Source organism: Papaver somniferum, chromosome 3 (assembly GCF_003573695.1).
Source record: "Papaver somniferum cultivar HN1 chromosome 3, ASM357369v1, whole genome shotgun sequence".
Classification (NCBI taxonomy): Eukaryota; Viridiplantae; Streptophyta; class Magnoliopsida; order Ranunculales; family Papaveraceae; genus Papaver; species Papaver somniferum.
The window spans coordinates 90,181,228-90,242,324 of record NC_039360.1 but is presented as its reverse complement, the minus strand read 5'-3'; the positions used below and the strand labels follow the sequence as shown (position 1 = coordinate 90,242,324).

At 37.0% G+C, this 61,097-nt stretch overlaps 1 protein-coding gene and 1 pseudogene across 5 annotated transcripts in view; one reads left to right on the top strand and one right to left on the bottom strand.

Annotated features, from left to right (window-relative positions):
• LOC113356784 (rho GTPase-activating protein REN1-like) overlaps positions 1-8,923 on the bottom strand; it is a 13,316-nt gene extending 4,393 nt beyond the window's left edge. For 3 of the 5 annotated variants that reach the window (XM_026600002.1, XM_026600004.1, XM_026600006.1), the window contains exons 1-15: positions 8,806-8,923; positions 8,526-8,687; positions 8,334-8,432; positions 7,576-7,612; positions 6,736-6,815; positions 6,255-6,322; positions 6,073-6,151; positions 5,673-5,817; positions 4,957-5,079; positions 4,240-4,317; positions 4,024-4,079; positions 3,827-3,896; positions 3,063-3,147; positions 2,128-2,371; positions 325-558 (exon numbers count right to left, since the gene is read on the bottom strand). In XM_026600002.1, coding sequence (XP_026455787.1) covers positions 325-558; positions 2,128-2,371; positions 3,063-3,147; positions 3,827-3,896; positions 4,024-4,079; positions 4,240-4,317; positions 4,957-5,079; positions 5,673-5,817; positions 6,073-6,151; positions 6,255-6,322; positions 6,736-6,815; positions 7,576-7,612; positions 8,334-8,432; positions 8,526-8,564 — 1,437 coding nt within the window. In that variant the 5' untranslated portion in view covers positions 8,565-8,687; positions 8,806-8,923. Of the gene's footprint in view, positions 1-324; positions 559-2,127; positions 2,372-3,062; positions 3,148-3,826; positions 3,897-4,023; positions 4,080-4,239; positions 4,318-4,956; positions 5,080-5,672; positions 5,818-6,072; positions 6,152-6,254; positions 6,323-6,735; positions 6,816-6,958; positions 7,039-7,575; positions 7,613-8,333; positions 8,435-8,525; positions 8,778-8,805 lie in introns of those variants that run through there. The other 2 variants (XM_026600003.1, XM_026600005.1) reach the window with 2 other exon arrangements.
• A 44,713-nt stretch (positions 8,924-53,636) lies between these two features.
• LOC113359726 lies at positions 53,637-54,970 on the top strand (annotated as a pseudogene).
• The last annotated feature ends 6,127 nt before the right edge of the window (positions 54,971-61,097 follow it).

Below are 61,097 nucleotides of genomic sequence, written 5' to 3'. Positions count from 1 at the left end.
AGCAGGATTGACAGCCACAATCTCCATGCAGAAAGCCAAGTCTGGCCTGTAAGATCAACTTGCGCTACTTTACCTCATAATTCATCCAAAGAAGACGAATCAAACACATTGAGATTGAACAACGCGCATCCTATCTTAAAATCTAGCTAGATCTTCCCAAAGAGGTTCAACAAAATCAGCTTGTAACTTATGGCTAGTAGTTAAACGCCATTCACATATTTGTTGAAAAGTTCCTGGTGTAAAATTTCAAGACTCAATCGTTTTATGTTCTACCATTCAGTGTATGCAAGTTATACATGAAGACAAAGGCATAAGGGTACAAACCTTATTGTCGTACAAATCCTCTTCATCGCCACTGCTTTCACTGGCTGTTCTACTTGCATCTTCAAGATCTTCTTCCGATTCAGCGTCGGGGTCGAATTGTGAATCATGATCACTACCATCATCCTCATCCCCGTCCTCATCCTCATCTTCATCAGAAGCTTCACCATCTTCTGTGCCGCTCTCGTCTGTCCCGGAGTATAATTCAGGAGATGAACCATCTTGTATATCACCATCCTGAAAATGCTTTCATAAGTTACACCAGTAACTATATTGAATAGAAAAGGAACAATAAAGCTGTTGTACCATACATAAAACAGAATTGTAACAATGTGCATTAGTCTACCCCAGAGAATTTGAAACTAATAAAACAGCAAAGATACCAGTGAAAAGGTAAAGTTTCTGGAAAAATTGCAGCCTTGCTATCCTTTATAATTGACCTAGTTCTATTTACTACCAGCGTACTGCTCACTTAACTGAACTGAAGCACTAAACTTGACAGTTTAAACAAGTAAAAAAACTGTCAAAAATTGGCCTAGTAATCCCAAATCAACCATACGTAATACCATCATAAATGTGATGATGAATGGAGTTACCCACCAAGATATCTATAGCAAGAGTATGAACCATTGTCCCAAATAAGTCCTTTAACACTAGATTCTTTGCAATTTATATATGCATTGACATAAGAAACCCCTAAGCCAATACAGTCTCTACCGGAACACTTCAAAGTCACATTTATGTATAGAGTAGAAACATTTTAACTTAGAATTTTCTGTTTTGAGTGTGAAAAGTGTACCTAAGAATGCAGACTTCTAAAACTCTAACAATATAGAACAATGACTATATCGAACTTGTGGAAGTATACTAGATTACTATGTCGTTGAGAAAATAATCACACTTACTAACATGCCTCTTCCAGAAAGTTATTACTGAATTGATTAGGATGGGGATAAGCAGGATGACAATAATACATATCCATTTTGTAAAGAATAAAAAATGTTTCCGCATGAATATATTCAGTTAACTGCACGACATGCTTTTTACGCATTCCACTATTACGTTATAGCTCTTCAAGATTAGAGCCTGTTTCTGGCTAACCAGATTAATTCGAAATTTTAAGTGAGTTAACAAAGAAACTGATTATGTCCAGCTAGTGACCATCTCCGTGGAAACAACAATTTTTACTTTCCTAATGAAGTGCTTAAAAAATGAGCATTGGCATGAATATATTTGCTTAAAAAATGAGCATTGGCATGAATATATTTAATTAACTGCACGACATGCTTTTTACGCATTCCAAATTACATTATAGCTCTTCAAGATTAGAGCCTGTTTCTGGCTACCCATACTAATTCGAAATTTTAAGTGAGTTAACAAAGAAACTGATTTTTGTCCAGCTAGTGACTATCTCCGTGGAAACAACAATTTTTACTTTCCTAATGAAGTGCTTCAAAAATGAGCATTGAATAATGAACACCACAAAATCTTTTACAGACACAAGGAGCCCAGCCACCCAATCAAGGGGGAACTTGAATTTGAAGATTGGTCATGCATCTCTAGATGACTCTACGACACAGACGTGAAAGAAAAGAAATACCTAATCTATTAAGATGCAAGTGGTACATGGAAAGCAGCTGTCAGAAGAAAAGATTCCCCTTGCAAAACTTCAAATCAATGCTTACGTTTCTCATAAAAAGGAGGTCACTAATAAAGCCGTCCTACTCCTTTTCTGTTTTGATTTCTTTTATCTAATAAATCACTCCCTCGGAATTTTGCCAAAAAATAAAAACAGATAAAGCTTACCCCAAATATGTTGTTGCACTCCTCCAATAAAGTTATACAAATGGCCTGTGCATGGTTAGCTGCAGCAGCAGCTTGCAGAAGTTGAACAGAACCATCCCCGCCAAGAGTAAAATCATTCTCGAGCTCACAATCGCCTGCCAGAAGGGGGCGTAGAAGTAGGGGTGCCATGCAAGCCGCTACAGCCGATGTGCTCATCCGATTCTCAGCTTTGTGAGAAGCAACAACTTGCATCATTTTTAGTATTCTAAAATCGAAATAACCATAGATAAGAAAATTATATCCTGATGAAAGCAACTTAACTGATGAACCGAAGCAAGCCGGGCAGAATCACAATAAGGTGCAATAAAATTTGTTTTGCTCATTCTGGCCCAACTTGGTAAATACTGAGGTGCAATCTCATGAACATGGTGTAACTAGGTTAAATGTAGCATAACTATATGTTACTACTACAACCATTTGCTGTACAGTTACTTTTCAAAATTAATCCATTTTTAGCTGTAAATGTGGAATTCCAGACATTATAAGAACACTTGTGACACAATGAGATGACTCTACTTTCTAACAACCCGGTCGACCAAGGCCTTGAAAGCAACTCTTGCACTAAACAACATGTACTGAGCAGAAAGAAGATGTGCTTTTTCCAACCATAGGTTAATTCGACTGGTGATAGTTTAAGGCTAGGCACTCTGATTTTTCAGCAGTGAGAACACAAAACGAAACTTATTAGGTAATCCCTTCTTTGGCAGTGGAGAAATATGATATGCATACATGTTGAATTGTAAGTTGATACAAAATTGAGGTCCAAATGTTTTAGCTCCACTAGCACCAATTTGTTAAAATACTGAATACGAGAAGTTAAAGAACATAAGGAACCATAAATCATCATGATAAACAATCATCTCAGCAGTAATAGCAAGCGATGAGATGATAAATACCTGTGCAGTAAAAGTCGATTTGGCTCTGGGAATGTCTGAGATATAGCAGCACGCATAGCCTTGACTCTACCTCCACGATCAGTTTCTAAACAATATGGCCAACAATTAAAAATGAGTATATCATATTCGAAGAGAAAAAGGCTAACCGGTCGAGCATCACAAAAGTAAATAAGTTTGAGGGGCTTAAAGAGACTTAAAAATAGATAGTGGACTAGGTGAACACCAAGCATAAATCTCTCTCGTGCATACTCTCTGAACCCACTGCAGCTAAGTTTGACCTCAACTAACCCTTATAGCTAATAGATGTACTTTCCAAATCATATCATAACAAACACACACTGCTGATAAGTGAATGTATCCATGGTTCCAAGGGAATATTATGGTAGGCAAACGCTATGAAAGTTCAAAACAGAATGAAATGAAGAAACATCACAACCAAATACTTCTTTTTGTTCCTTATACATTCATATTTTTCCTTTCTTTTCCTCCCATGAAGGTCTACTACTACGGGAAGATCCATAAGGCACTCAAATATGCCAACACGTAACCATGTAATGCGTAAAACCTCCAAGAAACTGTTACATAGTTCAGTTTTCCTTTTATCCTTTTCACAATGAATACCTGGGGTTTATTATTTAGCTCAAGACTTGACGAGTCTCAAACAATGCATGCGTAAGATGCTCATGCAGCTACCATCAAGTATACCAATAGGAATATGCAGCATGACATCATCAGTAAATAAATATTCCAACGCAGATACTTACTACATGCTTCTACCAGTGCATTACAACAAGCTGCAGGAACTGGGGATGATGGCAACTCCCGAAGGACATACTGGAACAGAAAAGCAAGAACAAGGCGTTAAACTTTAGGATATTCAAGACTGTAACACTGAAAGAAAAAAAGAAACATCAATTCACACATAAATAGTGGTCATTTGTCCGATCCCGGAAAAATTAACCTTGATACAATCAGCGATGATATGTGCATCTTCCTCTGGAGAGAACTCATCTTTCCCTAAAATAATGCAACATGTCTGAGATATAGTATGAACCCAAAGGTACAAAAGGACAAAATATTATGAAAGCACAAAATGTATACTGGCTATATTCGTCTTACTAACAAATTATCTACAAAAAAATGCAATGAGTACAAAAGGACCAAAAAGGTAACACACCCTGCTCATATTCCTTGATCCGGCGCTCGATGTCATCAACATCAGCAGCTTGCCGCAAGATACCTTCTACTCTAAATCCTGTTTGGCAACACCTTAAAGGTTAGACCCTCAAATGAATAAAGTGCAATTTTACGACGGTAATTAATGAGTCAAAAGAAAAATCTTTGTGATGATATTACCATCATGGACAAGGTTGGCATAGTACCATGTCTAACAACTATTATTAAATCCCTTACAGTTACCTTATTTATGTTTATCAAACTTTCTTTCGATTCCCAATGCTCATAATGAATGCATACTCTAGACATTTAGTTAGTACAAGTGGCAGAATTAGTGATTCAGCCTATAGCTACAATTTCCACATATGCGATCCTAGGTTTATGCACTTCATACATAAGGTTACTGGTTATAGTGAGTTAAGAATCAACCTAAAGGCTATAGGAACTCAATCAGTAATCACATACTAATATAATGATACATGCCTCTAAATAGCATACAAGAGAAGGGGGATTAGGATTACTTTATGGGAGGAACGGAAAAGCAAGGGTCCCTAATATGTTATTTACTGCTAGTCATTATCCAAGTTCCCATCCAATTTTCTCAGGCAATACTCTACTTCAGATAACGTATTTCAAGACTGCAGCTTTAACCCTTGACCATAAGAGATCAGATAACTCGGTACCTAAGTTCGAAAAACTTAGTAGTAAAGAGCCATACCATGCTCCTCCATGAACTTGAGCGCTTTCTCCAAAAACGATGGAGTTCCATCAATATCCTCCAGAGCAAGTAGTATTGGCCTACCAACAACCAAGGACCTCGCAGCTTGCTTATCCTTACCCCCTACAGCATAGGTGTAACACCAGATCAATTGACTGAATAACTAACCTCAGTAACAACCATATAACATATACATCAGAAATAAATCATATATGGAATTCTGGAAAAGGGAGATGACATCAAAATAGAACTGCTTTTCCAAGTGAGATTACATACCAAGATGAACAAAGTGAAGAGCAAAACCAATAAGATTAAAGAAGAATAAAAATAACTCCGTATCAACATAACCCAATAATCAAGAAAAAGACTTGAGGTAATTCTTAGTTCAGACTTATATTATGACATCTTCCAATCAGCTTCCCAGATCATGGCTAGTAACGCCAAGGTAACTTATTTATGACCACTTCATGAGTTTTTCTAACATGATTGTTATGTTCTGGTCAATCCATATCACCCAAAGTCTACATCACTTTGTAGATGGAAACCAAACATCAGATAATACTAAACTTACAAGCTTTGCAAAATCTATAAGGAACCTAAAAAGGTTTTCAAAGGAAGTTATTCTGCTTTCTATGGCAAGGAAAATAATATAAGAAAACCTGACAGCAGAATCACAGACTAGGTGCATGCAAATAAGAAAAGCAAAAGGAACTCACATTGATCGAAACCTCCTTCAACTGTTTCAGCTTGGTCATTGCGAAAGATGGCATTCTGCCCCATTACAAGAGCCGCACTAGGCGCCTGTGCCAGAGCAGTCTCAAGTGCAGTCTTCCATTCGGAGAGATCCTCTGAAGTCTCAGCCTTAAAAAATAGTACAAGGCAAGGATAAACCACCAGCAGTGGGAAAATTTAATAAGAAAAGTAGGAAAACAGTCAGGAAATAATGAAAAATAATGGGTTGCTGGGTTCTCTCTACTCCTGCCGCAATGCCAGAGAAAATCATCTTTCCTTAACCCTTTTGACCACTTGTTAGAATCAAAATATATCAAAATCCTATATATCAGTAAGTGAATAACCACCAAGAGGTGCCTCTTGGTGAAGGCCAATAGGAGGTACCTTAAGAGTGAAAGCTCGCCCATCACGACCATCGGGAAAGAGCACTGTTATGAGCTTTTTATCTTCTCTGACAACAACGCTACAATATCCAAACAGTGACACTTTAATAGCTTACTGGCACTTTGCTTTCAGTTCATCATCATATAATAATCCAACAATAAAATTCAATAAAGCCTGCCAACCTGCCTGAGTTGTTAAGGTCTATCCCACCCAGGGTCAAGTTCACCTCACCTCCTCTTTGAGTAACACTCTGGAAAATGAAACAACAGTCAGTACAACCTTCCTCGACAAAAAAATCAAGGATACTGTAATGAAAGAAAACAAATAAAATTAGATCTGATGAAGCTTAAGTTATGTGCATCTCGGCCAATTGAGACAAGGAAATCGTTTAAGGTATTGCAAATAGAGAGTAGTAAAAAAGACGAAGAACAACAAAGAAAATCCGGCGTCATGTGTCCATGCTGCTGCTATATAACATTGTAAATTTAGTGCCAAGCCACCACAAGTAGAAGAAGCATCTTGTGAAACGGTCAGTTAATAGCTATTAAGCTACCAAGTTAATCAGGGAATATTTGAGATGGCAAATTGTATACTACCATGTGAGACAACCAAATTCAAAAGAAGTCAAAAACATTCAGAGGAAAATCAAAAAGAGTTGCTTACTGGATCGCTTCTAAAGAAGACCAATGAAGTGCGTGTCAAAATAAACCACCTTTTTTTCCATGTAATCCATCCTCCTAACCCTGTACATGGATGGGTTGTAAAGTATTAATTTCACGGATGAAGCATCTCAAACTGTCAAGCATGTACATCTCAATGCAAATTCAGATAATGAAGTTGAGAAGATTTAAACATTTGCATTCCAGTAATGCAGATTCCAAACAACCTGAAATTTGTCGATCACTTTCATTAACTATAAACACTAGCACATGCTCTTGCAGCATTTGGATTACATACAACACCATCCTGTACATTTGATGAGATTCAGGAAAAGGTGTGACTGCATTGCAGATTATCCATTGTGTACATTTGAAGGAAAAAAAGAGTGACTGCAGTACATGGAGAAACATATAATGTAACACCAAGGAAAAAGAGTTACAAATTTGTTCTGTCGTGAAGTCTTAACAATCCAGAATATGGAAAAGTCAAACAGCATGAGTACATGATTATCTAACAAGTAAAGGATATTCAAAATGAGAGAAAAGCATGGGAGTCCTTATTTTAACATTTATAACAGACTCAAAGATGAATGACCACATCAAAGACGCTGCGAGATTCCCAATCTTGTTGCAACCCAAACAAATTGCATCAGATGGCCACCTCCATGAACAGTTTTAACTAAAATAGGCTTCCCAAAGACTGTATAACAACTATGAAGTAACTTTCGCCTAATTTTGTATCTACTACGAACAACTAATTACAAACACATCAAATCACGTCAAAATAGCAGAGAAACCAATATCTGTTGCTCAAGCTGAATTACTCAATGAGCAAGTAATACACCTTTTGACGAAAGGAGAAGTGGTCCACTCTTATAAACCTGCAATTACAATATCATTAGGATACAAGCTTTGAGTGTTTTATAAAATAATGCAGGAAAAAGGAAAAGAAGAAGAAAATGAATGTGCAACTAAGTCATTGATATCAATTACAGGGAAACACATACTGATGCCAGTGCTATCAGTCTAAAACTGCAAGAAGAATTGTTAAACCCTAGATGAGCGAAGCCGAAAATCTATCCAGTAAATAAAAAATTTATCACATCCACAGTAACCAAGGAAATCACCTTGGCCAAATGGAAGGAACTGAAGAAACAAGATTCTTATACAAAATTGAATGTATTAACAAACTGTATAATGGGCAAAAAATGTGAGGGCGATCATAGGAGTACATACATCAGTTACTTACATATCTGTACAACGGGTTTTCTTAGTCTATTGAAGCTCAGGAATAAATAACTAACATAAGTAAACGCATCTATGATCCAGACTTTTCTTTGGTTGGGAAGAAGCATTAGAAAATGATACGTGACGAATTTTCTACCTAAACCCAACCCCTAATGTTAATCTATTCCAACATCACAAATAAAAATCGATCAAATCATGTTTCTATAGACCTAAGTAGATTTTGCCCGTTCACCCATTTACAGAGCTGTAATTTGTATAACAGAATAACCAGAAAATTACAAATTTCATGAAAAACAAAATGACCAAAATACCAAATGCAGACAACACAACAAACAATAATTTGAGATCAATTACCGTATTTGTGGGACGCGGCCGTTGTTGTTGCTGATCCCCAGTTGTAGGAGGTGTATTTGTGGTGGTGGTGGTAGTGGTAGTGGTGGTGCTACCATCTCCCTGAATATTACAATTTTCAGACCAAATCACACCAAAAAAATTTATGCATATCAATACCATACACAAAGTGAACAAATTGTTCCATTTTCTAACCTGGTTATTATTAGCTTCTGAGTTATTTCGTTGTACCATAACTGATACTGAATCACATCCCGGAATTTCCCAAACAAGTCTCAAACTAGAAACATATCAAGATCTCAGACGAAAATACACAAAATGCTTCACCGATCAAACGAATTAAGCACCAAATACAACCTGCATTTACGATTTAATGGTACTCAAATCAAACAATGGCAAGAAAATCTGAAAAACTAGGGTTTGTGGGTTTCTGAAAAATCGAAAAAAAAAAAGGAAATGTCTGAACATCACAAACCTTGAAAAGGGAAGAATATCAGAGAATCAGTATTTTCGCGATCAGAAGAGAAGGAGAGAGAAGGAATGCGTAAAGTGAGATTTCTCTGTCGGACAGTTTCCTTGGGCCCAGATTTTTCCGTTTGTCAAGCAACCGATTTTTAACGGGTCCGACAAATGCGGTATAATAAATTACCGCTAAATTTTTGGTGGGAAAAAGGAGAAGGCTGTTTTAGTAATTTAAGAAAAAGAGAGGACATCCTCCACTTGTGGGGACCGAAAAACATTCTCTTTCAAACACGGGACCCTAGTTAGTAATTCGGGATTCGGAAAACGTACGGAACGGCAAACGTACGAGTATTATACGGTTTTGTAAAATCCAGATTCGGTCCAAAATTCGGTCAACGGGACGTGATTCGTCAGTAATTCGGAACGGCATACATACGTGTATAATTCGATTTATAAATGTGAGTTCGGCTCTGAAAATTCGGTATCTATATATAACAAATAATTTTTATTTATAAGGTCATAGACCAATTTTTATGCATATGTGTGAGTTATTTAAAGAAAAAATAAACTTAATATGATGATATTAATAATATATACAACATTAGTTATCCAAGAAGACGTCGTATGGTGGTTTAGATGCTTGGTTAGTGAGTTTGAGATCTCTCTCACCTTCACCTTCAAATCTCTTCAGTCGTTTTTGTTTCATAAAAATTTCAACACTTTTAATATTCGGTCGTGTATGCTCGGGAGGCAGTAAAGCCCATAAAGTGGAGTCTTTAAAAGTAAAAGCTAAAGAATTTATGGCGAATTAAGCGGACGTATCATTCGGGATACGTAAAATTCGTGAACGGTTCGCGAATAATCCGGGAATGCCACATAATACGCGACTTGGGTTCGGAGTTGCAAACGTACGCGAATAAGACGGTAAAATTCGTGATACGGAAAAATTCGCGAATGATTCGCGAATCATTCGCGAACTTACTAACTAGGCACGGGACTCGGGGGTCATTGGGAACCGTTGCTGGTCGTTGGACCTTTAAATTGGCTCCTAATGTTGTCTAGTGTTTTGGTTTCACCGATCTCAAATAGCATAGAGGGTTTTGCTAATCTTAGTCACTTACGGAGGGTTATCAAATTTTACTATGAGCTCCAAATACGAAACAAAAATTGAAATTCAGCAATTCGCGATTTTGTAGTTTGTGCAACAAAATGTAAACCTGAAATTTTTTAACTAGACCTGACCAACCTCAAAAATCGACTTGCAAAAATAAAATTGGCTAAGACTTATAAGCTTCATATTATAGAGGATCTGGGCGATGTGAGACTATTTCTAACATTTTCTTATGTACCAATGACACCAAACTCCCTTCACTCTCCTATGCGCCACGATCACCGCTTGGAGCAGCGTAAAGATATTAATGAAGTTGGTGACTAACGCAAATGCACACCAGATTCTTAATTTTAGAAGTTTATTTAACAAATATTATGAGTCAAGCGACATTAAACTTTGGCCTGGTATAAAATATGCTAATTGGCCGTGTCGTGCAACAAAATGTAGATATGTTAGCTCATGATTCAGTGTCCTGTATCCACTCTGCACGTACTAGTTCGTTGTGTACGCGAATGCGACCCACCAAGATAAAGAAAATGATATATTATCTAAGAATGTGACATCATTTTTGTACTTGACTTTAATTATATATAGATACAATATTCAAAATTAAGATAAGATTGAGATTTGATTAATTAAATAAGAGTTAAATGCTAGGAGTTCAGATACTTAACACACCTAATGGATATCAAAGGAACAGTGAGTTTGGATCAGCCATATCGACTCATCTCGGTCATTGCTGGAGTATTATATGCGCATACAGTCATACTTTTTAACGGGTTAGTGGCTTTAATAATGAGTTGTTGTCGGAGTACACGTGACATTCGCTTTGAATTTGCTCACCCTTGCATTTTCGTAATCAAGTTCACATGCACATTTTTTTTTAAATGGGCAAGAATATAATAAGAAAAAAAGAGATATGTACAGGGTTTATATACGTGGTCAGAAGACCAACTGAAAAGCTAAAAAACAAAAGCTACTCCAATGTAATTATATCCTCCCAATGCTGCAAAATCTGTGTTGCAGAGAAACCATGGAAAACGTCTGTGTTAGAACTCCACAGGTGAATAGACTGCTTTATAGCAATTTCCAGTTCGTAGTTTGTTTTAGGTCTGCCTCCATGAACTCTTCTATTACGTTCGTTCCAAACTTCCCAACACAGAGCGAAAGGCAACAACTTCCACACCATCAATAACCTTGCTTTCGCCCCTATCAATGTCCAACAGTGCATCAAAGCTTCAAACTTATGAGGCATAACCCAATTCACCTTCACATACCCCAAGAAATAATGCCATAACTTAACTATCTCCTCGCAGTGCAGGAATAAATGCTCCATGGTTTCCACCTCCGTGCTACAAAAAAGACAACTGTTGGATTGAATGACTACACGTCTCTGTTATAACATATGCCTTGTTGGAATCGAATTATGAAGCGCAGCCCAGCAAAGAAATTGAACTTTTGGCGGCACATTGTTGTTTGAAAGAATACAATCCCCTTCCCAGTCAGGATCAGCGTCAGTTAGGGCTGCGTAAATAGATTTCACTGAAACAGAACTCTCTAGACAATCATCTCCATCCTGAGTTAATGTAACCTCCCTCAAATCAAACTTCAACGCCAGAAGGTCGATACTTTCAGCCGGATTTAATACTCTTCTGAATTGAAATATCCTATCATACAATTCACCTACCATGTTCGTCTTTTGAGAGCTGATCCTGTATAATCTCGGGTATTTATCCCTAAAAGATATATTACCGCACCAAAGATCCTGCCATAATCTTACTGAAAGCCCATTCCTTATCTGTATCTTCACCGCTTCATTGAAAACTTTGTTTTCTCTAAGAATATCCAACCACATACTCCTTTTAACCGGGATTGATGCTTGCAAAGGCAGTAAACACTCCTCTTCCTCACTTGTTTTCTCACAAACTATCTTCCTCCAGAGCGCCGTCTTCTCTTTGCAAAACCTAATATGCCACTTAGCTAACAAAGTTTTGTTAACCAGTTTTAGATTACGAATACCCAACCCTCCCTTCCTCTTAGGCTTACAAACACGCTTGAAAGAGACTCAACTCATCTTTTTCTTCTCCTCATCTTCTCCCCAAATAAAGCGACGCATAATAGTGTTTAATCTCTTCTCAACTGATACAGGAAGGTGATGTAGAGACATTAAATACACAGCCAAGCTCTCAAGTGAGCTTCTAATCAAGACAACCCTACCAGCTTTGTTCAAAAATATTCTTTTCCAAGGTGCAAGTTTCTTCTGCATCCTTTGAATGATGATCTCCCAGATAATCTCGTTTCTTCGATTCGACCCAATTTGCATACCTAGATATATAATGGGTAAGGCTTCCACCCTGCAACCCAATTCCAATGCTAACCCGTTCACCAGATGATCTGCGACGATGCTCCATATGCATCCTGATCTCTCTTGCGACTCGTTTCCATCTGACAAAACCCTCCACACGAACAATTCCCTCATAAACCCTTTGCACAGAGATCCTCCTTGGTAATTCCGCAGTGAACTCAGTGTTTGATGGAACTTCTTGAGTCTTCCTATGGACAAAATTATTTTCCTTCAATAACCTCTTGATCTCCTTGTAAAGAACTCCCCAGTAATACCCACTGTCACCACATGGAATACAAATAGCTTATGATCTGTTAGCGTCTCCCCTTCTTGTTCTTGATATTATAAGATATCTTCCAGATTCATTCTCTCTAATCTCACATAAAAAAGAAGATTCTCCCTCCCTCCTCGGCCATTTTTTCTTTGTTTCTCCTATCTCCCTAGCTTTCTCCAAGACAGCAACCAGCCACATGGTGATCTCCTTTGGAAAATCCATCCAAGTTTTGAATCCTCCTCGCTTCCTTTCCTCCAAAAGCATTCCTTGAGCATCCATTGAAACCCAAACAATTTTCCTTTCCAGGTACAACGGTTTTTCCGCTGTTTCTCTCTCCATTGAAACGAGATATTATTGTTTATATGCACACTTATTTCTCCATGAATATATTCCAAACTTCAATCTTGTTGGTTTGTTGGAACAGTAAATGTGTGCTTCTGTTCAACTCTTAGTATATAGCCAATAATCAACATTTCCCGGACCTTATATAAATCTGTCGATCAGCTTGTGTAGAAGAGTCACAATGGAAAGCTATTATTCCATTTCGAGTAATAAGGCTGATTCCTATGGGAGGTGGTATAAAAAAAGTTTTTCCATGACAAACTAATTTCCTCTTTTTTTCTTTCTTTTTGATAGGAAGAGAAGTATATTGGATTAAGGTAGAATGTACAAAGAAGCTACCAGATGTAGCAAAAGAAAAGAGAAAACAAAGAATAAACTAAAAGAATACAGTTTCCCAGTTTAGAACAGCGTGAGAAATTTTGAATGAACTTATTTTCCAGCTGTAGCAGCCCAAGAGAGAACTAGGACTTTTGCATTATCACATAGATCCCTATATATTCTAAAGTTGTACTTCTCTTTGAAAATACAACAGTTCCTCTCGTTTCGATGCGTCCAAACAATAGCTGCAGGTATTAAAGTCCAAACCAAGGTAGTCAATTTCGGATTTCGGATTGTCTCGGTCGACAACGAGATACTAGTACAAATTTGTCTCGGGGAAATTCCGTTTTAAAATCTCGGTTTCATATTTTATATCCTCGTATCGATAATCACTTAAAAGAAACATAGTATTAGTAAATCTGGTTGTTCACCTTCCTCATCATCAACACCAAATGATAATTTTAGGTCAAGAAATTCAAACACAACAACAAGCAATAATACTAGTGAGTGAATTAATATGTTTAATTTTTGTACTTGAGATTAATCCACTCAATTTAAAATATACATATATTCCGGCCAAAATTCCGACCGAAAAACGCGTTTCCGGCCGAAATTTTCGCAAAGATTTCGTCCGACCGAAATTAAAAAAAATCTTTTCTTCTTGGACCGAAATCCGGAATTTCGCCGAAATTTCGGCCGAGATGGCCGAAATCGACTACATAGGTCCAAACCACCTTCCGAGATTCACTAGTTACGTAGTTGTTTGGCCCAGATAAAGCTAGAGCATACATAGAGCTTGGAAAAACCCATGACCAATCTTTGTTTGGAGTAAGAGCATACCAAACAGTACGTGCAACTTTACAGTGGATCAAGATGTGATCTTGAGATTCCGAGTTATCACCACACAGAATGCATGAGTCATCTATAATCATACCTTTTCGATGTAGCATATCAATCGAATTGAGCTTCCCATGAATAGCACACCACATCAGAAAATTGACTTTTGGGGGAATGCACGCCTGCCAAACAAACTTCCAAGGGAAGTTATCAACACCATCATCTGCAACCAAGTTTGTATACAGATATTTAACCGAAAAGATGCTAGTAGAGTCAAGTGCCCACCTCCTAGTATCAGACAAATTGTCCAGATTAGGCGGAGTATAACCAATAATGAGAAAGAGAGAGGCTAGCTGGTTTACTTCACAACTAGAAAGTAATCTTTTGAAATTAAATTTCCAAGCTCCATCATCAGAAATATGAGCCACAATACTGCCATCATTAAATCTTTTGAGTTTGTACAACATAGTAAACTTCTCATCCAAACTTGAGTCCCCAATCCATTTATCATGCCAGAATGAAATCTGTGAACCAGAATGCAGACTTAAATTGGAATTTGAAGTTATATACTGATTCATTTCGGAAATAGTTCTCCAGCAGGAGACACCATGTGTCATTTTAACCTTGCCTGGTACCCGATTTGAGAAAGAAAAATCATATTTTTCCATGACAATTTTATTCCAAAGATGAGATTTTCTAAACCAAACCTCCAACACCACTTAGATAATAAATATTGATTCATAACTCTTAAATTAAGCACCCCCAAACCACCTTTTTCCTTAGAACTATGAACCAAATCCCAATTTACCAGATGTGAAATATGTGAACCAGAACTTTTCCCCCGCAAAAAACATTTCATCTTCTTTTCTAAAATATTAATGACTGATATAGGTGTCTTGAACAAAGAAAAGTAATACATGGGTAAAGAGGTAAGGATACATTTCAGAAGCGCTAATTTACCACCTTTTGATAAGTTTCCTTGTCTCCACATAGAAAGTTTAGCCTCAAACCTTTCAATAATGTGATTCCAGATAGCCTTGGAGTTAGGTTTCGCACCCAGAGGCATGCCCAAGTGCATAGAATGTGTAGAGTCTATTGTACAACCAAATTCTCGTGCCCAATCATCTAGAAGAGGCACTTCCCCAATAACAATAATTCTGGTTTTTGAGGTGTTTACTTTTAGACCTGCAATATACTCAAAGCAGTGAAGTATAGAGAAAAGATTTGTGAGTTCCTCTTTCTTGTTATCTACAAAGAAAACGGTGTCAACATCATAATGTAAATGGCTTACCACTAAACCATTTTGAGAGACACTGAAACCACTGAACAAGTTTAAACTTGCTGCTATATCCAAGTACTTTGAGAAACCTTCCATAACAATATTGAAAAGTAATGGTGAAAGTTGGCAGCCCTGTCTAACACCCCTAGAACTACCAAATTGACCAAAAGAGGATCCATTTATCAATACTAAAAAAGTTGTTGTAGAATAACAAAATCTGGGCCAATTGCACCACATGTTGCTAAAACCCATTTTCTTTGGAATAGATTCCAGATATTTCCAATTAACTCTATCAAAAGCCTTCTCAAGATCGATTTTGCATATCATGCCAGCTTTTCCGGATTTCAGTCTAGAATCGATTAACTCATTTGCAATTAGAGTACCATCTATTATTTGTCTTCCTTCAATGTAAGCACACTGAACATGATAAATTAGCTTTGGAATAACAAGTTTTATTCTTGAAGCAAGGACTTTAGCAATGATCTTATACATGCTAGTAAGAAGACAAATTGGCCTACAATCCTTCACAGTTTCTGCATAGTCTTTTTTGGGTACTAAGTTAATAAAAGTAGAATTATGCTTAGAATCAATACTGCCATACTCACGAAATTCTTTGACAATTGTCATGATGTCATGTTTGATGAAATTCCAGCACCTCAAAAAGAACATGATTGGGTAGCCATCTGGACCAGGTGCATTGTCTTGTCCCAATTCCTTAATAGCATGTAGAACTTCATCTTCAATAAAAGTTGCATCAAGAATATCAGATTCAACGTTGCTGATTTTCTCGAACTCTATACCATCTAGTATAGGTCTAATCACTTCTTCTTCTGTAAATAAAACTTTGTATAAGTTAACAATGTGATCTTGTAGTCTGAATATGTTAGTCACCAATTCGTCTCCAATATATAATTGCCCGATCCTATTGTGTCTCCTTCTATCCGTGGCTTGGCTAATGAAAAAGGAGGTATTTTTATCCCCTTCCTGCAACCATTTAGTATTAGATTTGATCTTCCATGCAATATCATCCATATTTGTCACCTTCTCAAATTCTGCTATATGCTTCATTTTCTCTGCCAATTGAACTTCATCCAAGATGTTATCTTCTGCCAAATTATCAAAGAACTGAATTTCTTCAAGTAGATTCTTGAGTTTGTTATTGGTGTGGCCAAAAGTGTCTCTATTCCATACCTTTAACAGCTCCTTTAAACCGTTCAGTTTTCAACCACCAAATTGTACTCGGACTACCTGCAAAAGATAAAGATAACCACCACTCTTCTAAGAGTTGTAAAAAAACATTCTCCAAAAATCACATGATTTCAAACCTAAAAGGACTAGGTCCCCGGGAAGGATTTGGGATATCTAGGAGGATAGGTATGTGATCTGAGGTTGGTCTAGCTTTAGCAAGTTGAGAGGCATATGGAAAGTGGGTTTCAAAAGAAGGAGAAAGGAGAAATCTATATAGTCTGCTCATAACAGGATTGGATTTCCCATTGGACCAAGTGTATCTAGCTCCTTTTAGTGGTAGATCAACGATCTTGTGATCATAGATGAAATTATTAAAATCCTTCATACTCTTTGTGATTTTGTTGCAATTTTTCTTTTCATCACAACTTTTGATGGTGTTGAAATCCCCACCAAAACACCAAGGTAAGTCCCAATATCTTCCAATGTTATCCAACTCTTCCCAAAAATCTGATATCTCATGAGGTTTATTAGGTCTATAAATGTTAGTAAGAACCCAAGGAAAACCATCATGTTTATTAACACAAGAGATAGACAAAGTGTATTCACCTTCCAATGAATCATGAACTTCCAGGAAATCTTTATTCTACAAGATAATCATACCCCCTGAATTACCCACTGACTGTTGAAAAGACCATCCAAAATTTGTGTGGCCACAGATTTGTTGGATGTCATAATCACTGCATTTTATCATTTTTGTCTCATGTAGAATTATGATAGGAACTTTAAGAAGACTAATCATTTTCTTTATAATTAGCCTTCTATCATATGAACATAACCCTCGTACATTCCATGAAAGTATCTTGAGACTCTTTTATCACATGAAGGTCTCATTCTTTTAGATGATCTTTTAGATTTGATTGCAGAGGTATTAGCTATATCCACCTTGATATCCAGTCTTCTACACTTCTAATAAATTTTTTTGAAAAGACCTCCTAAGTTTGCAAGATATTATTGGAACTAGCATCATCAAGTGTATCCTCCAGAACAGGTTCAAATCCTGGTGGATATGCTGGAGTGGATAATGATGAAGTATCTGAAGTATCATCCTCTTCCAAAAACATAATAAAAGTGTCTTCCAGACCTTTTAACGGTAATGTAATTTCCCTGGGTTCAAGCAACGAAACTTGTTGAGTTTTTTCCAGAGTAGCTACATATTGAACTGCAAAATCCTCTTCTATACTTGGAGTTGGTATACTATAAGGAGCCGAGGATCTTAGAACTGGACCTTAAGAGGTAACTTTTGTGAGAAGGAAACGTCTTGAATGATTAGGCATCTTGCTGAGAGTAACACCCAAGTGAATTCCCAATTCAAACAATCTCTGAACCTCTGCAAGAATCCATGTTGGGATTTGCAGATTGATATGTGATTTTGCAGTTAAATTGTATGTGGAAGCAACATGAGAGTATACAACTGGATGGTTGGTGGGTTGGATGAAAGGAGCTACTTGGGGATTTTTTAGAATGGGTGTATTGGAGAGGATAGGTGTGGGTATTGATTTAAGTATTGGCAAAGAGATGATGTTGGGTACAAGTCTTAGAATATGATCAATGAAAGAGAATAGCTTTGTGTTTTTTTTGGTGATTATTGAGGACTTTTACGTTGGCTTATAGCTCTTGGGTTGATATGAAACGGGAGATGATTGTGGGGTTGTCATATCAGAAACCACAGAGGGTATTGTTGATGGTGGATTTTCGACAAAGGTCAAAATCGTAAAATCATGATACTGCATGTTTCCGACCCGGCTTCAGGCATGCATGTGACGACTCACATTTTACAATTCGTGAACCATTTCACGATCTCTGACTGAGTGAGCGTTCCTCTCAGAGCTATGATGAATATGTTTCTCGAAAGGCCTCCCCGGCTGAGCGTTCGATGCTTCACACATTTCATCATCACCTCTACGTAGAATCTTAAAGATTGGGCGGTTCTCTAGACATAATTATTTGTTAGAGATCTTAAAGCCTTCAGGACACCACGCTTCACGTTGTTCTCTGACTACGTAGAGAGACCCACCTCTACATGATGATTGGGCGATTCTCTAGACATAATTGTTTATTAGAGAGCTTAACGCCTTCAGGATGTCACGATGCACGTTGTTCCCTGACTACGTAGATAGACCGTGTATAGAATCTTTATGATTGGGCGGTTCTCTAGAGATAATATTTGTTAGAGAGCTTAACACCTTCAGGACGTCACACCGTTCGTTGTTCCCTGACTATACACCCCTCAGTACGAATATGATGCTTCAATTATCTCATATCTCGATTCTGCAAATAGATTAATTCTATCGTGACATTCATCCACTGAATTCCTAGGAAATAATCTATTATATATCATTACTCTGTTCCCTAAATCCCCTGACTGGATTTCACGGATTAGTAGTAGATAACCATTTCGTCTCATTACTCCATTACTTGAATTCCCCGACTGGATTCCATGTATTAGTAATAGATACTCAATTTGTTTTATTACTCCGTTTCATGAATCATTTTCAGTTGAATTTCATGAATTAGTAATAAATACTCAACAATCGGGCGTCTGAACCGAGTAAGACCCGAGAAATGGTGCAAGTGTACTCGACGATGATGCACGAACGAGCACCCAAATGCACGAACGAGCATTCAAAATATGGACAAACGAGGAAAACTATGCTAAATAGGGAGAAAATAATTATTATAAAATAATAAAAGAGGCGTCAAGGGGACCGGGCTCACCGGCCGACCGATCATACCGCCGTGGGCGTCCCCACGCCTCTTCCCATTAGTTTTCCTTATTTTATTATTTTCCTAATCTCATGAAAACCCCTTCATTTGAGCAAGCTTCCTCGTTTGAGCAAAACTCCTAGTTTCTCCATATTTCCTTCACATGATGAGAAATAATTGATAAAATAGGGAAAGGTGTCACGGGACCGAGCCTACTAGCCGGCCATGCCCAAAACGTGGCTGGTCCCACACGTCACGATTCTTTATTTTATTATTGTTGTTATTTCCTTCATCTCATGAAACTCCTCGTTTGAGCAAAAACCCTGGTTTTTTCATATTTTCTCAAATATTGCTCAAACGATGAAAAAACCAAAAAGTCAAATGGTCGCACGACCGACTAGACTACTCACAGAAAATATTAAAATATCATTATTTTAATATTATCAAAATATTGATCAAATGAGCAAAGTTCTACTTGCTCAGTCGAGCAAAATCAAGAATTTCAGTCAAGATCAAACTCTTCTGAAAATCCAAAATATTGCTCAAACGTACACCAGAAAATGCCAAAACTCTCAGGACTGAGAAACATACATTATGGTGAGACAGGCATGCTTTCTTGACCTACCAAGGCCGGCCCTAAGGCTTGCAAGGATCCGATCCCACACATCTTCATAATTTTGACCTAATTTACTCTCAATTGCTCATATTGGGTCCAAACTCTCTTCAACCAACTTGGGACTCGCTCAATCGACCGTCAGCTGGTCCCACACCATCAAGGGCCGTTCCTATGCTCTCTTGGTTGGTCTCTCACTTATCTATAATTAGGTTTTATTACCTAATGCTCAGACAAGCACTATTTTAATAAATCATTAAACCAGCATTTAATCATCCTTTCACCAACTGGACAACAAAGGACTTTGGTGCATGCTCACACGAGAACCTTGGAACTACATGGTCGTCCATCATCCCATGTATCCGGTCCCTCCTTCACTCAGTGATGATCTTCAATAGATCACCAACTGATCAACAATCGATCAAAATTAGGGTTTTGAACTGAATGCTCTGCAAATCATCATTTTGAGCAAGTTTAAACACTAATAATTTGATGTTGTTCCAGCAATCAACATCTTAATTAATTATATAATATTCTGTCCAGCTACCAATATTTTAATTAATATTTTATTTGGTCATGCTACCAATAATTCGCTCAGACGAGCAATATTTTGCTCAAACGAGGAATATTGATTTAACTATCAATATTCAACGATTTATCATACGAGCAATATTTTCTCATACGAGCAATATTTGTTCAAACTATCATCATGTTGATTCAAGAACTATACGCCTCAACAGACATGTTCAATCCATGAATCTTAGAGCATTCGACAATCATGCTCAACTGAACAATACTTATACTCATCGTCTAACCAAGTCAATAACTGACTAATTAAATACATGTCTGCCATGAAGACTCCACGTTCGTGAAACATTAATCACGTCACATGGGGGATATTAGTTAGGGTTTTGGTCTGACGACTTACGTCACGTGTGTTCATCCACGATGAGAAACGTGAGTAAGTTATGCAAGCGGTTGAGGGAGTTAGCAAAGTAGTGGGTGGACGATCAACCAAGTCTCCACACGACATAGAACTGATTTTACCACGATCTCCCACTTTCCCACGCTTTCACTCAAGAAACAGTTACACTTACTGGGATCAATGTGTTTACTATTCTAACAATACAAATAAGTCCAAGATTGATGACCAAAAAAAACAATTCTCTCGATCGAAACTTATTTACAGAATAGTTCATATACTTGTAGAAACCTTCAACACATACACAATCCTTGATCATCATTGATCCCACAATTCTCAGCTTCCCTCCTACGGATCAAACCATCTCCCTCTTTGTGACCAAATTGACTTTGGAACGACCACTGACTTGGTTTAGGACGGAGTCCTAAAGATTGATCTCTCGAACTCAAAGAATTGCACGCCCGTGTAGTGCATATGTTTGAGGTTAAGAAGTTTGCTCGGTTGAGGAGTCTAGTCCGCACGGTCGTCTCTTCACATTCTGAAAAAACCAACAAATCGTTTTTCCCCATCTACAGGTAGAGTTAACTTGATGCATGAGAGATAACTTTTCTACCTGTTTCCAAACTTGATTAGGCTTTTTTTTTCCTGGGCTTACGATTTTTCCTTCTTCTCTTGCCAGATCCATACCGGGTATTTGGATTTGTCTGCTTCCTTGTTGGAGAAGTCAGAAAAGTAGTCGTAGAATTAGGGTGAAAATCTTCTTTCAATGATGATATCATTAACTTACGAGATTTCTGGGTGACATTCCACTTCTAATGTTGAAGATTCGTCAAGTTAGGAGATTTCCAGCTATTCTTTGACGAAACACGTATAGTCGAACTCAAATTCAAATTTTCCGGTGACAGAAACTTTGACGAATGACTTGAAGATTTTGATTTCCAGCAATGAAAATATGTGCAGTGAAGCTTCCCAGATCTGAGATTAAATTCACACTCTTAAGAATTGAGTTAATTCCCTTAGAATTACGGACCTTAAGCCTGAGCGCTCAGATCTTCGAGTTTGAGAGATGCTGGGTCAATCAAAAGAACATCACCACATAGATTACCAATTTGGTGCATAATTTCCGATGACCAAAATTTATAAGGTACTCCAGAAATTTCAACATGAAAGATTGTTGCTGATTGACATGATGATTTCTAGAACAACACATCCCATCTAAAGACTGAAAAATTCACACCATTAAATGTAAATATAAACTAAATCAGCCCTAGATAACTCCTTGTCCACATGAAAAAGAGCTTGGTAGGAATTCATGGGATACAATGTAAATAGGGAATTACATTGTAATTCCAGACGCAGTGCCAAACTGATATCGAACCAGTTCACAATGGGTATAGATGATGAAACCACAAAATCCTCATTCCACCATCCTAAAGGTTTTGACCTATCCATAATTTTAATGTTAATGCTTCCCTTTTGGTCACGAGAGATGGAGATTGGGGGAATCAATCTATCACACATAAAAGGAGAAGGTCCTTTAGGAGGATAAATGTTGGGAACATCGTTGGATTTAAGAACATGCACATAAGATAGATGATGTTTAGGTTTAGGTTTAAGGAAAACGATATATTTTCCTACAGATGTAGAAAGTGTGATAATGTCTTCTAGAGTGGAAGCCATAGAGAACCATCATGTGAAACAATCACCAGCAGGTATGAAGAAAGTTTTTGGATCAGCTTTGGGATTAGGTTGACAGAGGGTGATACTTAGGAAAAAATCATTATTATTGATTGCTTGCTGACAACAAACCATGATTGATTATCTTCAAATTTCCAAACTCTTCTTCCAGAATTACCATTCTTTCCGCTCTGAAAAAAATGTTTTGAAGATGTTTTGCTAGAGGTAATGTGAATGAGCCTTTAGTGGATCCTGTGGTGTAGAATCAGAAAGGATAATCGGTGACTGTGGTGTATGTTTGCTACAAGAAAATATAAATAATGTATTTTCTATTTGAACGAATCTATGCTCATTAGACATGGTATGGGAAGGTAAAAGGAAGATCCAGAAGGCTCTAAGACAGGAATTCTAAGGTAATATAAAGGTTTCTAAGGATCTAAAACTAACAGGGATGAAGAACAGTTGAAAATGGAGAATAGAAAAGTTTTGGAGAGAGAAGACATTTTTTTTTGTCAAACTAGTTTCCCCACTATGGTAAAACTAGCAAATTTTATTAAAGTAGTAGTATATAATATTGTTTTTGTGAGACCCTTTTATCAATAAAAATTTAGTTGTTTGTGTTTTGTGGGGTTTTTATGTGGGACCCTCTTATAATAAAAATATGTTATAATAAACAAAAAAGTATGAGAGAAAAAAATATAAAAACTAAACAACTAATAAGCGATCAACATTACACTGGTAGCGATCTAAACTAGACAGTTCGGTATGGTCTTCCGGTAGAAACTCGACCTGGCATGGCTAAGTGACAAATAGTGGGTGCAAAGTGGCAAATCTACTGATGTGCCACACTTATAGGAACTGGCCTAAGTAATGTTTGCTGCATGCACTTCGAGATCGATGTAAACTTTAGTTTTTGTCCATGCAGGCATACTCGTTCATCTTAGTCTTAATTGAAGGAACATGTTATAAGGGCTGATGAAACTATTAGAGGAGCTGATGTAATAGGACAAAAAGGGTCATTATATGGTAATTTCAAAAGCTCTTATTTTTGATAATGATTAATTAATCCTTACATAGTTTAGTGTTGATAATCTAATTAAAATTAACTAATAATGATTATCAAATTTCAATTTATTTACTCTAAAACAAAATCAGATTAGTTTTAAAGGGGAAAAAATGTAGAGGAGAAAACAAGAAAAAAAATTGTGATATTTTTGAAACGAATGCGAAATTGGGGGATAAAAAAACAATTGGGGGATATAAGAAAAGGACAAAAACTGGATCCAGATAACAATCCGGGGTCACCCCTTATCTAAGTATTTTACGTATTACCTAATCTACCCCTCACTAATCAGGATTAGTGATTAATAATAATTAGTAAAATCATAAGATTTTTGATAAATGATTAGTGTGTGTTTTATTTGAATTTGGGTGAGTGAGGTGAGAGTAGAAGGAGAGAAAAATATTTTTGAGTGGAAATTTTTTTGTGAAAATGGAAGATGATTGTGAGGAAAGAATTGCAACTGCTGAATCTTTAGCTCAACTACAACAAGGAGCATATCTTGAATCTTCAGCTAACGACAACAACTCTCAATTGCAACTCTTTGTTGAGCCAACACCCTTGAATGACGATTTTGACGAGTATGGAGAGTTTTTCGAAGAAGCTACACAAGAAAGTAAACTTGCACAACATGCAAGCATCCCCCAATACACAGGTAAAGCTGCTAAGAGGTTGAAAAATCGATTTTTTTCTTTAAACCCGCCATTTTTTCAACTGTAAAACCTCGGTGCTGGCATGGAAATGGTATGAATACCATGCCGGCAGACTCATTACCGGCATAGTATTCATACTAGGACCATGCCGGTAGAGCGATATCCCCCATTTTGAATATTGATCCGGCATAGTATTCTACCCAAAAACTATGCCGATACGCAGTTAATTTTTTTTCCTACCAAGGAATATACTACGGAATAATCAACCGGCATGGTTTCATTGATAGGTTACCATGCCGGAACTGCATGAAAACATACAGGAAACATTTCCATCTAAAACCAAATACCGGCATGAGAAATTAATAAACATCAACGTCGGAACTCCGTACCGGCGTGGTACCATCAATATCGAGAATGCCGGCAGCCCAACCGGCATTGTTAAGTTTCAAATTTACAATGCCGGTGCCTACCAAAAAACATACAGGAATAAATGTTTTCCAAAGCTAAATACCGGCATTACATATGAATTATTTTTAATGCCGGAAGCGTGTACCGGCTTGGGACAATAAATTACGAGAATGCCGGCACCTTTGCTTCTGGCGTTGCTGTCTAATGAATCTTTTATGCCGGAATATGTTTCAAATTTGGTCTTCAGTTTTGGTTAAGTTCGACTATGCCGGAACATTGGTCGAGCATGTCGGTACGGGTTTCCGGCATAGTGTTTTAATTCCGTTTGGAACTAATTTTCATTCGATCTTTAGGTGGTGACATATATTGATCCAACAAATGCAAAGTCGCTTCATCGGGATACGTCGGAATACTATAAAATACCTCCGGTATGTGACCAAATAATACTTTTGACCTAGTATCTTGAACTTTACTAATGGATTGCTAGTAATGCACCTTCTAATGAACGTGAAATTGATCTAATGTAGGGAATAATAGATCGAAATGAAGCAATCGCTTGGCTAAAGAGATGGCTCTTAAGAACATGTGTGTGTTGGTGAGGAATATCGAAGGTTCAAAGAGGCGTTTTGAGATGGCTTGCGAGAGAAGTGGGAAATACAAGGAGAAGAATAGCCACAAGAGAAAGGATTATGCATATCCAAAGAAGACTAATATGGTATACAAGACTCGTACGAGGAAGAATAATTACTCGTTTAAGCTTGTATTCCATTTAAATGACATGAACAATTGGGATTGTGAGGTTTTGTGTGGCTTTCATAACCACCGGGATCCGAAAGATTTTGTTGGTCACTCCCTAGTTGCGAAGCTAAAACCTCATGAGTTCGAGGATGTAAAGAGATTGACCAAAGCACTTAACAAACCGAGACAAATTCTCAGAGTATTCAAGGAAAAGGATGAGTATAACGTGTCTTCTCTACGTACAATTTATAGCGCACAAGCAACTATTAGAAGGGTGGAATGGGAAGGGAGGTCCGTTATGCAATAATTTGAGAAGATAACTTGGGATTACAACTACATGCGTATCATTAAAAGGGGGCCGGACGAGAAGCCCCTTCAAATATTCATTTCGCATCCTTTGCTTTCACAATTGGCAAATACATGTTGTGGTGTTCTTTTGATGGATTGTACCTACAAGACAAACAAATACAATATGTCGTTGTTCAACATCGTGGGGCAAACCTCAGACAAGGTAAAGTTCACATTGGCTTGGTGTTTAATGGAAAACGAGAGGAACTATAATTATCATTGGGCATTACGACAATTGAAATTATTCTTCCGGGAAAATCAACTTCCGAGGGTCATCGTAACCGATCAAGATGACGCATTAATGAAAGCAATATCCGACGTCTTCCCGGATGCACACAATTTCCTATGTACGTATCATATACGTGAAAATGTCAAAAAAACTTGCCATGCCTTGTTTGAAACCACTAAGGCGGATATTAAGAAGAGAATGATTGTTCAACTAGAGGAAGATGTTCGAAAGAACAAACTATCCCCCGAAGAAGAAGAAGATGAGAGAGGCAAGATAAAGGAACGAGTGGACAAAGAACATGCGGAATTTTCATAAAAAGTGGTTGGAATTCTAAGAGATTGGGAGAAAGTTTATTGGTCTCATACCGAGGTTATGTACGTAAAGAGATTGGATAAGTTTATTGCCGATTGGAAAGAAGTTTATCCGACTGCCATCTGGTATTGTCGGACTCAATGGTTGGATAAGTTCAAGGAAAAATTTGTGCGTGCATGGACAAACCGGTATAGACACTTCAAGAGTGAAGCAACTAGTGCAGCCGAGTCCCCTCATGGGAGATTTAAAGATCTCATCCAGTCCGGTCAAGGCAATGTGGTTATGGTCACCGAGGAAATGGAGCAATACTTTAAGGCTGATATCAATAGGATCAAGGAGGCTTTTGAGAAAATCTCAATGGAAAGGATGACTCAATTTCTTCGTTATGGTAAGTTGATCCAAGGAATATAATTAAACGTCTCTCATTGGGCAATAAAACATATGATGATACAAATGGAATATGAGAAAAATTACGGAAAACCGGGTGATGTGTGTATTTGTCCCGAGATGTCTTCATTGGGGATTCCGTGTCGTCATATGCTTGTGAAGTATGAAGAAGTGATACCTATTGAGGTTATTGATCCGTTTTGGAAGCAACTATCTTTCGACACTCCCCCTTCGGGAGATCCCGGGCAATCTCCATGGGATACGAACGAAGCAAAGGAATTCTTAGAAGCTTACTCACGTGGAAACTCGGTAAGCCGACAAGTATTGTTGAGCCAACTAAGGCTAATTACTCGTCCATGGATCGCACAAAGCGAAGAGCCAAGAAAGGGAGATCCAATAGGTAGACCACAAACTAAAACGTCAAGGAGAAAACAAAGGGTAGAATTGAAAGAAATGACTCAACGTGAAGAAGAACTCGCGGCAAGTAAGAAACGAGATCTAACCGCATGTGATATTTCGGAACAAAGGTTCGTGGGAGCGTAGGTTCCAAACAAAAGAGGTAGGCCGAGGAAGGAACCCCTATCAAGTCAACAACAAACGAAGGATTCTGTATCCACACCAAAAGCCAACTCATCGGAGGTTCCAATGAAGAGGGGTAGGCCGCCAAAGGTATCAACATCAAGTTACAAAGAATAACAAGGTGAGCATTCCGAAGCCATACCCATAGTCGATCTAGCGGAGGTTCAAAGAAAAAGGGGTAGGCCGCCAAAGGTATCAACATCAAGTGACAAAGAACAACAAGGTGAGCAATCTGAAGCCATACCCATAGTCGATCTAGCGGAGGTTCCAAGGAAAAGGGGTAGGCCTCCAAAGGTATCAACATCAAGTGAAATAGAACAACAAGGTGAGCATTCTGAAGCCATACCCATAGTCGATCTAGCAGAGGTTCCAAGGAAAAAGGGTAGGCCTCCAAAGGTATCAACATCAAGTGACATAGAACAAAAAGGTGACGAGGCAAAAGTGGTGACAAACCCAAGTGATATCAAAATTGATGTAGTTTTAGTTCCAAGGCGAAGGGGTAGGCCAAGGAAGTACGGACTCCCATCACATATCGAAGATAGTGGAACTGTAGAGATTGCAGAGGATGGTTTGGATATAATCAAGTTAGAAAAGGGAAATATGAAGATGTATAAGGATCCCAGAACAGGTAGGACAATTAGAAGTTATCATACCAAGATACAGTCTTACATAGACCAACTTCCTGAGGTTATTCGCGAGTATATTGTATATACAGATGATGTCGATGGAGATGGAAATTGTGGCTATCATGTTGTGACTGAACAATTAGGAATCTTTGAAACGGTGGTTAGTAGAGGTATGACACCATGCCGATATGCTAGAACGAGGATGGCCGAACAACTTGTGAACAAGAGGAGCTTTTATGAGCAATTGCTTGGTGTAGGCGAGGGGTTTGATGATATGCCGCTTTGTGGGCATCTAGTGGCGGATACATTTAGATGTGTTGTTCATTATTTTACCCCCAACGTAGAAGTAACATTTACCCCAAAGTGGCAAAAATGCGAAGGATCCCTTAAGAAGAGAAGAGTTGTTTTGGCGTTCGTGAACAGTAATCATTTCGTTATTCCAAAACTCAAGGACAATTGTCCATTGCCACCTGTTTGTGGGATGGTAAAAAACAAGGATCTAGATCCCAATATCTGGAAGGGGTGGATGGAATTGTATGAGGAGAATCATCAATTTTGGGATGCGTTGGCCTTATCAAAGAAACCTCTTCAAGAGAAGGAGATTCAAGTTAATAGTGTGGAAGCGATTATGAGTAATTTCGATATATGTGGTTCACTAATACGCAACCTTTTGTTTTTTTGGAAGTTTGAATTGTAAACATTAAATCATATTTTGATGCCTTTGCCGGTATAGTTGTGTTTTATAATTATGACGCCGGAACTTTGGTGCCAGCGTAGATTATTGTTTTGAAATCATGCCGAAAATACAGAAAAAACATCAAGAGAAATTAGTAAATTCGCCGGCATAGAAGTTAACATCATAACAGTGCCGGTTTTCTGTGAAAAACATATTTTCCAAGGAAATTGCAGACCACCAACATAGTATCCAAACACAGTTGAATGCCGGAACTCTTTCATTTAGGATACCGGCATTGATTTTGCTCTTTTCGAGCATGCCGGTACTGGAGAAAACTTAGAAATTTATGTGATCTTGACACATTCAAACTCTGTAAAAGAGGTAATTTGACACAAGTTTATCAACATAATAAATATAATAACAATATTATATTGTATACAAGAACAAACTCCAAAGTTATGTGGTTCCAAACCGAAAACAAATCAAACATAAACCAAGTCAAGCAAAGAGTTTAGGAAAACACACAAATAAAAACATTTTTCAAGACTCACAAACAAACAAAAACCAACACTAGATTGTTCAAACCAAACTAATACTATACAAGAAACACACGATCACTCGGTTCTTGGCTTCTTGTGTACCCTCTTCTTCTTTTCGCCCCACAAGTCTTTTGCCTCTGGATCTTCAATTTTGTCTATCTTTTTCTCGACATTCTCCATTTCTTTCTGGGTCAGCACCTCTCCTTTCTTGTTCTTTTTCTTAAAGAACTTTGACAAATTTCCAATCCGCCGACGCTGTTAAGGAGATTTTAAACATGTACTTAGTATGTACAATTGTATAAGTTCATAGATATAGATTAAAATAATAGTAATGAACAAGACGTACGTACCAACAACGTAACGAGCTGTAGAAGTGCGGGTAAAGTTTCCGGAGTTGTGGAGGGACGTGCTGGTGGTGGAGGAACATCTACGATATCCGTACGTACAACATAAGGATGCGAGAACTTCCGATGGCCTCTTAGGAAGGTTGGTTCACTCTCATAACCGTTCTCAGTCAATTCTCAATCAGCCCATCCAACACAAGTCCTTGTTCTTCCTTTTCACTCCAATGTGCAAGAATAGGTTTAGGGTCGTAAACTATGAGAGTATGGTTCTCATTTGTTTGGAATTGAGGAAAGTCATGAGAGAATTTATGATAAGATGTATCCGTGAGATCTTTCTGCTTATACCCAAGTTGGCGCATTACACGGTGAGGGTTGTGCATAACAAATCCTTTTGGATGAAATAACAGTCTGTTGTAAAATGAAACATTGTCACGCCTTTGCAAGTAAACTCCTCTGGCATTCCTATATGGGTCAAACACAACATCTTGGACAGCCACTGAGTCCAAAGCCAATCTCATTGCACATAACCGTTTCTTGTTATTGGGCCTCGGGGTATTGTCGAAGAAGTATTTCTGACCTAGAAGCCTATTTTGTTGATATTTAGTGAAAGCACTCAATCCTTTATACCGTATGAACAATTTTGGGAAGTGTTCATAAACCCACACCTATGCCAATGAAATGTATAAGAAAATAAATAATTGGAAACTAACAAATTTAATGAAAACGATCACAAAATAAGTAGTTCACTATACCTGAATTACAATGAAATTCCCATTAAATTGACGTTCGCCTTAGAAGCTTGATGCATTTCTGCCAAAAAATGTGCCAAGAAAGCAGTGCCCCATGAATACTCATGAACCTTTTCCAACGGATCTAAGTATTGTAGGTTGTTCATATGCACCCTGTTACCATTAGCGTCAGGGAATATAGCGGTTCCCAAGATGAACAACATATAAGCAGCGGCAGTTTGCTGAACTTGTTCGGGATTCAATTCCTTGTACTTCGTATTCCCAAACAATTCAATGAGTTTGACGAATGTGATAGTCTTTGTCTGGGAACGGTTTGTCTTGTACATATTTTCCAAAGTGGTTTCCTTGTCCCATCCAAACAACTTTTTAGTCAGCTCATAGATCTTGTCCCATCCTAGGTCCTTAGAGTCATCTCCTACCTTAACGGCTTTCCCAAGAACCTCAAGACCTATTATCCTTTGGACATCTTCAGGGATAATGGTCATCTCGTCAAACGGAAAATGCATGGTATCAGTTTCACCAAAAAACCTCTCCAAAAAACAGTTCGCCGTGAGGTATCAGTGGCCACATAATTTTTTATCGCGGGATACAACCCTGATGCTTTGACTACTGGTTTAACAGCGTCACACTCAAGCTTCAAAGGCCATACATCTGATTGTTGATGGCGGCTAACACGGAAGGATTTCTTGTGGTCCTATAAAAACACACCAAACTTAATTAAATTCACTCGATCACAGATAAATAATATAATAAGAAGATGCAAACGTCTTACATAAGTTTGATAGATCCAACGAGCTCAATAGTGTTTGTAAGCAAATAAGAGTTGCAGGTTTATCGGTTCACCCCAATGTTTGCCATCATCGCGGTATGGAATCATGTCATATTTATCAGGAAGGTGGGCTGGGGGTGCCTTTTCATTATCCTTAGGAGATTCAACTCTGACACCAGTTTCTCCTAAACCACCTACTTGTGAGGATGAGCCACATGCTCGTTCCGGTACAGGTAATTGTTCCCACTCATCATCATCATCACTGCTGGTTGAGTCGCTTATAGGTTGATCCCGAATTGTGACCTTAGCAGTAGCCGGATCAGGACGGCTACGTCGAGAAGACTTACGTTTTGCTTCTACAATAGATTTGCCTTTTCCTTTGTTCTTTTGTTCTGCTGTAGACCTATGTTCCAATATGTAAACTGAGTTAAATAATCACAGCCGGCATATATATTGAACATAACATCAATGCCGAGAACTGAGTCGGTATTGTAACTAATTTAAAATCCATTCCGGTTGTCTTGAATTTTGGACAGAAAATTAACAATTTTTGGTAAAGAAAACCGGCATAGTAAGTTCACATATAGACACTTCCGGAACAGATACTGGCATTGTAAGATAGATACTGTGTATGCCGGAACTATGTAATTTTAGTACAGAGTTTTTAACAAAAGAGGCTAATGAAAACGTCATAGTATTGATCAAATATACAACGCCGGCAACTACAACCGACATGGTATTCAATTAAATATTCATGCCGGCAGGCTCATGCAATAAAATAGGGATTCAAGACACATAATCTGGCATGATTTTCAAATTGAATTCTACCGCGAATCAAATATGTAACTGAACTTAAAATTTCGATTTCAAAATTTACTTCTAGTGTAGTAGAAAGACTAAACAACCAAGTTTCACTTTGGATAAACCCTAAAAATACTTCAATTCAACATATACATCACTTATCAGAGCAATTGTGTTATTCTCTCCTCACCAACAGACTCTTCAGTCTCAGGCATTTCTTGCGCTTTTGATTTCGATTTACCACCATCATCAGCAGATTCTTCAGGATTGGTTATGAGTTTTTCACGAGGTTTGCGACGACCCATTGTCTTTGGTATAGAAGATGAAACAAAAAGGGAGAGTGAATACAAAGGGAGATTGAATAATTTACTTTCTATAATAGTCACTTAAATAGAACGAAGGAGATTGTAACCGACGCATAAACTGGTATTAAGGATTTTATAACCGTCAAATAAGTGGGATAAAATAGTTTGTAACCGTCAAATTAGTGGAATGAAGGAGTTTGTAAATGCCACATAACTTGTGTTTGTAACCATCAGGATGCCAGCATGGAAAGATGTGACAATTGAATGCCGGCATTCTGACAATAAGTTTCAATTGTAACCATAAAACCGGCATAGTATGCTGATCACAGTTCAATGCCGGTAGTGATTCTTGATTCATTATTAACGCATCTCCAAAAGGTTTAAGCAAGCAAACTGACCCAAATTGGGCTTCATATTAATACTAAGGAAATAAACTAAAAAACATTAAACACATAAGCAATGTTACACATAAACATTAAACACATAAAATGAAAGATCTCAAGCTAATTGCAACTAACATCATTTCTTGGTACGAGATTTAACAAACAACGCAGCTTCGAAATACCTAAAAGGCTCTTTTCTCCATTTGGTATATGCGGCCTGAGCTTGATACCTATTATCTCGGTATCTTGCGAGAAACTCGTTGTATTTGCGACACAATTTTACGAGGGAAATTGTACGATTCACTACAAACTTATCCCCGCAATCCATTTTGCGTTTCTTGGACTTACCGTCATATAACCTCGACATATAAGAACCATCCGCAACAGGAACATGAAAATTTTAATCTTCTAGTTCCGGTATGGTTTTATAAAATCATTGCCGGTACCAGGAACCGGAAATGAACTGTAATTTCGGTGCATGCCAGAACCAGTACCGGCGTTGTTGAACCTAAGATTTTCCATGCCGGCAGCAGTCGTAAATAAATCTTGCAAAAATAACATTTCACTAGAAATCTAAACATGTTCAACATAAAACAATCACTAGAAATCTAAACATGTTCAACATAAACCAAACAACTGGATTCTGCTTAAATGTTCTTAATCCAGGTAACATAAACTAAAAGCAAACCAAACAACTAAAGAGTTAACCATGAGGTACAAACGAAAACAAGTTCGGAATTGTTCAAGACGTAACAACCACCATCCAGAAAAAGAAACACAACTAAATAGTTAATCACTTGGTCTTTTGCTTCTTTTGTGTCGGTTTCTTCTTAATTTCCCCGAAAAAATCTCTTGCACTAGTGTCGGTTTCTTCAATTTTATCAAGCTTCTTCACAACTTCCTTCACTTCTTCATTGGATAGCCCCTCTCCTTCATCGTACTTGCAACATAACTGCTTCCTCAACTTGCGAAGCCGACGCCGCTAGTTTCATACATACAACACATAATTAGTATATATATGCTAATATAAGATTATGTGTACATTAAACGACTAAGTAATTAACAATACTTACTAGAAATCCAACGGTCTTATTAAGTTGGGCAATCGTAGGTGGTGCCTGTGCGGGAGTTGGAACGGGAGGGTGATTCTGGGGTGGAACTTGGACGTCATCCGGGCGGACGACAAAAGGATGTGACCATTGCAGGTAATCTTCCATATAGTCGGAACCAACCTCATTACCGTTTTCCGCAAGCTCCCACTTATCCCACTGACTAATAACTACCAAACGACGTGGTTCCCTATCCCTCCAATCTGTTGGATCCGGTTTTGGATCATATTCTACATGCAACCGATTAGGAGTTGAAAAGCACCGAGAAAGGTCAAAAACAAAACATTGAAAAGACTCCGTCTCGAAATGTAATAATTGCTTATATCCAAGTTGGCGCATCACACGTGTAGGATCGGCCATAACATATCCTTTTGGGTGGAACAACGACCCATGGTAGAATGCAACGTTACAAAACCTCAAAACTTGGTGGTTTCCTCTTACCTCCTTGTAAGGGTCGAACACAACATCTTTGGTACTCATCGCGTCCAAATCCAATCTCATATCGATCAGTCGACCTATGTTACCGGGCTTCGGAGTATTGTTGAACTCGTATCTCTTAGCTATAGGCGTATCGGGTTCGGGAAGGTCTTTGATCTTCAAGGAGGTCCAATCCTTGAACAAGGTTGGGAGGTGTTCATAAGCTCACACCTATTCTAATGTGAAGCAATAAGTTTTGTTTCTAAGTTCACGATAAGGGTACATGTGAACAATATACATAATAACATAAGTTTAAAAAAAAAATTACCCGCAATAGAGTGAAATTCCCGACAAATTGGTTGGTTTTAGCCTTAGAGGCCCTTCTCATCTCCGTCATCAAATGTGCCATTACCGCGGTGCCCCAAGAATACCCATAGACATCTTCCAACAGATCCAAGTACTGAAGGTAGTTCGCACTAACCCTGTTGCCATTAGTGTCAGGGAATACCCTAGTGCCCAAGATGTATAACAGGTATGTAGCGGCAGTATAACTAATTTGTTTAGGGTCCCATCCATCCTCCAAACTTCTTTGCTTTGTGTTTTCAAACTTCTTCTTAAGCAGCGTCAACTTGATTGTCTTTGTCTTACCAGACGTGGATTCATAAAAGCTTTCCACAGAAGTTTTGTAGTCCCAACCAAACAGCTTGTTATTCAGAGCGTGCAACTTCGACCATTCTAGGTCCATAGACTCAACTCCTTCTGCAATTGATTTGCCGATAACACTCAAGCCTAGAATGTTCTGAGTATCTTCAGGGATGAGGGTCATATCCCCAAAAGGGAAGTGCATGGTATCGGTTTCACCATGATACCTTTCGACGAAGTAATTGACAGTCATGGAATCAGGCTTCACATAATTTTCAACCAAAGCATATAGACCAGAATCCATTACTATTTGTTGGACCTTTTCACATTCCTCGGGAAATTTCCAACAATCCGCGGCTTGGTTCGGCAAACACGCACGACCTTCTTATGATCCTACAATTAGGAGACAATACAATTAAGATATTTTACATAAATACACAACAATACGTATGCACAAGATAAAAAAATGCTTACATAGGTTTGATAGATAGTACGAGCCCAGGAGTGCTTATATCCAAATAGTGTTTTCGGTTCCGGAGCTTCACCCCGAATTCTACCACGTTCAAGGTCAGGTATCATGTCATTAATATGAGGAAGGTGGGAACCTTTAACTTTCACTTTGTCGTTGCCCTTCTTTCCATTGCCTTGTGTTGGTTGTTGACTTGGCCCACCAACTTCGCTTTGGCTTGCTAATTGACTTGGAGGAACCACATTATCTTCATCCTCACTTTCCTCTTCATCTTGCTCATCTTGATCATCGTGCTCACGGATTACAACTCGACTATGGTCACCACCACTCTCCAAAATTATCCCTCTTGTCTCAGCCCCCAAACGCTTTTTGCGACTTCATCTTTCCCTCGAGGAGGGAGAGATTGAGGAGTATTAAGACCGTCCTTCCTTCTTCTCTTAGTGACCGCATCTTTAGTTTTTCTTTTGTTAGCTTCCTTTGCTTTTGACCTATATCATAAGCACACGAAATGAATGTGAGACAACTCACTTTCAGTTTTTGTACCGGCATTGACTTACTTAAACTAACCACGCCGGTTAAATGTTCCGGCAGTGAACATTGACTATCGAGAATGCCGGTAGTCATATGTAATTCTCCTGGATATCAAAAGACTACTATCGGCACTCTCGAAATAAATCAATTTCATGCCGTAACTTTGTACCGGCAAACAAATCAATTCCTGTATGTTTTAAGTCCACTACCGGCATGCTCGAATTATTACAAAAGAATGCCGGTACCCAAAACCGGCATATAATGCAACCCAAAATCTATGCCGGTACTGGTGACAAATTCATAAACTCTCCTGTATGTTTTAAGTCCACTACCGGCATATACGAATTATTATTAAAGACTGCCGGTACTAAAAACTGGCATAGACTTCGACCCAAATTCTATGCCTGTAAGGAAAATTCAGTTTCAGGTGAATATGGGGTTGGAAACGGCATTGCATTCATCCAAGATTGAATGCCGGAACACAAAACCGACACTGTATTGATACATATTTCAGTGCTGGTACTTACTGAAACTCAACTGTTTCAGTTAGGGTTCGCTATTCTAACCTAAACCCATTGTTATAAATCGATTTAAACACTCATAAAGTAGTTTAAAATCACTTACCTTCTCACAGAAGCCATGGTTGCGAGAGCTTGATTGTCTAAATTCGCTGCTTCTTCTTCTTCTTGCTCTTGACCAATCTTAGCAATTATTTGTTTGTGTTTTTGTTGACCTATCGATTTTGACGATTGGGAATTTGTTTTCTCTCGTGGAGGCATTGTTATGATTCGGGTAGGTTAATCGACGAAGAACGGATGAAGAACGATGAAGAATTTTTTTTCGAAAATCCTAAACCTAATGAGTGCCGGAAGTGAATCGAGAATGGGGGATATGTATTTGGTTTTTAGATTTTAAGTTTTAGTAGAAAAGGTATTATAGTCATTTCATAACGTTTTTTAATTAACCAGATGGTATTTTAGTATTTTCATACCCAAAAATCACCCCTTAGCACACACCATGGGTTGGGGGAAGTAATCAATATCCCCCGATTACTTGTTTTATCCCCCAATTGCGCGTCTTTGAAACCTTAGGTTTTGATTCACTCAAGCAAAAAGAACCAGTGGCTTAATATGACCAGGTATACCTCTAAATTAGTTCCAATTAGCTTTTTGTTGCTCAAAATTATCTAAAGTTCTTAAATAAGTCAAAACTTTTAGATTGTCAGAGGAACTTACGATTGGAATTTTTCATGTAACCAACCGTAATTGGTAGTTGCGGTTCGTAATTGATGAACTACCAACTGTAACTGGTTAAATTTGAGGAAAACCCAATCGCAAAAATAGTTATGGTTGGTATTTGTCTAGACGAGATGAACTGTAATTTATTTACGGTTGGAAAGGTTACCACCAAGATAAACCGTAAACAAATACAATTTGTAAATTGAGGATCAAGACCAACCGTAACCAACATACAGTTGGTATATCAACTAAAATTTTGAACCGTGAAAATCTATTTCAAAATAAAATTTTAACTATCAGAAATGTTTATGGTTGATAATGGTGGATTCAACTACAAACCGTAACTACATTACGGTTGATAGGTTATTAGTCGTAGAATTTTTTTGAGACATATATGAATACTTACGGTTCATAATGGTTGTGTCGTCACCAGACGTAAGTAAAGTTACGCTTGTAAATAGAATACATAACTGCACTTTCGTTCTCATATTTACTATTGTTCTTGAACTATTGGAGGATGTCGTTGATTATAATCATTACAATTTTTGTCAACTTTCTTCTGCGACATCTTTGATTATATTAATTTTTCGAAATGTCGCTTAATCGAAGACGATGAAGGAGGTCGGTTATGGAGGAGAAGAGATGAGGAAGAAGACATACTGTTTTCTTTTTCTTTCTTTCTTATCATTCATTTAGGTTAAAGCAGTGGAGGACGATTTCGTATTTTCAGATAAATCTAGAAGGGTAATTTAGACCATTCAAAATTAAAAGGGTGATCTAGACAATTTACAATACCATTAGGACACCCCCTAACCAACTAAATAGACATTATTATCATGGTTCAATCCCTCTAATGATTCCATCATCCCCTATAACAGGATTCTTATTGAATGAGTTGCAATTTTTTATATTTTATTTTTTTGACGATAGGGTTAATGTATTAATCAAGAAAATTGTAATTACAAGCCATCACTGGTGCACCACCTTTAAAAAACTATTGTTTCCCAATTAAATAGGATTCAATCCAAGGGCACCAAGTGAAAAGTGCCCTCATTGGAAGACCAAAGTTAACCTCTAAAGTACACTATGAACTTTCTTTAAGTTTGCCATTAAAATACCTGACCTTGCATTCCTCTCTTTCCACGGGGCCTAAATAACATTATATGGATTCCATATTTGTTTGTTTTGTCCACATGATTTCCAAGAGTTAAAGTTTTGAAGGAGAGTTTCATTTCAGCACTAAGGGATTCTAAATGCTTCTATGAAATGAAACCAAACCTCAGTTACATAATGGCAATGGAAGAACAAGTAGTCTGCATCTTCATCTGCGTGTCTACACATCTTACAAGTTGTACTTTTTACCCGAATATTTTTATATTGAAGATTAAGCAGTGAACGCAAAGAGTTATGAAAGTAGGCCATAACAGTATTGTCACCTTGGGAGGAATATTCTTCTTCCAAAGGAAATGAGACAATCTATCATAGATGTCTGCGGTTTGGTTGTAGGTGTCGTAACAATGTTTGTTTTGGAATCCTCTTTAGAGTTTCCAAAGAAAAGGATTGTATCTTCCTCTCCAGTTAGTGTTGGTGGTTGAGTAATTAGCCTCATCAATGATATGTATTCTATTCTAATCGCTTCACTGTCGATGTTGTTGATCACCAATTGCAATTACCTGCCGAGTCAATGCATTCAACACTCATGATCCATTTTGATTTTGCTTTCTTATACACCTTTGGATGTAAATATGTAAGGGGCTTTCCAAACTCCACTCACCCAAAATAAAATATTTCTTCCATTGCATACCTTGATATCGGTATGAGGTATCATCAACTTCTTGCTCTTCAATATGCTGTTCCAAAGATCTTTGCCTTGAGGATTCTTTTTTTTTTTCTTCCCGAAACCGAAGAAAGATTTTATTAATAGGATTATGCATTTACATGATATGCATCTTCTAGCAAATGGACATTTATATTCTTGGGAGGTGAAATAAACCAAATTCCACTCATCCTTTCAACTCTAGCAAGTTTTGATAAAATGTCAGCTACCTTATTTCTTTCCTTTGGTACATAACTGCATTGCCAAGACATAAACACTCTAAAAGTATATTTATTTCAAGAAATAAATCATGATTCTCCAATCCATATTTAAGCTTTCATTTTTTATTGCATTCGCCACCAGTTTAGAGTGCACATTCTCCATTTAAGATCTTTTGCCCATTGCATCACCTCCCACAGTCCGTTGCACTCAGCCTGCTCTGTGTTCCATGCCTCAGCTAGGTAAAATCATTTTGATCCCTTGTGTGATCCTGCAAAATCACGAATAATTTATTATATACCACCAGTTTTAGTATTCTCATGATAGCTACCATCTGAATTTATAGTGTAGAAAATAATGGGAGGAGGTAACCAGTGAATACTATCACGGTTTTAACGAGTGACTGTTGTTAGAGCATTGCTTGGTCGAACTCACAAGTGTTTCTATCTCAAACTCGTTGTCAAATTTAGTTGTCAAAACTATATCTTGATTTCTAGTCTCCAATATTAATTAAGTCTCAGACTAGGATAGAAATGTAGTTGAGAAACACTGGATCACGCGCGAGAATTATCATTGCGTTCTACCGTTTGAAGGTGAAGATTAACGGAAGCATTTGGAGAACTTAATCAACAAAAGGTAACTGAAGACTGAACCACCTATTTCTCAAGTTATATTCACTTTTGAATCCTTGAGACGTTGTCGCGTAACTAATTAGACTACCATGCATATACAAGAATTTCGAGTCAAGTTTATCGTGGTAATTAGTTCTCGAAATATAATGACAAAGCTTAATGAACATTTGTTCATACTTGATGAATTTTGGTTAAGGACAATTTATTGTTCGCAATCAAAATCATGTAGCAAGTTTTATCATTCGAAAATATCATAGAATAGTGGTATGTGTCATTTATATGTTATAGGGGAATGTTTCGAATCGATTTAGAAATAAATATAGAACTACTCCTACTATAGATTCAGATACAAGACAGAGGTATCAGTCTTACAAACTGGAAAAACTGTTATAAGTATAAAGCCGCATTACATGTACTCGTACAAGTAGCGGAGTAGCTATATGTCGACTTGCAGATTTTTGGTACGCATATCCTTATGTGCATCCTGTAAAAATCTATTTAACTCGTGAACCGGATCGGTGCACATACCCGTATGAAAACCGAAAAGGAACTGTGGTCACGGAACCGGTTTGGTATCCATACCGGTACACGTACAAAAATGTTATGTGTTTTGGAACTCGGTTATGTGTCCATACATGTATGCATACCAAAATAGTTTTGTGGACTCCGAAACCGGTCATAGTCTTAAGGTACACATATACGCATATAGTTATGTCAACTCCTGAACTTGGTTTGGCTTAATAGTTTACAAACCGGTACACGTATCGTGACTGACCTGGCTCACGAACGACTATGGTATTTGTACTTTGTATATCTACTAACCATGTCGATTTTTCTCAAGTGCGATAAACTTATTTCTACGAGATAATTATCATTTGATCAATTCTCCAAAAACACTATCCTAATTTGATCACATGGATTGTAACTTAAGGTTAATGTCTTAAGTGTTCATGAAAATGAATATCAAGCTTATAAGTTCAAATCGTCTAGTTTCGTCTAACTACCTTGAACATAATCTTTATACACGGTTCGGTTTAGGTTTCACCTAACCATAGTGTATATCTTGTTTAGTAAATCAGATTCAAAGATTCATATAACGGTGGATATTGATTGCTTTGTTCCAAAGCTATCTTAGCTTAATTAAACCTAAAGCAACCTATGCTTTGAATATCTATAAAAGGGGAACTTCAAGCAACTGGGATCTTTGAATCCCGACATTACTTTTTGGTGTGTCCTAGTTGTAACTAGAGTCGTCCTCTTCCTAAACCTTTTAGGGTTTAACGACTACAATGACTTCATAGGGATTCATGAATCCAGGTCCAGTTATCTTTTCTTGATAACTCGAGTATCCTTATCTTGATCGATTGTTGAGATGCTCACTTGATCAAGATAAATAGAAATCATCAAAGTTCTCTTCGTCTCAAACTTTGTTGATTCCACAAGTTTTATACTTGTGAGATGAATAATAATCTAGGCTGCACTTCGGTTGCATAAGTCCGGATTTTGAGGTTAACTGGACTCTGTCTACCGCTATCGATTTATATCACCTTGATCAAACTTTTTGATCGTAAAGAAAATCACATATAGGATTAATCTGTGGGAGGCAGGTTTAAAGTATTCAATTCAGTTGAAGCAACTCTTAGTTGGTGTGACGTCAGCTAAGGGAATCAATTGCACGGAGTCCTGTTGGGATTTAAGAGGCGTAAGGAGCACGACCGTGCCTTAATCAGTGGTAGACTCGATTAGGGCTCAACTAAGTCTGAAGTTAATTGGTAATAGGATAGTGTCTGTAACGGCTTAATACAGTTTGGTGTTCAATTTGGACTAGGTCCCAAGGTTTTTCTGCATTTGCGGTTTCCTCATTAAATAAACTTCTGGAATCTATGTTATTTATTTTTCCGCATTATATTGTTTATCTTTATAATTGAAACATCGCAGGTTGTGCGTTAACCAATCAAAGTAGACACATCCGACCTTGTTTTATTGGATACGACTTGATTGATTCTTGGACATTGGTCTTTGATACCGTCCAAGTAATCTCTTTGTAATTAGGTTCACAGACTTGGTTCTATAAACGTTCTAATTGCGAGAGAGAGAGAGAGAGAGAGAGAGAGAACTTTAGACATTACTCCTTGATTGAGTTGAACTCTCGGAATTGTGTTGAGTTTGTTCATACAAATTTCCTAAGAAAAATTTGGTGGTGTATTTTGGTACCCCCAGCGTTTTCAATTGGTATCAGAGCAGAAAAACACGTTAACCTAACAAGTCTGTGTTTGAAGAAATATGACTCTATGTATATGAGTATGATCTTGAAAAATATACCACCAGTTCAGAATCATTTAAACATAGTTCAAGGGTTTGGTTCACATGAGAAAACTGTCACATCTGTTACATCATCTAAAACTGTGGATAACTGGGATACACGCCTAGAAGAACAGTTGGATGAACTTTCTAATTAACGAAAGTGATTTTGATGTTGATAAGGAAGTCTCACAATACATCAAGTTGTTTGACCATCTCTTAAAGAGAAAAAGACCAACATCATGTCTGACTAGTTTTTTGACTCCTCTATATTGAGAAAACAAAAAATTGAGAAAGATCTTTAAAGGTTATGATTGTGATTATCACCTAATACAATCCATTCTTAAAGATCGAGAAGAAGAAGTACGTTCAAAAAACTTTAAATGTGAAAGACTTCGTAAAATCTCATTATGTTGGAAGAAAAACTTGCAAGGAAGGAGGCAAGGTTTAACTCTCAACAAACTAGTTTTAAAGACAAAGAAAGTGTTTTTCTCAAACAAATCAACCACTATGCTATGAGCAATTAAAAATCATCGTGATACATGAGGATTGGGCTATAAGGAAATAGTTGCTACAGATACTAGCTGTTAGAGCACTGCTCGGTCGAACTCGCAAGCGTTGCTATTTCAAGCTTGTTTGTCAAGTTTAGGTGATCAAAACTATAATTCTTGATTTCTAGTCTACTTATAGCCATGTCTCGGATTAGGATATAATGTGTAGTTGAGCTTTGCACTTCACGACGTTCATTGATTGAAAACGAAGATCTACTGAGGATAGCTTGGAAGAACTTCATCAATAAAAGGTATGTGGAGACTAAAACTTTTATATCACTCAGAAGTTTATTCTATTATATCTCCTATTGAGACTAAGTCGTATAACTATGTAGACTTTTACATTATACACATATCTTTCTCGAAATATGTGTTGGAAAGCTTTTTGGTTTAACTAAGTTCATCCTTATTCTTGACGAGTTTAGTTAGAAACGATTTATTTGTTGGAAACTCAATAATGAGTCAAAAGATGATCATGTGAAAATCGCCTTGTAACATCTTACATGATTTGTGTGAGACGGTCATTTGATGTAGAATCGGAATGTTTCGTATTAATCATTCGATCACTTGAAAATTACTTATAAGCTAATAGTTTGTGTGAGACATCTACTGTCGTCTTCTAAGGATGTTTCAATGATTGAAATGAAAGATTAGAACAAACAACCATTGTCTGGATATATCACAGTATGCATACCAGTATGCAAACTGTTGTAGTATGATTCAGGTCTGGGAACTATGTATGCATACCCGTATGCAAAGAGTTTTAACTGTTAAAGTCCGGGAACCAAGTTTGCATACCCGTTTGCGAACTGTCGTACATGACCAAAGTACGGAACTTAAGTTTGCGTACCCGTTTGAAAACTGAGTTGGTTTAAGTTCTAAAATTGGTTTAGTATGATTTCATACTCATGAACAAATATATTTATAAATTAAGGAATGAAATCTTTGCAAACCATGGCTAAATGTTCATGAATTGATTATCTTGAATCAATCTGATTTTGTTTCAGTTGTGTCTTGTATACTTTTATGAGAATATAAACAATTGAACAACTCTATGAGTAACACAATTAGATTCATTGGATCTAGAAGTGTTAGATGAATATGGTTAATACAAAATTGTTCATACGGCTAACTTCGGTTAATTATTGTTGAGCCAACTCAATATACACGTTTAGGTACGGTTACCCATATCTAAATGAAGGTATATTTCATTTGTGTGTAACAAGTTAAGACCATCTAACGGTCAAGAGATATTGCTTTGGTTTTAAGCAAACTTAGCTTGAATCTTAAATTAGGATTTCATCTAACGATGAATATTGATTGCTTTTTTTCAAATCTATCAAACTCGGATTTGAAGACTATATAAGGGAGAACTCTAGCAACTGGAAAACCTAATCCCCACACCTCTTGTATGATACTATTTGCGACTAGAGTCGATTCTCCTTTAACCTAGGTTTTCCCTAAAACCATTATAGGTTAACGACTTAAAGACTTCATTGGGATTCTGAAGCCAGACCCAACTATTTTATCTTTGGTTGCGTGTTCAAATCTTACTTGTTTTATCGTATTGAGTATTATTTTCTCTAAGATTTTCTCGAGATTTATCTCCGAAAGGTAAAATATAAAAATAAATCACAAAGCTCTTCGTCTCATTCTTTGTGATTCCACAATAACTTGTTCTACTACCATATAATTAAGTTATTGTGAGGTGATTGATATTTCTAGGATGTTCTTCGAGAATATAAGACCAGATTATCAATTGGTTACTGTTCACCTTGGTTTATCAAAATACGGAACAAAAACTTCGTACGTATTTCTCTGGGAGACAGCTTTATCTATCAGAATAGACTTTTATGTGACAAACATATTTGTTTATAAAGTCTTCGACTTTGGGTCGTAGCAACTCTTAGTTGTGGGTGAGATCAACTAAGGGAATCAAGTGCGTAAAGTCCTGTTGGGATTCAGAGGCGTAAGAAACGCGACTGTACCTTAATCGGTATGATACTTGGTTAGGGCTCAACTACATTCCAGTCCGAAGTTAAGTTGTAGTAGGCTAGTGTCTGTAGCGGCTTAATACAATATGGTGTTCAAATCTGGACTAGGTCCCGGGGGTTTTCTGCATTTGCGGTTTACTCGTTAAAAAAACTTATGGTGTCTGTGTTATTTCTTTTCAGCATTATATTTTTTTATATAATTGAAATATCATAGGTTGTGCGTAGTTCAATCAATTGGTAAATCCAACCTTTGGTTGTTGATTGAAATTGATTGACACTTGAATATTGGTCTTTGATACCGTTCAAGTTGTTTCTCATAATAATCAGGCTCGCGGATTCTATCTGTTTGATTTGTTGATTACATTGAGAAATAGAGATATAACTCTTAGATATATTTTTCTTGATTGAGTCTGACTGTCTAGTTGATTTTCTTGAAATTATATTGGAGTTAGTCCATACATATTATCGCACGAAATATTGGGTGTGGTTGTTAGACCCCCACTTTTTCAGTAGCAAAGAGGTAGAATTTGTCAAGGCTAGTACTTCCTTTCAACCAAATTTTTCCACTAATGAAAAAAGTGAAATACCTATGTCTGCAGTTGAAGTTCGAAAGAGCAAATTTTATTAACCTCCAAAATCAGCACACACGAATCCAGGTAAGAACATTCCTTATGTTTGCCATTATTGCGGAAAAAACGGTCACCTGCAAAGGGAATGTCGTTTTCGCATAAGGAATGAAAAACTTCATGATGTTCTTATTTGGGCATCACAAGAAGTAATCAAACCTAGATCATATGTTAAAATTAATACCTTTAACATTACGGGTTGTTAACGTCCAACCTTTAGGCAAAGGAATCAATGATGTGATAAACCAAGATTTGCTTATAAATGTCATATAAAGTCTTTTCACAATTGTAATAATTTTCAAAAGGATAACTTTGTAAAGACAAAGACAAGATCGGATGCTTCCAATTGGAAAAAGACTATCCTAAAAAACGATCATTCTGATTTCCCTTCAATAAATCTTGAAGAGAATAATAAGAAGAAGAGAATACCGAAGAAATCTATTTCAGAAACACGTAACCACTCAGTTTTGAACCTTCAGACAAAGGTTGATCATACGATCTCTGAGCTCTAAAAACAGATTAGCCAATTCAAGGACTTTAGGAAGGCAAGGATAAGGCTGAATACAAGTAAGAATTATACAACCTTTTCCCTTAGTAATTTAAACTATGCTAAAGACATAGAAGGTACATATCATGACAACTTACTAAAGAATCTTGTTGTTCATGATGGGCATTTGACAGATGCCTACCATAACATAACTTGATTTTGGTAAATCGTGCCTCTTCCTGGAACATGACAAGGAGGAAGCACAATCTGTTCAAGAATGGTAACAAACTCCTTCTTGACACATGATGTATTTTGTATTATGTACCTTATTTTTTAGTTTTGAATTTCACCATAAAATGGTTCATCTTTGGCTATGCCATGTATCCTAAAGAAAATCTCAACTACCTCTTGTGCTCTAGATATTTATCTATTGAGCGAAGAACAAGACCTCAAACTCAGAAAAAGAAAATCCAAAATCATGGCAAAGCAATGGATCTAGATTAGCTTAAAACCAATTACATGAAAAGTCCAAGGCATAAAAGACCAAGAGTAGTGTTGTTGCACGCAGTAGCGCGGCGAAGCTTCATAAGCTAGCAGCTACGAACCGTAGGATTAAGATTCTCGTTTGGATTACATTTATTTTTATCTTTTCTCAATTATTACAGGAGGAAAATTTATAATATTAGAAGTCCTTTTGGTATGTTTTCATTTGGTTTTACATCTCATCTTCTTCCTCTTATTTACTTTCAATAACTGTCGACAAACTTTCAAAGATCCATTGATTATCATTGTAACCAGAATTTTAAGGAACCGAAATAAAACTTGGTTTATCCTTCAAGGACAACTTCTATCAAATTTGAAATCACTAGCTCACCTTTGGTCGTTCTCTTACGTTTGGACTACTTACCATTAAACCCCCTGGATTTTCCTTGAGATCTTACCTAAACAAACTTCTACAGCTCAATGATCTAACTTACAAATTATAAACTGGTTAGGTATGCAATTGTGGAAAAATCAAGTTATTACTGTTGTATGGGTTTCTCTTAAACTGTATTTATAGATCTGTAATTGAGATATATAAATTTTGGGGTTTCTCAGTTTTGTTGAATATTTTTAGGGTACTGTGAGTGATCTACAAAAAGCTCAAGAACCTATTCATGAAGTAAAATTGAATAACTTATATCAAAAACATCAAAGGAAAAACGAGATTAATATCCATACAAGCATCTCTTTTTACAACATCAATTACTGAAAATAAATTTTTTAATTTCTTCTTCATAAGTTTTCGAGTTTTGAATTAACATGTGTTGTTTAATGTATTGAAATGATTTAATAAGGTGTTGAATCCCCAAGGAAAAGTAACAGTTCTTGTTTTAGAAGAAGGAACAATTGTTCTTGTTCTTGAAAAGATTAATGGCTGTTAAATTTGGATTTTAAGGAGAAAAACCTATATATTAAAATATTGAATTAGGTAAGGATTGTTCTGATTTTGTTAAATTAACTTTGAGGACTTTTTAATAATTAATCTCATAGACAGCTATACCATCACTATCAACGGCTGATATATATTATATGATACCATCTGACAGTAATCAACCCACTTTCTTATAGAGCTTTCCCACGCAGCTGCGCGGGATAACACTGCTCAAAGACCAAAGTAATATCACAGTGAGATATAAAATAAGGTCAAACAAGTCAAAACTCTGATCATGGTCTCAAACATTGAGCAATTGGCCAAGAAATTATCATACAAGCACAAAGCTCCTTCGTAATTAAAAAGAGGGAGAGTAGCAAAAAGAGTGCAAAATGTTGATACAAACATATGCATCAATAAGATTTCCATTAAAGTTTAAAAGAAAATCTTTACATAAAGAGATCCCATCAAGCTCCAGAAAAACAGGAAACACGATCAAGCGCCAAGAATCTCAGTTTTGAGACAAGCTAGCCGCAGAAAGCTCATCAGAAGCGGGGTACCCATATGACGTTTCCTGGACGTATCAAAACTGGGTCATTTAAAACTAGGTATGTTATATAGGAATCAACATGAAAATGTTAGGTTTTTTCTTCATCTGTCTTGTTACTATGTTGTTGAGTGGCTTGAATATGTATATTATATGTTTGGTAAAAAAAATACTTTTGGAAAGTCCCCTGAAGAATTCTGAAACTTCTGTAATGGTGAGTCTTGAAATCACTATAACCGTTCCCAATATCGGGTCGAAAGATTTTTTATGAACAGATACGAGGCTTGCCACTTTTTTGAGAAACAAAAAGCTTAGTTATATGGGTCAACAAAAATATCAGTTATAGAAACTCAATCCCATGCATTGAATTTGCAGTAATTTGTCGCAATAAACCAAAATTCTAAAAGAAAAAAAACCCCAACAAAAATCATACTATTTACCTTAATTGACACTTGGGATTGAGTTTCTAACATCTGACTCGGTCCAAGACAGATCCAGATGATGAATCAGACGCTAACAAACCACCCACCCTCTTAACATTATTCTTTCCCCCTTCATTACTATTACTCTAGACGCACAGACGATGCGCCTGTGCCCTGCTATCCAGCTGCACAATATCAGATTTCAAATGCATTGGTCCATAACGAGAAGATCCAATATTATAGTGAAGATTGTAGACATGTGCAATAAATTATAATATGAAAACCACCAACTCTAGTGTTTATATTACAAGAATACAGTGAATGATTGAAGCATTGTAGTAAATTATAATATGAAGTGATAACTAATGTGCAAAATATGTATTAAACTAAGAGGACTGAAAATTCAAAACATGTAAAGCTTTGGTTCAACCCAATAGAGCGATTATCAGCTAGGGTACCACATGATTTCATTGCTGAAAAATGATAAGCCACTAAGAGCAATCTAGTTATGAAAATAGCATGACACTTATTATTTTTCAGTACTTCAATAAACAATATATGATAGCAATATTTCAGTGATTCGGATTGGTATAGGACAACCAATCAGATTATTATAGTACAATATTGTATCCAGAATGACAAACGCAACAGAAGTAATCAAGTGCAGAACACTAATTTTCAGATTATTCCATACTGAAAATTATGATTTAACTAACAAAAAAAAAAATTCTAGATACCTGGATATTCACTCAGACAAATGCAGCATTTATGTAGGCTGTGTCAGAATATCTCATTGCATTTGTCGTCATTGTAGCTCAGCATGGAAGGTACGAGTACATCTGCAGTGACACTTTTTGAAATTGCCTGCCTATCTCCAGCATTATCTGCCTTTTCAAATGAAGTAAATGTTATCCAATTATCAAACTCTAAGCATGATGAATTCTGTAATGCAACTATCCATTCGTAGACAACTTCTTTGCCAAACTGAGCTGTCCAAATGTCATCCAACATACAACACAAGATAGAAATCTTAATTGTGTCCAACCATTGAACAAAGATGGTAAAAATAGGAGCAACATGAGTTGGGTATGCCTTCGGCAGTAGGCATGTTAATAATATTGGTGGAAGATATTGAATTTTGAAATAGAGATATCTATTTGACTGATCATCTATTTTCATTGCTTCACTGCCTATTAAGCCAAATTTTGCTTCCCCACCAACTGAGCCAATCTTAGTATACATTACAAGCTCATCAGAAACTTTAATATGTATTTTTATTTGTAGAAAAGTACTTCATTTATTTAGAAAATAGGATTATTTAATTGTTTAATTGTTTTTCTTCTGCAATGCTAATTAAATTGGGTATTTGCAAAACCTGGAAAGACCTCGAGTCATCCTCCCTGTCAAGTGCAGTGAGATCCTCACCATATATAGACTCCATTGCTAGTGTCTGCATGCAAAGAAGAAACTTCACATGAAAGGTGAAACCTTATGTTACAAAATCAATAGTTTGAAGACGTAAACCATAGTTCGAGGCACATTGGTGTGTCATGATCTTTACTAAACATAGCCAATCAGGCACCATATTAATCTGGAGATAACAATACCTCCATCTACCAAAAACCATGTCATGAATAAGAAGAAAAATCATCAATAAGAAGAAAAATCATGAGCAACCTCTCTTAACAAGGAAGAAACTTCTGTTTATACATGTTCTAAATATGTCAATGACAACTCAAAAATAAAATAAAATGAGAGCTTTTATTTCTTGCTCTTACAGGGTTTAGAAAACCTCTTGAGTAGAAACACAACCCATAAAACAAACTGAAGAAGAAGTTTACAAACCTTTCTTATTGCCTTCAAATTTCCGTTTCTCTCTCAAGTAAGCATACATATGTTTTTTTTTAAACGTTTCAGTTCTCATGAAATGGATACAATGGCATTTTTTGATAGTTGTTACTATCAAAGAATAAAAAAGGAACATGTATGTTGCAGTTCCCTTTCACTTCTACTAACCCAGTTATAGAACCAATTTGCATCAATAATTCTAACATCACCACCTTTTATTTTTTGTTAATGTGAACTATGAAACTTGAGCATGAGAAAAAAAAAGGAAATTAGAACTTTTCTGGGTTGCAAAAATTTACCTCGTCTTCTTGTAACTGACCATTGTCTTTAAGTTGTTTTACTGACAAGTTGGGTTCTTGCGCTTCCTCCTTCTCCTCTTGTCTTTTTTTGGGATGCCTTTGAGATGATTCTAGAGAAGGTTGGGTTATGGGTACATCAAAAGTAGATTAAGAAAACCTAGCTAATTTAAAGAGAACACAAACCAATTAACTACTAAATTGAATTAAATTTTGCAAGAATTCGAATTCAAAATTTCAAAGAGATCATAATTTTACTTATGTTCCAAAGCTGAACACCTAGAAGATCTAATCAAACATCAAAGTGCTTCAATCTTAAAGCAGTAAATCTTCAGTTATTAACAACTTGTTCACAGATGCAGTAAAACTTTTTAATATAATACTCGATAATATAATAGTCTCGCTAAAATAATATAATTTTCCAGTCCCGACTCGGGTCCTTAGTGCTAAAATAATAAATTCGATAATATATTATATTTCAAAAGTTCCCCTTGAACATTAATAGATCCCAAATATTATATAAAATAGTAATTTCATTAGAAAAATAAAAATTATTTTTCATACACATTAAATTTTTTTAGGGTTTGTAATGCATTGTATCTACTATAATATTAATGTTTCTACGATTTCCAATGGTTCATCATCTAGTAACTTCTTTCAATTTAGTCAATGGTTGCACATCATAGGTACTTTGTATCAAACCACAATTCTTCAAATTCAAATTCAAAAAGATTAAAAATTATTCCTTAAATTACTATATTATTATTATATTTATAAAAGAAACAGATTTGTCTTTAAATAAATATATTATGTTTATGTTTATAAAATAATAAATTATTATATTATCGATTAAGTAATATCTCTTTAAAATAATAGGATTAGGGTGGTCCCAAACCTATTACTTTATAAATGTTTTACTGTAGTAGCAAACTACTGTTATATAATAAAATTTCTAGAGAGTGATATCTACAGGAGTAGATGCTCGATACAAATTTACAAACATATATAGGAAACTAAATCCGATACAAATTTCTCTGAATCTTCTGTGTAATATTTGAACACTTAAAAGATCCAATCAAAACATCAAAGTGCTTCAGTAGTATTTTTAAATATTTGATTATTAACAAATTCCCCAAAGATCTTAGCAAATCACTGTTATAAATCATATTTCGAGAGCAATTCCAGCAATCCGATACAAAGTTCTTCGAATCTTCTGTATGAAGGTGAATACCTAAAAGATTACTCAAACATCAAAGTGCTTCATGCTAAACATGTGTTTATCGACTATCGAGAAGCAATATTTCTAACCAAAAACGTTATATCTTCGATCAAACAAAATCATCGCAGATCTTAAAAAAGAAGTACTGACTACAAAATTGGGCGAAATTTTCAATATCTGAGACAAACAGAGAAGATTTGATGAAATTTTTAAACTCATCTGCTTCGTTTTCCATCACAACAAATTTGACAAGAAATCGTATAATATATAGACATTCAACGAAAAATTCCCAAAAATTCAAACATCATATGAGAATATTGTGAATAGTAGTACTGAAAACGATGGCTTACCATGATCGAGAGATGAGAGCTGAGTATCAGCTGCTTGTGATTCCTCTGCAACTACGAGACCTTAATGTTTTGAAGGAAATGCCATTGCTGCTAAAAGATTCCAAGCTACTTTTAGAGAGTTAAAGTGAAAGAAGTGATGGAGAGCTGAGAGTTAAAAGAAAATTGAATGCCTCTGAGGGAGGGAAAAAACGAATGAAAACATTGTTATAACACGTTGGTGAATGGATGTCTGACCCACTGACTAACTAGGGCTACATAAGCATAATGAGCATTATTCTAATAGTGTAATGTATACACTTTTATTTTCACTCCATCTCACACATTAGACGTTATTTTTGTGAACAAAAACCAAAGTTAATTTTTTTAAGATATGTTTCTCTTGCAAAGCTCGACATACTTATCGAAAATGAGCGCATTCCAAAATGTATAACACCATCATCTACCGATCTTAATTTCAACGGTTGAAAATTTGTTGATTTTCAATGGCTCAGTTTCAAAGTAGTAGATGGTGATGTTATACGTTTCGGAATGCGATCATTTTTGATAAAATTATAGAGTTTTATAAGAGGAACATATCCCAAAACATTTGCTTTAAACTTGTAACCTTTTGATTTTTATTTACAAAAATGACGTCAAATGTGTGAGACAGTGTAAGAATAAAAGTGCATGGAGATTCTCCTTCAACTAATAATAACAACTTCTTTCTTACTTTTTGCGGTCACATCCAATACTGCTCGTACTAAAACTATAAGTCTTTCTTTAGAGAATACTATTTCAATAGTTCAATGACATGGAAGAATTATTCCTCCGCTTCCTTCGGCTCATTCTCTATTGCAATCACGTTTACCTGTAGGAAAAAGGATGAAGATCATAATGGTCAAAAGTCAAAAATTGCAAATGAGGAAATTTGGTATGTAAGAAGATCAAAACTAGTGACAAAACCCCTAGGTGAACAAACTAGTGATAAGAAAAAACCGGTCATATTATTTCTACCAAATAAAAACCGTTTCAAATAAAACTGGGACAAAAACCCCAAGCCAAATAATAATGTGTAAATTTAGTTTTTGTTACTTTTAAAAAAGCCAAACATACCCTTCGACCTTTTCTTCTTCTTCTCTGATTTCTTCTTTCTTCCGTCACCTTCTCCCACCATCATCATCACCAGCAGCAACAATGGAACTGCACGAGAAGAACAGCGTTGATTCAAGAGGTGAAGAATTCGAGAGACGTTACCACCACCCTCCTCCGCCTCCTTCAATTCCTTAACCATCGACACCATTACCACCACCACCCCAACCTTAATTAAAACCCTAACCATAGTTTCATTTTCAAATTCAGAAGAAAACACAGGTGGATCTGGTGATGTTTTGATATTTCTGTAAGATTAGATGAATAAATTGTTGAAATTAGGGTTGCGATTGTAACTTCAATTGAAGAACAAGAAGAACATGGATGGGTTGGTGACGAATTGATGATTGAGATCGATTTTCAAGGAAGAGATGACGGAGTGGTGATGTCAAATTTGATAACCTAATTTGTCTCATCGGCGATAGCGGTAAGAAATCACAAATTTCTTGTAATTTTTTGTTAAATTTTTTTCAAATTTGTTGGTGGAATTAGTCTGTGAGGGATCTAATTTGATGATCTTTTTTTGGTCGAAGACTTTATGATTTTTGAACTAATTTTTCATTTGAAGTTTGACAAGGATCTGTATATTATTGAATGTGTACATGGATCTGTCCTGAAATTTTTCTGAATCAAATTTGGTTGGTTACATTTAAGCCAAGGATTAGATGTGGATACAGAGGAGAATGAAAATTTTAAGGTGGAAGCATTTATTTGAAATGGTAGATAACATTATAATCAAGGAACCAAATGTGAAATTGAAATGGAAATGCTAATTTCACAAAACTAGGATGAGTCTTTTGGTTGTTGTTTGATGGTGGTAGTGATTGGTTGAGATGATTCTGCGGTGGATTGAGTTGTCGATCGACAAGAAGAGATGTTGAACGGAAATGGGTTTTGTGGTGTTGGGTTTTAATAGATTTGATTGTTTGTTTTGTTCCTAGGTTATGACTGAGATGGATTTGTTGATGGAAGTGGTGACTGTAAGCTAAACTGAACTGCAGGTGATGGATTAGGATGCATATGAAACTGGGTAATAAGTCTGTTCATAATCATGGCGGCAGTGGCGGCGGAGGTGGTGGTGAGATAGCAAATATGAAATTGGTGGTAAGACATAAAGATCTTGCTCAAATTGTTGCTTGTATCAAATACTATCTTGAGAAAGCTGTTGTTGCTGGTGAGCCTGTCTCTAATCTGCTTGAAATTAGTCGTGCCCATCTAAATGAAAAGTTTGTAGTTTTGTTGAATGAAAATTAAGTTTATTTGGGTTTAGGATTGATTGGGGTTTCACATTTTGACTGACCAGAAACTGTCTTTTGACAAATTTGAGTTCAAGCTAGATATCAAAACCTCCTTTGGATATTTAGTATCGATTGGATACCGGCGCGCTTGTGGAACAAGGTCCGAAGAGTCACTTTTCCACATTGGAGCAACTCTTGGCATGGGAGAAGAAGCTACACCAGGAAGTTAAGGTATGCAGAATTGTACTGCTTGTTTGTGACACAAAATTGAAAACCACTAGACTAGGATATTGAACATTAAATTCATTATAAATTGGAAATTTGACCTTTGATAATTCAGATTTTAATTTGCTTGTGGAGCCATTAGGTGTCTTGTTGAGTTTCAATGTAACGTGGAGCATTAGTCTTAGTCTTAATGATTGCTTATATGTGTTATATGTTGCTTGATTTTTAGGCTCTTGAAAGGGAAAATATTGAGCATGAGAAGAAGATATCAACATTGCAATCTTTGGAATATAGGGGAATTGGAGAAGCTAAATTGGACAAGACAAAAAGCATCTGTAAAGAAGCTGCAGTCAATGATTTTGGTAACATCACAGCTGTGTCCACTACTTCATATGTTATCGTCCAAGTTAGGGACACTGAGCTTATTCAACTAATTGAATATGCCACGGGTAACTCAATTCTCCTTGTTCAATTTTTTCTTTAATCTACATGCTGCCAGTGTCAGGAAGTTGCTTGCATCTTAATTGTTTAGTGTTTGTAGCCTATCCAACCTTGAAATTAAATAAATATCATGCTTAAGAATTTCATTTGTCACAATATGCATGACTTTCGCCCGATTATACTCTCCTAGGTGTCCTGATATCTTTGTTCTTGTTTGGTTATCAACTCTGTATATGTTGACCTACGTTCGTAGCTAGTAAAATGCGATGTAATCAACAATGGATGTTTGATTTGTGTTGATAGTCACAAAAATCATATCAGAGACTTCGAATTTGTCTACAGCTTATTCATTAACCATGTGCTAAGTAATAAGAAATTGCTTATTTATGTCATAAAAGTATGAAATGCAGGTTCATGTACATGTGGAGGTCAATGAACCAATAACATGCAGGTTCATGTACATGTGCAGTTGAATTATGACGAAACCAATTATGGTTTCATCTTATTTATGATGAAACCAATTATGGTTTCATCTTATTTATGATGAAACCAATTATGGTTTCATCATATTTATGATGAAACCAAAATTGGTTCCATCTATCAATGAACATGTATAATATCTCTTATAATTTTTCTTACAGTTGATATGGGAAGCAATTGCAGGTGGTGAATTGGATTGTGGAGCTGAGTAGAGTCAGCTAGGAGATGTTGCTACCGCTGCTTTCAGATTGGCAGTGTGCAAGTGTAGTTGCTGGTATTGTTGATATGGTTATTGCAGTGATGGGTTTGATATGGTTATTGCAGTGACAGGGTCTTGTGACGAGTTTCATTTGATGCTGCTAGTAAGCTCCGGTTGCAGCTGAAGTTAATATTATAGAGAAGGTGGTACTGGTGTTGGCTTTGAGTTGGTTCTCTATGAAGAATGGTTTGAGCTGATGCTTGAAAATGGTTTTTAAGTACAGTTGCAGGTTGAGAGTGTAGAGAAGAACTGAGATGCCTATGTTGGTGGTGATTATGAACTGCAGCTGGTGATAATCAGAATCCATAGAGGAACTGGTGTTGCTCTGGTTGAATTAATATTGATATTGCAGGTCCAGTTGAAGATCAAACTGAGCCTGAGATGGAGCATTTGTGGTGTTCAAGTATGAGCTTGAACTGAAATGGAAGGCAGTAATGCAGTGGGTATGGGATTTGAAGTGAATTTGTAGTTGCAGGTGCAATGAAGTGCTGCAATACAATGAGGAATTTCCTGTAAACCTAGATGGAAAGATATACCAGGTGAAGCTGAGTAATGGGTCTTGAGACATAACTGGTGGTATTGCTGTTGAAGCGCAGAAACCAATTATGGTTTCATCTTATTTATGATGAAACCAAAATCGGTTTCATCGTATTTCAACAATGTATTTCTATCCATGAAGATGTATAATACCTCTTAAAAAATTTCTTGCCGGTGATTTCTCACGAAACCAAGATGAAACCAAAATCGGTTTCATCGTATTTATGATGAAACCAAAATCGGTTTCATCGTATTTATGATGAAACTAAAATTGGTTTCATCGTATTTTTGGGAGGTGGTGGTGGTGGGCGGTCGTGGTGCTGGTTTTGGTCGGCGGTGGTCGACAGTGGTGGTGCTGGATGGTAGGGTGGCTGGTATTGGTGGTGCAATTACGTAGTATCGGTGGTGGTGGTGGTGGTCGGAGGTGGTGGCGGTGGTGGTCGACAATGGTGGTGCTGGATGGTAGGGTGGCTGGCAGTGGTGGTGCAATTGCGCAGTATCGGTGGCGGCGGCGGGCGACGGCGGCGGGAGGGTGGTGGTGGTGGTGGCGCGGGGGGCGGTCGGTGGTGGCGGCGGTGGTCAGTGGGGGGCGACGGAGCGGTGGCGGTGGTGGGGGGGCGGTGGTGGTGGTCGTGGTGGCGGCGGTGGTGGTCGGTGGCGGCGGAGCGGCGGTGGTCGGTGGTGGTGGTCAGTGGCGGCGGCGGAGCTGGCGGCGGTGATCGGTGGCGGCGGTGGCGGAAGGTGGCGTTGGCGGTGGCGGCGGTGGTCGGAAGTGGTGGCGGTGGTTATCGGTGGCGGCGGTGCTTATTGGTGGTTGTTTATTTCTTGTTGAGGGTGACAATATAATAAGAATTAAAGTGTGGTTGATTTTTGTTTTTGTTGGGGTGATTTAAATTAGAAAGGTAATATAGACAATTTATATTAAATGGGGTTTTTGTGAACAATTTGTTTTGTTGGAGTTTTTGTATATGGATAGTGACACCTTTGGGGTTATAACTCGCGGACCGTAAAAAGATATATATCATCTAAATCACAGAAACGATTGGAGGGGGCATTCACGGTGAAGAATGTAAAAGTAAAGAGTATTTATCAGGGATGGACCAGGAAATGTCACTTGGGTAAGGCTGGAATATTATAGATAGCCAATATGGCTGAAGGCCACAACAAGTTTTCTCGGACAAGCCGTATGATTAGTATATAATTGAAATTTGTCAATGAAAAACTAGATAGATAGATTAATAAAAGATAAAAGGTGAATGGGAAAAGAAATTTAAGGTTTGTTGAAAGAAAATGAGATAATAAGTGTAATGAGAAGAAGAAAAAATCACGTTTTAAACAAAATATATTAAGTTTAATTCTTTAATGCATTGGCTAAAAACTATTTGGGTGATAATTCACATTGGCTAACTACAACAATAGGTTGGCATGACACAAAATTCCATACCATAAAATTGTTGGACCAAAATTAGAGACCGACTATAAACTGGGTTTGTCCCTCGCAGACAAAAAGATTAACTAAGCAAATTTTCATTGATTAACAACTTATATTACATCTGCCCATTCGAGTACTGTGTTGATAGCATTTTGTAATGAATAAAGTACGAATCAGTTTTCATTCTAAGAGCATCTCCAATTAGGGCTGTCAATGGGTAACCATTACCCGAAATCGGAACCGAATCCGGTAGATTTGGGTCCGATTCCGGGTTCTAAAGTTGGACCCATTAACAACTTAGGACCCGACGGGTAATTATCCGATTGGACTCGAATCTAAACGGGTCCAAACGGGTAATACCCGTTGGGTAGCCGCGGGTATCGGGTACCCGTTTATTCATATTCTATTCATGTTTTTGCTAGTTTTAGCTTTGAAATTTTACTCGTTTTAAATTTTTCTCTTACATTTAATCTTTATTTAGTACATTAATAAGAAATAATAATAAATTTTTATATAAGTTATTTAAATCCAAGCCAAAAAGAGAAAAATATTAAGTTTTTGAGGTTTTTTTAATAGTTTTCTTAAGACACAATGGGTACCCGGAACCGACGGGTACCCGGATATTTAAACGGGTCCGGTTCTGGGTCCACAAATTTAGGAACCGGACCCGGAACCGTTAGGATCCGGACCCGACCTTTATAAGTAGGGTCCGGGTCCGGGTCTAGTGATACCCGGGAGGACCCGGACCCGTTGACACCCCTATCTCCAATGCTAAGGGTGGAAGTCATCCTATGTGGGTTCTTAATAATATTTTTCTATTGGGGTTGGTTCCTATGTGGCTAAAACGAATGAAAATTTGACATTTCACCTCAACTTTCATCTCCAATGCTAAAGTCTTCTTATCCTAAAATCAATTTTGGAAAAGGGTTAAAATTATGGGGAAAAACATCTTTGAAGTTATCACCCAATAACAATATTTTCTAATGGGATTTTTTTTCTAGCCCAAATTCTTATTCTTTTATATATGAAACCCATCGTTAAAATTGCATATATGGAGAATCCATAATTACTTATAAATAAGAGTTGATTACATAAAATAACCTTTTAAGAACAGGTCCCTAGCTCAGCTGGTCATCCCCGTTCCCCAAAGTTTAATGCGCTCCAGGAGGTCCCAGGTTCGAGTCCCCAATGGCGTAATATTGCAGGAATTAACATGGAAGGTAGTGTTAGTTTGCCCCCCTTGTGACACACTCTCAGCCCCCTCCCGCCGTTTCGGCTCATTTGGCTAGGTTACCCATGAGCCTCGCTGGTAGGTTAGCACAACAACCTGTTCAATTAATGTAATAGTATGACGCTGGAGCTGAGCTTGTTAGGCTTCCAACTAGTTTCATGTAATAATATCCATCCAATAATATAATAATTTTAAGAAATTAATTTTACTATCTTTTAAGACAAAATAATAAATAGTTGTAACAAATTATAATCCCTAAAAAAAACTCCACAAATAACTGTTTTGACTTCCTTAGAATAATTATCCCCTAAGATATCTCCCTAAATCACGTTCATTTCCTTCCCCTAAAAAAACTTTCCTAGATAACTGATTTTACCTTTATTTGTTAGTCCCGTATATTTATTAATCTTTTATTGCAAGGTCCAAACATACCCGATTATCACCCATGGAGTTTGAACATTCCAATTTTCACCAAGGCACAATCGGTGAAAGTTATGGTTTTCATTTGTAATTAAATTTGTGAAATTCAAGTTTTCGATGAAAACTTTCAGGCTCATGGAGTTTTAGGGAAATTCCAATTTTCACCAAGGCACGATTGGTGAAAGTTCCGATTTTCACACTAATTAGATTTGTGAAAATTTTAGTTTTCAATGAAAAATTAAGTTCCAATGTCTCGTGGTTAGTAAAAATTACAATTTTTGATAAAATTTTTGGCTTTCACCCATTGATAATCGGTTGTATATAGTGAAAACTCGTAATTTTCATCTATAATACTCAGTCGCAGTGAGAGAAAATAACAACTATCACCATTTTCACTTTCAAGATACTAAAATCAAAAGACAAACAATAAACATAGAATCGAACGAAAAAGAGATAATTAAAAAAGGTATATTGTTTTCCACGTTTCAATTCCATCCACATGCCCACCACAAAAACGTATCATTAAGTTTTGCAGCCGTAGCATGAATGTACAAGAAGAAGAAAAGCTGAAAAATAAGAATAAAAAGAATGCGAACAGTTAGTTGTTGCGAACTAGTAAGTGATATGTGGCATGCTCTCAAAATCTACATCTGATGTTGATATGCATCTTTCAGATAAACAAGCTTTCCGCCATATATTGTTATAGCCATTTCTTATATACTATATATGCTTATTCTTTCTCTCTAAATCCATAGATTTTTGTTTTTAAAATAAAAGAATAATCCAAATTGAAGTTTCATAAACCCGATGAAGAAATATGATTAAGACGAGGAAGAAAAGGTGGAGCGCATTCAATAGCCCCAAAATGTCGCTCTTACATGGGATAACTGTACGTACACCTTTCATCATCCACCACGTGTACACCTTTCTCTGTTTCTAGCGCCAAATTGTGAACACGTAAATCACGAAGGCATCTATATGTTTACAAACAATGTTCGCACTCTAGGTACCGTCTCGCACTGATAATACGATTGCATTGATTCCTTGGCTCAAAACCCTCGGGTTTATCATAGCCTCATCTAATAACATCGCGAGGGGCGTTTACGCAGGGGAAGATAAAGAAAACGAATTATAAAAGTAAAACTCAAGGAGCGTTAGGTGAATATAAAGTGCTGAAATGTAAATAAGACTGGGATTTACGTGGTTCAGCACTAAGGCCTACATCCACGGGGTTGTTGTTTCACTATATACTTGATGGTTACAGGGATAGTCGAGTGACTTTGGAGTTTACATAGGTCTGTATATTGTAAAGGACTAACTTACACTCACAATCTTTCTCTCTCCTTCTCTCTCTGATTTTTCCGATCCCCTCACTCTTGGTGGAGAGGGGGTATTTATAGGGTTAGAGTGTGGGACCCATTTCTGAGGGCCGTTGGAACCTTATCTTCTTGTGTTTTGTGACCATCACGCAGAGGTCTTCGTTCATTACTTGATCACGCAGAGCCATCCTCATTCGTTCCACGGGTTGATCGACACGTATACTGCTCAGAGTGTTTAATGCGGGTAGTTGAGGCGCCTGCTCGTGTCAGACAAGTGTCTTCTGCCCCTGTCACGTCCATGTCAGTTAACTTTCTCTTCACCGTTGATCTTAGCTTCTTTTGGGGATGATATAAAGTAACTCTTCGGGAGTTATTTGGTGATCCGCAGTACATCGTGTTTTCGGTGCATCTTTTAACTTCTGCCCTTAGATTTGTTCGGGCAAAGATACGACGTCGCCGGGATAGGCTTCTTGGCTATGGGTGTGTGTCATCGTGTTTTGATGACTTTGCCTGCATGCTCTCCACGTATCTTCCTATATACACGTGTTCGATGATGAAATATGTACACACAGGTATAGCCATTTCTTATATACTATATATGCTTATTCTTTCTCTCTAAATCCATAGATTTTTGTTTTTAAAATAAAAGAATAATCCAAATTGAAGTTTCATAAACCCGATGAAGAAATATGATTAAGACGAGGAAGAAAAGGTGGAGCGCATTCAATAGCCCCATCTACCCGCATTAAATACCAAAGAGATATACACGTGTCAATCGGCTCGTGGAAGAGGCGAGGATAATTCTTCGTATTCAAGCTCAGGACGCAACATATGACGAAGACCTCTGCGTAATAGGCACAAAGCACAAGAAGATAAGATTACAACGATGCCTC